This window comes from Mirounga leonina, unplaced genomic scaffold (assembly GCF_011800145.1).
Source record: "Mirounga leonina isolate KUSES-001 unplaced genomic scaffold, KU_Mleo_1.0 Mir_126, whole genome shotgun sequence".
NCBI classification, from domain to species: domain Eukaryota; kingdom Metazoa; phylum Chordata; class Mammalia; order Carnivora; family Phocidae; genus Mirounga; species Mirounga leonina.
The window spans coordinates 25,088,893-25,158,403 of NW_023270314.1; the positions used below are offsets into that span (position 1 = coordinate 25,088,893).

Sequence of the window (69,511 nt, forward strand, 5' to 3'; positions counted from 1 at the left end):
TCAAATGTTGCAGTCACTGCATTTCTCCGAGGTTCCACTCCCAGCTAAACTGAACCGGCAGAACTGACCTGGACGGGAAGGGATCTCCCAGAGGCCCTGAAACACCCCCACTGGGGGAGAGGGAGGGAGGGGGGGAGTCGACCTCAGTCCACCCAGCTGCGGCCCCTCCCTGGTGACTTCATCCCCCGTGGGCTGAGACCTCTGCCGGAGAGACCTTGGCGGGTCTGCCTTTCCTGCAAGCTGTGTGAGGTTCTCCCCACTTCTTCACAAGTCTCTATGTTCCCTAAATTCTTCCTACAGTAAAACCACGATCCCTTTCGTGGCCAGGCTGCGGGATGGGGGTGTGGTGCCGAGTTGGGCACCCGTGCAAATCCAGTTGTATCTGGAGGGGACGGGTGTTGCCGACAGCGGCAGAACTCCCAGATCCTTCTGCCTTGGTGCTTGCTACAACCCCCGTGGAGCCCTTGGTCTTGGCTAGTTGGGGCTGGATGTGAGTTTCCAGATTCTACGAGGGTCGGGTAGGGGGACGACCCTCAGACTCCACGGGGCCGCGGAGCAGTAGGGCGCGGGGGAGGCGGAGAGGCTGGGCGGCTGCGCCCGGCGTGGAGCCGGGAGGGGAGGAGCGGACACTCGCTGTCCTCCTCCCCCTCTATTCTGGGAACGCCCTGCAGGGGGCGCCCTAAGCCAGGCTTCCTGTCGGAGGACAGCGAACGGGTCCTCTGGAGAAGCAGGGTCCTATCTCAGCCCCCTGCCACCGACAGGGCTCTCTTCTCCCTCTAGGGTCCTCCAGGCCTCAGGAGTCTAGAAGGGGCCAGAGGAAGGACCAGAGCAATATGGGGCCCAGAGGCTCTGAAGCTACTGGAGTGACAAGTGTCGATGGCTAGACAAAATACATGCAAATGAAATGCAGATGAGCCTGGCTAGCACGGCCTGGCCTGAACCAGAGGGTGTTTGGGCCCAGGCCCCTCTTTTGTATCTCAGGGGTGTGGAGAGAAGTTGCTGGCCTGCTTTCGACCCATCTGTGGGTGTTAGGATCCCATCTTTGCTGTTTGCACCTCCAAGAACTCCCTGTGCCAGGCACGCACGTGCTAAGTGCTTCAGATACTGCACTTAATTGTCACATTACCCACTGGCAGGGACCATCATCCTCATTTACACATGGTCCCTGTGGGGTTGGAATATTGTTTCCTAGTCTCTCCCTTTTTCCTCACAAATCACCAGCTACCAAACCGGCTTGAAAAGAATGTGACGGGACCCCACCCCCACCCTCCGGAGAGCTGGGTCCTCCTGGGAGGTCCCTGAGAAGGGGGGCTCTGGCCTGCAGTTTGCTGCGCAAAGACTCCTGGGAGTCAAGCCTGGGAGAGGACTCTGAAGAAGTCATCTGAGCATTCCCCTGCCTCTGTGGGGCGGCCCCTCCCTGCCCGATCCAGGTAGCCCAGACCCTGTCCCTCTGTTCCTTGACCCTGACCTTTCCCCATCGTCGGTGGTCTGACTTCAGGCACCTTGCGGCAGCGCTAGCCCCTTACCCTGGTGGGGCCAGGCTTTCTAAGGAACTGTCAAAGGGGATTTTGATACAGTTTCTCTACTTCCCTCTTGCAAAAGGGCTTCACGAGGCCTGGGGAGCTTGAGGTGGAACAGGTCGCTTTCCTGGAGTAGAGTCCCAGAGAGAGGGCCGAGGGGACCTGATGCTCTGCCTCCCTGGGTTTCCCACACGCTTTCTCCCTGGGGAAGCTGGGAGGCGGCTGGGGTGAGGCCAGGTGAGGTGTGCCTGACCTCCGTCCCCGCACACCAAGCACTCTGCCTCACCCCGCCTCAGCAAGGAACCTGGCTCCTTTGGCACCCCTAATCCCCGTTCCTCCCCCCACGCTCTCCCCTATTCACCCTGCCTTGCTGTCCCTCCTCCTCCCACTTCCTCTTTGGCCCTGTGGATCTCCTCTCTCCCGAATCTTTGCCAGGCAACCCCTCCACCGGGCCTGCCCCTCAGGGCACTTTGGCTGGTTACTCTGGAGCCCCACTGAGTTTCTCTTCCCCACAAGTCCAGGGGTTCAGGGGCTCCTCCCTGTTGCTGGGAATGAGGCAGCTAGAGGAATGAAGCCCTGGCACATTCCAGAGTTTGAAGGTGCTCAGTGGCTCAGCGCCCGGGCTCCTTGGGGTCTGAGACCCCTGGCCCAGCAGAGGTCAAGAAGCAGATGGCCCAGGCCTCCTTGGGGGTAGTGACGATGGTGCAGGGAGACAGGTACTTTGGGGGCTCGGCACCAGGCCCCAATTTTTACCATCTCTGTTCCCACTCTGTGCCACCCTGCATGCAGCCATGCACCCGCCCTCCCCAGCTAGGTGTCACAGAGGCCAGAGTCCCCCTTTCCATCCCTTCTTTCCTCCACTCGACAATCTCTCCCCCTGGCTTCTTGAGTTCCCTCCACGCTCCCATCCTCTGGAAGTCTTTGCCAACAGCCCAGCCCACCATTCCCCTTAGTTGTTCCTTCCAGTCTGAGCGTGTTTCTGTCTTTCTTTGGAAGAGGAAGAACAGAGGTGCCCATTCTGGCTGAGAACAGACAGGAAGATGCAGGCATAGACCTAAGAAAGGGTCCAGACTTTACAGACAGACCTGGGTTCAAATCCTGACTCTGGCACCACTGGTTGTGTGATCTAGGACAAGTTAATCTGACCGAACCTCAGTTTTCCAATCTATAAAATGGGGTTAATTAAACGTGCCATATGTAAAGCACCTGGCATGTAGTGCTTGTGCATTGAGTGATGATTATTGTTAGTACATATAATGCTATTAACAACTGAGACAACTTCCTGGAAGAGTGGTCTTCTCTGGAACCCCTAAATGAAAGGAAGGACCCCTCTTGACATCCAGCCTCTGCATCCAAGTGGACCTTCTTTCTGAGATATCCTCCCCACCCAGTCCTTTATCGTGGTTTTGCCTTCTTAGGAGACACAGGGTGGGGTGCGGTGCCTGCCTCCTGGGAGGGGGTTGGTCCCCCCACTCCAGCCCCCAGTTCCCTTCTGGCAGGGAGTCGCTGGCTGCCCCTGGGTAAGGCCTGCCGGGGCAGGGAAGCAAAGTGCTCTCACAGCACGGAGAGGGGCTTAAGCTTTCTGTTACTGGCTGGCAGCTGCCCCAGGCACCCTCAGAGGGGCCAGGGAGAGCAGGGAGAGCAGGGAGAGGGTACGGGTGGAGCAGAGGGAGGTGGGGGCAAGGTGTGGGTCCTGCACCACCAAGAGCATCCCCCCTGCCAGGAGCATTCCCAGGCAGGGGTGGGGGTGCCGGGTGGGGATAGCTGACGCTGGTTTCCTTCCAGAGTTTCGATCAGTGGGGCGGGTTTAAGGCTGGGCTCTGCTGAGCCAGCAGCTTTTCTCTAGGAAACTCAAAAGCTTTGAAGAGAGAAAAACATCCGGACTGTTCTCCCATCAGGTCAGGGGCACTGTCCCCTCAGCCTGGGGAATTTTTGTCTCTGGTAGCCCCCTCCCAGAGAGATGTGTGCCGGGGTCGGGCTGGGGAGCATGGACATCCACACACAACCTTCTTGCACACACGTATCCTTACACATTCACAACATACAACCCGGTACACACTCACACCTTGTCCCCCCCCCCCCCCCCCCCCCTACACACTGATGTGCACGAGTGTCTTCTACGATCCACGGTCACAGAGCTCCGCATCGGCACGCCCACCCTTATATGTGCGTAACTAGCTTACACATGCATGTATGAACTGCGCTTCCACGGCGCCTACAATTGACTTTGCACACACATCTACACTCTTACGTGGTCATCTGACCTCTGCACATTCCCCCTCATGCCCCTACATTCAGTTAGAAGCTCCCCACAATACACTCCCCACATGTACCCACACACATGGTCCTACTCTCTCTGTCTCTTGCCCCACTCACTCAGATGACAGTGAGGGCAGGAGTAGTCCCAGGAACGTCAACCTTTAGTAGGCCAGGCCTGGCCGGCAAGTGGGGACCGAGAAGATAGGAATAATAAGAGCTAATAGTAGGTACACACTCCCCTGTGCTAAGTGCTGTTCTGGGCTCTACGTGTATATCTTGTTGGACATACACAACAACCCTATGGAATAGGAATTATTATTCCCTTATTATAGTCATGACCGTGGAGGCACAGAGAGGTTAGGTCCCTTCCCTGAGGCCACAGAGCTAGTCAGTAGTGGAGACACAATCTGAACCCAGGCAGTCTGACTCACGCTCTTAACCACCACCTGTAGGTCCTCTCTCCCAGATCCTCAGCCTCTCTCTGCTCTGCTCATCTACCCAGGGCACCCCTAGGACCCCAGGAGCTAGCTTCCAGAGAGTCCATGTACATGGATTTTCCCAGCTTGGCCCAGGGCCAACGGGGACTTCACAACATCCAGAAAAAATGCCCAGGAATCACTGGTGGCTTATGTTCCCATTTGGGGGCCTGTTTGGGGGTTCTCACCTTATAACCCCATCAGGCAGCAGGGAAGTGGTGCTAGGGGAGGTACTTCGGGGAGGTCCTGATCACCCCCCACTCCTGTTTTAGGAATTCCCGTGGGGCTGGCTCCCGCCTGGCTCCCATGCCCTGTTCCGGTCGCAAGAACCCTGGCTGCCTGTAGGGGGGGTCAAGAGCACGAGAAGCCAGACTCGTGCTCCTGCTTGGAAGGGACTGCCAGGAATGGGTCTGTGCCCTGGAAAATCCTGGAAAGATGTCTGGGACCAGGACTGGATTAGACTGCCCTGTCCACAGTGTGTGCATGCATGTTTGTGTACGTGTGTGTGTGTGTTCAGACGTGTCCTCTGGGAGAGAAATCAGACAGTGGGCTTGGTGAAAAGCCCTGAGAAGCCATGCAAGGGAATACGCTGAACCGTTTACAATAATCCGATCTACACTTATGGATACGGACAGGGTGAAACTGGTTATAAATCCATATGTATAATCTGATCCCACTTCTGGGAAATACAGATTTATACACATAAGTGGTGCTCACGCTAGAATAGTATATAGTACTATACTAGAAACATGAATATACACGTATGCATATATATATAATTATAAAATGCAAACTCCATAAGGGCATGGATTTTTATCTATTTCACGGCTACTTTATACCTAGTGCTAGAACAACACCTGATCAAAAGAAAAAAAAAAAAAGAACAATACCAGGTCCAATAAATACGGGTTGAATGGATAATGAAAGATATTTACATGTGGAAAAGTCTGGAAAGTTTTGCACCAACCTGTTGATAGTGACTGCTTCTAGGTTGTAGTTTTTAGAAGAGTTTTATTGTTCCTAATTTTATTTTATTATTGTTTTAAAATTTTCAGCAATGAATTTGTATTATTTGTATAAAGAAAAGGAAGTGCCACAAGCCTTAGAATCTTCTTCCTCTGCATCTTTAAATCATCAGCCTAGACTTTAAGAAGCCAGGCAGTGGGATCTGCATTTTCTTGCCCCTCTACTTCCCCACCCAACATCTTCCTGCTGGTCTTCTGCTCTCCCTGCCCCCTCCCTGCCCACAAGCTTCTGCTGACACAGCTCCTGGGGGCTTTTATGCCACTTTTGAAATAATGGGAGGGCTACCTCGGGAGCCAGGAGAGGCCCGGGGTAACACAGGCACCCTCCCCACCTGCCAGGCCAGGTGAGCAAGCAGGTGCCTTGGAGGCCAAGAGACACTGGACTGATGTTGCAGCAGGAAGGAGTGAGGTGAGACCCAAGAACTTCGGAGAGTAGTAAGTGTTTGGGCAGGTCAGGGAGGTCACAGAGCCTGTCTCTTTTCCTGGAGGGCAGCAGGTACTCTCCATTCTTAGCTGGAGGGGATTGTTCGTTGGATCTGAAGCACCTAGCACAGTGCTTGGTGCTGAGAAGTGCCCAGTACATGTTATGGACGCATGATAGCCTTCAGGAGCTTGCTGGGATGGTGGGAGCAGGCGGGTGGGTGGGGTTTTGGGGTCCTCTTCCATGGGTCTCTATCCAAGTCTCACGGCTCTCTATAATGCAGGATGAAATGAGTCCTGGCTTAGTGGGTTCTAGTCCTATCCTTGCTATGTTGCCCTGGATAGGTTGCTTTCCTTCCCTGGGCCTGTCTCTTGTGCTGTTAAACAAGGGTGTTGAACAAGATGACCTCTTAGGTCTCTCTGCTCTGACATTCTGCACCAACTGGCAGGTGTCGTGTAGGGTCTTTTTGCTGTTGGGTCGCTCTCCAGTTGTGCATTATTGTGGTCTTGATAGAGTCTACAGCCCCAAGGGCAGGCACACAGTCTGAGCTGCTCTGTGTAGCTCACAGCAGGCCGGCCATCAGGCCCTCGGGCCCTGTCTGTACTCAGCACGCTGCTGTCTGCTCTCCCCAGCTCCGCCAAGCTTATCCCTCCTGGATCCAACCAGGGGTTCCTGTCCTCGTCACTGTCATGACTCAGTGGTTCCATGGAGGAGGGGGCCATGGTTCTTTCCTTTCGGGAGCTACAGGGCAGAGCATGCATCTGTGCGTTTAGGGATTAGATTAGGTATTAGGAGAATTTCCTAACCCTTAGGATAGATTGGGAGAGCTCCCTACCCTCTGCTTTCCCCCTTCTCAAACCTGCTTTCCTTCTCTCTCTCTTCTGGAAGAGCTTCCCAGAGGAAAGCTCTATTTTCCCATCCCCCAGTCCTGACAGCTAACGCTGCTCCTGGTTCTGGTCTTATTTCTTGGGTTTGTGTGTGTTTGGGGGTGGGACCACTTCTTCTATCAGAGGGTTTCTTAAACTTTTTTGGACAATGATCCCTAGGAAGAAATTCATTTTTTTTTTTTTAAAGATTTGATTTTTAAGTAATCTCTGCACCCAATGTGGGGCTTGAACTTACAACCCCAAGATCAAGAATCGCATGTTCCATCAACCGAGCCATCTGGGTGCCCCAGAAATTCATTTTCTATCACAGTTCTGTATGCACTTACACAAGCACACACATATGGAACAGAATTTCGTGGTGCAGTGGTAGGTAGCCTTTCTCCCTGTGAGGAGCTGATAACGCTAGTTGAAACCCATTCAGCCAGGGCGCCTGGGTGGCTCAGTTGGGTAAACGGCTGCCTTCGGCTCAGGTTATGATCCCGGAGTCTGGGGTTCGAGCCCCACATGGGGCACCCTGCTCAGGGGGGAGTCTGCTTCTCCCTCTCCCTCTGCCCCTTCTCCAGCTTGTGCTCCTTCTCTCTCGCTCACTCACTCACTCACTCTGTCTCTCAAATAAATAAATAAATAAATAAAATATTAAAAAAAAAAAAAAAGAAACCCATTCAGTTGATTTCACAACTTGCTGCTGGTTATAACAGAACAGACTGAAATTCCTTGGGGATGGGGGCAGAAGAGTCAACCCCCACTCCCAGAGCCCAGGCCCCTGGCACAGCTTTTCAGGTGGCCCGAGGAGGGATGCTGGTGAGGGGGGATGAGGGTCAGGGAGCTCATCCAGGTGACCCCCCTACCCCACCTCCCAGTCCAGGAGCTCCTATGGGGCCTTACTTACTTTCTTAGCATTGTAGGAATCCTGGGAACTTTCCCCTAGAAATTGCCCCATGGGCCTTTCGCCCTCTGGGGTGTTGGGAGGCTGTCCTTAGCAACTCATCTCACAAATATTTGCCACGTCAGGAGCAGTTGCTATAACAACAGGGCACCCAACTGGCTGAACCTGATTGGGTCAGAGTGGCAAGTCTGGACTCTCAGCTCGGGGTTTCTGGTCTGAACACTTCCCTCTTCCCTCAGCCCAGCCCCACTTCCCTCTCCCAGGCACCATTGGTTTGCTCCCAGATATGTGTTCTTGGCTGCAAATGGCTGGGAGAGTCTCCTTCCACGGAAAGGCCTCCACCTGCTCCCCCCCCCGCCCAGCTGGTGCTGGCATCAGCCTGTGCAGACTCTGGGAGGCGCGCGGGGTCTGCCTCCCCAGCTCCACAGTCCCTGGCAGCGCCCTGGCAGCTCGAGATCAGCTGGGGTGGGGGTATTTACACCCCAGAAAATGGCCAACGCTACGAAGCGGAGCTGTGTTCTCGCAACCCGCAGCGAGCCCGTTGTTCCGTGGCAGGGCACGGCTGCCCGGCCCGAGCCCAGTGAGTCCCCTCCAGGCTTCTGGTTCTCTGCTGAGTGAGGAAACATGCACCATTCCTACTGCACCGAGGAGTCGCAGGGGATCCCGCCGCGCTCCCGGGCACACCCCGGTTCTCAGCCTCACTCGGCCTCATCTCTCGGGCACTTGCTCCTGTTTCTGTGCCTGTAGCATGAGCGACAATGATACCCACTTCTCAGATTGCGACGAGAGGATGAAGGATCCGCAAAGGCCGGGCACGGGCCCAGTGATGGCACCCAGGGGGTCCTCAGTAGATGTTTTAAAAGTGCTTCGTAAAACACGATCACTGTTTTTCACGTAAAAGGGTTATTATCCCGAAGTTGGAGTTTGGCATTGTCCTATATAGCCTCTCTCAACCCGGACCTTGGAGACACACATTTAAATTCGGAACTCCCGGGCAAAGCTTTGCAAATCCCTGCTCTCCAAGGTCTCTGTGTTGGGATTGTGCTCCCTGTGGGTTTTGGGGGCTCATTACCTGGACTTGGAGGCGTTGTGGAGGCAGCAGCTCGGCCCACCCCTTTCTTGAGGCAGTAAGCCCGTTCTCCCCATTCTCTGGCTGGGTGCCACCTTCCTCCGTTGCTGGTGCAGGAGGAGGACAGGGGCTACCTGTCGCAGCCCAGCGGGCAGGAGGGTGCCCGGGCAGAGAACACTGGAGTGCGCTCTGCTTGGCCTGGGGCAGCATGGGGGGCTGCCTCTTTCATCTCCTCCCTCTTCTTTTTTTTAAAGATTTTTATTTATTTATTTGACAGAGAGAGAGACAGCGAGAGAGGGAACACAAGCAGGGGGACTGGGAGAGGGAGAAGCAAGCTTCCCACGGAGCAGGGAGCCCGATGTGGGGCTCGATCCCAGGACCCCGGGATCATGACCTGAGCTGAAGGCAGACGCTTAACGACTGAGCCACCCAGGCGCCCCTCCTCCCTCTTCTTTCCTGCCCCACAGGCCAAGAGAGATGTAGTTACAGAAATTGGCCACATTGGAAGGGTGCTGCTCCCTCCTTGTCCTCACTGGCTTTGGGCAGGAAGCAGCATCAGGTTGACCCGTGTTTCTGAGAGGGTGCTGTGTAAGCCAGGGACGAACGTTTGACATTTTAACAGCCATGTTTTATTTGAATATGAATTAGAAAAATTAGAATTAGCACACCAAAGCCATGACTTCAAGGACATTACTGCTTAGGGGCAGGATAAAAAAAAAGTAAATTGATTTATAGAAAACTATTAATGGGACCCCTGGGTAGCTCAGTTGGTTAAGCGTCTGACTCTTGATTTCAGCTGGGTCATGACCTCAGGATCATGAGATCCAGCCCCATGTTGGGCTCTGTGCTCAACGCCATCCCCTCCCTTGCTCTCTCTCAAGTAAATAAACAAATCTTTAAAAAAATAAAGAAAACTATTAAGCACGTAATGACATCCGTGGGACAACGATATGCCACACAATGGTGAGGGTTGAATGGGCGAATGACTGATGTTCGGGATGCTCTGGGTTAGAATTTGGCATGTATTTCTCAGCTGTGAAGGCCTAACTGAGGGAACGTTCTATGACTCGAGCAGGGAAAGTCATGGGCTGTCTGTGGTGGGGGTGGGGAGGCTAGTTGAAGACAGGTGAGGGACACTTTTGTGTCTGGTTCCCCTCAAACAAGAGGACAGTAACTAAGCCCTTCAATGCCCCGTGAAAACTAGGAAAACAGAACAAGTGTGGGCAGCATAGCCTCACCCTGACCCCATGAGATGATTTTCCTTCTTCCTGAGAGTGCCAAGAATAAGAACACCTGCTGCTGTTCTAGAAGATCCCCAGGCCCCCACGGTACCATGTACATGGCACCTTCAACACTTTTATTACACTTACTGGTTTTTACATAGGTTTCCCGCTAGATTGCAAGTTCCACTAGGGCAGGGACTTCTTCTTCTTTTTTTAAAGATTTTATTTATTTATTTGACAGAGAGAGACAGCAGGAGAGGGAACACAAGCAGGGGGAGAGGGAGAGGGAGAAGCAGGCTTCCCGCCGAGCAGGGAGCCCGATGCGGGGCTCGATCCCAGGACCCCGGGATCATGACCTGAGCCGAAGGCAGACGCTTAACGACTGAGCCACCCAGGTGCCCCAGGGACTTCTATTATCTTTTGTTTAATCTGGGCTGGCATGGTGTCTAGCACCTGGTAGTGCTTCATTAATATTGATGATGGATGCAGTTTGAGGAATGAATTTCACTTTTGGATCTGCTATGTGACCTTGGGCAAGTTGTTCTACCTCTCTGGGCTGTAGGTGGTTAAGGTGTCCTTCAATACTGATATTCCCAGGTCTCTGAGAGGAGCACAATGTGGTGACGGAAGGGCAGGGACTCCAGTGCTCAATGACCTGTGTTCGAGTTCTGGCTCTGCGGCATACCAGCCGCGTGGCCTGGAGCAAATTCTTTGTTCTCTCGGCACCTCGGTTCCCCTTTCTGTAAATGGTGATATTAATAGTACCCATTTCACAGAGTTGTTAGGATTAAATGCTTAATATATGTAAAATTCTTAGAATGGGGCTTGGCATGCAGGCCCCATTGATTGCTTTATTGTTGGGTAAAATAATTCACTGACAATATTATCTTGGTAGTTTTGTAGGTCGGACAGAGTCTATCTGGGATTCAATGAGACATTTGATACATTTTCTGATGTTCTTGCAGAACGATGGGAACATGGGGTCAGGGTACAATGGATGCAGGAGACGGGAGATAGAGGCTTCCGGTTACGGAATGAATGAGTCCCAGGAATGAAAGGCACAGCATAGGGAATACGGTCAATGGTATGGTCATAGTGTTGCATGGGGACAGATGGCAGCTACACTTGTGGGGAGCACACACAACGTAAAGACTTGTCCAATCACTATGCGTACACCTGAAACTAATGTAACATTGGGTGTCAGTTCTATTTCAATGAAAAGAGTTGGATGCTGAATTAAAAAAAAATGGGGTCTGGATAAAAGTACAATTGGGTAGATATCCAAAGAGCTGAGCATAGGCCCCATAGGACCTAGGCTGGGAAGATGTAAATCCGCAGAGGGAGGGTTTCCAGGGACGGGCCACAGGAGTCTGTCCTGGCTTTCCTCCAAGACCACGGCACTGGGTCAAGTTTCCTCCAAAAGAGGAATCCCCCGCTATTACACCAACACGCAAACTTGCGACCCGGGCAGTCCCTCTCAGGCCACACCCCATTCTGTATTCATATGTGTATCCTCCCTGGGACTCTATATTCCTTCAGAGTGGGGATGGGGCCTTATCCATCTTGTATGTCCTGTATCATTTAGCTCAGCCCACAGTAGGAGTTCAGTACATACACACACACACACACACACACACATGTCCATGTTTCTCAAATGTATGCATGCTCCCCACCTCGAGTGGGTGGATGGCGATTTACTAATGCTTCAGAGAATAGAATTTGGAGTCACAGGGACCTCCAGACGTGGAAAGATGGAAGGAAACCAATGAGATGAAACTGGATGGGGATTCATTCATTCAAAAGATACTTCTTTTTTTTTTATTCTTATGTTAATCCCCATACATTACATCATTAGTTTTAGATGAAGTGTTCCATGATTCATTGTTTGTGCATAACACCCAGTGCTCCATGCAGGATGTGCCCTCCTCAATACCCACCACCAGGCTAACCCATCCTCCCACCCCCCTCCCCTCTAGAACCCTCAGTTTGTTTTTCAGAGTCCATCGTCTCTCATGGTTCGTCTACCCCTCCGATTTCCCCCCCTTCATTCTTCCCCTCCTGCTACCTTCTTCTTCTTTTTTTTTTCTTAACATATATTGCATTATTTGTCTCAGAGGTACAGATCTGAGATTCAACAGACTTGCACAATTCACAGCGCTTACCAGAGCACATACCCTCCCCAGTGTCTATCACCCAGTCACCCCATCCCTCACACCCCACCCCCCACTCCAGCAACCCTCAGTTTGTTTCCTGCAATTAAGAATTCCTCATATCAGTGAGATCATATGATACATGTCTTTCTCTGTTTGACTTATTTCACTCAACATAATACCCTTCAGTTCTATCCACGTCGTTGCAAATGGCAAGATCTCATTCCTTTTGATGGCTGCATAATATTCCATTGTGTATATATACCACATCTTCTTTATCCATTCATCTGTCGATGGACATCTTGGCCCTTTCCACAGTTTGGCTATTGTGGACATTGCTGCTATAAACATCGGGGTGCACGTACCCTTTCGGATCCCCACTTTTGTATCTTTGGGGTAAATACCCAGTAGTGCAATTGCTGGATCATATGGTAGCTCTATTTTCAACTTCAAAAGATACTTCTTGCCAACCTCCTGTCTGCCAGGCACTGACCTAAGTGCAGAGGATATACAAGAGAGCAAAGGGACCAAATGTCTGCCCTCATGGGGCTCACATTCTCCTGCACGGAGACTGACGAGCAAAATGAGTAGGTGAAGGACGTGCTGTGTTAGGCAGTGGCTGGTGAAAGAAGGAAAGCAGAGAAAGAGACAAAAAGTGTCAGAGGAGGGATGGCCCCAGGGTTGCAATTTTGGGTTAAGGCGACTTTTAGCCCTGTGGGTAGCTGGGGAGGAGCATTCCTGGAAGAGGGAAGAGCAAGTGCAAAGGCTCTGAGGTGGGAGTGTTCCTGGCACTTTCGAGAATAAATTAGGGGATAAGCTAGGTTAGGCCTCTCTCATGCCCTATACTTTTCTCTCCTTGTTGTAATAGCAATGAAATATTGTCCAATGACCTGTTCCGTGTCTCTTTCTCCATAAGACTCTGAGCGCTCTTGGTGCAAGGGCTGGGCTTTGCCCTTTGCGAAATTCTTAATTCTCAGTGCAGGCCCCGGCACACAGGGGGTGCTCGATCACATTTTGTTGAAAAAATAATGAATAAATATGAGTAAATGGCATTTGGGTCAAAAAATAGGCTGTGCAGACAGGATAGGCTTGAGCGAAAGAGGCTGGGGAATGATAGCTGTGACTTAGGGTGAGGCAGGGAGGGAAGGAGCCGCAGGGGAGCTATGAGAAGCTGTGCCAGCCTGGCGCTTTCCCGAAGGGGGGCCCAGGTGGCCAGGGGCTGCCGAGCACGACATATGGCTGAGGATGGTTAACCTGGAGCAGGGGAGACTGAGGACAGCCGTAACCCATCAGAGCCTTCACCCTGCTGGGCTTAATGTGAAGTCGTGATTTGAGCCACCGGGGCCCTTCGGCCCCTGCACGAATTGAGATCCCTTTGTGCACCTCTGTGCACAGGGACAAGTCAGTCCACCAGTGGGGGCCTAGCATTCAAATCCCCAAACTGTTTTAGCATTCTCTTGGTCACCACGATTATTTATTTATTTATGATTTATTTATTTATTTATTTAAAAGGCCACCGAATCATCACATTTATTTATAATGTCACAGAATCGTTTTATGTATGTATGTATGTATGTATGTATGTATGTATATAAGTAAGCTCTCCACCCAGCATGGGACTCAAACTCACGACCCCGAGATCAAGAGTCGCCCGCTCTACTGACCGAGGCAGCCAGGTGCCCCTGACTTATTTTTTTTTAAATAGAAAGAAACATGTTACAGCAGCATTTGAGAACCTGGTGGTTTAAGAAGTTCCCTGGGTGTGACTGTCGTGGATAAGAATTCATTTCTGAAAACAAATACCTGTTGATGCCTGGGGTACGTCAGACCCTGAGCCGGATAGAGTGGTGGACGAGTTACAACCAAAGTTTTAGTGGGTGGCTCCGTGGGGCCGTGGTCTGAGCTGGGTGGTGGTCCTGGCTGCAGCCTAATCAGCTGTGTGGGTGGCCTTGAGCAAGTCACTCGGATCACAGTCTTAGAGGTCATCTGGTGCAATCTCTTAGGTTACCCAAGGGTGCACAGTCTCTGCACCCCGCCCTACCCCCATGGGGCCTCAGAGTCCTTAAGTGTAAAACGGGGGCATTGGGCAGATGACCTTGTAGCAACACTACAAATATGAGGAAGTTGCAGGGAGGTGGATTTGGTGCCATCCCACTTGTGATTTCTGTCCTCCACCCTTAATACTGGGTGGTGGGGGAGGAGTAGTAGAGTCTAGTCCACAGAGATGTTTCTCAAACACATGCATGGGGCCTTGGAAGGAAGGTACCTGGCCTTCCTTGCTGCTGCAAAGTGGTCCCCAGGGGTAGGGTTTGGAGGTGGGTCCTCAGTGGGATCCAACCCATTTCCCAGATTTTCTTTCTAGACACTGGGGCTGCTCCACGATGCTTCTCCCTCCTCGGTGCACTCGGATTTCCTGTTTGGATCTTTTGTCTTTTCTTCCTCCCCTGGCCCCTCAGTCCCTTGATCTATTTTGTTCTCCCCACGGAAGGCCCAGCCTCTTCTTCCCCGTGAGTCCATCTGTCATTCAGCTTCATTCAGGGTTGTGCCAGCTGGGGCTAGAAGAAGGAGGAAAGGGCTTCAGTCCTCCGCAGGAAAGGGAGACTTGCTTGCTGTTGTCTGGCCTGGGGGTGCATTGCTAGGACCAGCTTCCTCATAGCATGTCTCTGGAGTGTTCATTACGCTGAGTCCCTGTTTGTTCTTGCTTTGAGTTGCATTATCAAAGGCCCAGTCTTCTAGTTTTAGGGGCTACCAGGTTCTAAGAACAGGCTGGGAGGCAGGGAGAAATAACCCTCCCACCATGTAAGAAGGAATTTTAGAAATTTCTAAAAATCAGAGCCGCCCCACCCTGCTTACCAGCAGTGGAGGGGTTTCAGTGGTGCTGGCTGAATGCCTCCTCTGAAGGGGCCTGTACTGGGTGGGGGGCTCACGGAATACCAGAGGGAGAGGCAGAGTCTATCCTGGGGGGGAACCCCGAAGTTCCTGTGTCTGTTCCCAGCACCCCAAGGGAGTATTTTTCTAACTACATATTTTACTTCAGAGCCTAGGTGCCTCTGATCTGTAACCTGACACAGACCATGCATGACCTGAGTGGATGCGCCTGGCACTGCGAGTCCGGGGCAGGAGCAGGGGCATAGGCTGGGCTCGGAAATGCGCCACTTGCCCAGATCCGGGTTGGAGATGGCTGGTTTGAGTGGGGTGGTGCCTTGTGGATGATTGCTGGGTTGAGCAAAAGAAGGGACTCGGACACCCTGTTTTTCTGTTTCATTTCCAAATCCCGGAGTGTCTTTTAGCCTGCGATGGCAATAACACCTTTATTAACCTCGTAGCTTCTCCTAGTGCTGCCAAGTGCCTTCCTTCTCCAATTACTGTAGATAGATTCTCCCTTGAGAAGCTTCACACTCCTCTGTCCAGCATGGCCAGGGCACTCAGATGCTCCACGGAACCCCCTCTCTTCTTCCCCATCCCCCCATCTCCTTCTCTGGGAAGCCCTCCTTGAATGACTCTCAGTGATGGCTCAGGGCCATCGCTCCCCACCTCCAGCACTGGAGTCCAGGTCTCTGGCTGCTTCCTTGTCTTCGGGACGTGCCCAGCTCTCCTGCTGGCCTGGGAGCTCCGAGGGCAGGGTCTGGGCCTCCTCTCCCTTGGGCTCTGCACGTGTTGGGCCCCTATCCTCCAGGCGTGTCAGAATAGGTCAGCTAGAGCCAGTGACAGACACAGTCAGGCCCAGAGCATCTTGCTCCCCGAGGCCCAGCCCAGGCATGGGAGGGGATAAAAGTCTTGTGCTGGGGCCTCAGGGCAGGAACTCACATACCTCGATTATCCTCTGTCTGCAGCCGTGTGACCTTCCGTCTCTACCATGTCTCCCTCGTCATGCCAGGCCTGGAGGGGCTTCAGTGCTCACTCAGCCTGTTCTGCTCACCTGGGGGGCCGTGGAGGTGGCAGCAGGGGCAGCTTCAGCAGCAGGAGCTTTAGTTCCTTTGGGGGCTGCAGAGGACCCTCTCGTGGGAGGGCTTGGGGATCAGGGGGAAGACCATGGGTGCAGTGTGGGGAGGGCCGTGGTGGGCCCGGGCTTTCCCTGTGCCCTCTGGGGGGCATCCGGGAAGTGACCATCAACAATAGTCTGCTGACCCCATTGAAGATTGAGATCGACCCCCAGTTCCAGGCGGTGAGGACTCAGGAGACCCAAGAGATCAGAACCCTCAACAACCAGTTTGCTTCCTTCATTGACAAGGTGAGGGTCCACTCGGCTAAGCCCCTCTCTCGGCCTCCCTCGGAGGAACTGTTCTCCATGGATTTGGGAATGGGGAAGTCTGCTCTGCTACCACTTTTCTCATCACTTCTGCAGCAAAGAAGTCCTTCCTGTGGTCTAACTGCAGGCTCTCTGATTATGCTGAGGCCCCGCTGTTCTATGGTTGGGGCTCAGGAACGGAGAACAGCTGATCAGCAGTAGACCCTCCCCTGTTAGCCATCCCCATCATTTTGACGTGCTCAGAGTCTCCTGGGAGGGCCCGAGGCTGCCCCTGCCCAGGCTGGATTGGGAGGTAGGGGAACGGTGGGCTGACTGGAGGGCCCCTGAGGCTTTCCTCGCCAGAGCCTGTGGCCAGGGAGCCCCACGGGAGCCTCAGGGAGCCTCTGCTTGGGCGGCAGGTTCGCTTCCTGGAACAGCAGAACAAGGTCCTGGAGACCAAGTGGGAGCTGCTGCAGCAGGAGGGGGTGAGTGACAGCCCCCCGGACCTGGAGTCTTTCTTTGAGGGCTACCTGGCCCAGCTCAGGTGGCAACTGGAGCAGCTCCAGAGCGAGCGAAGGGCTGTGGATGCCGAGCTGAAGTTCTGCCAGGACCAGGAGGAGGAGTATAAGGCCAAGTAGGCAAACCCTAGTGCCCCATGGGCCCCGGGTGGGGTCTGGGAGGGTTTGGGTCGGGGCTGGCAGTTGGAGGGCCTCCCACGTGCTGAGCTCCCAGAGACATAGGACTGGCCTCCCCTCTTCATCCCATTCCCTCTGATTCTCAGAGTGCCCCACCTGTGGCAGGTAAGGAGGCCCCACAGTCCCTGATGCCCAGGTCTGGAGAGCCTCGGTTCCAACAGACCCAGCTCCGAGGGCCATGTTTTGGGTCAGGGCTGGGAGGGGCTTCTTTAAACAATGGCTCAGCAGGTTTTTCCTCGATAAATTCCTGTTGAGCAGGCTGTGGGCTGAAGTGACTCAGATGTTCTCTGGTCCCTGTGGTGGAAGGGAATCCATTTAGTGGGACCATCCCCAGGCGTGTGGCATGATTCACAGCTGGGCTGTGTTTCTGGGTTCCCCACCTAGGTCACCTGGTGGCGTGAAGAGAGCCGTGGACTAACAGGAGGCTTGGGTTTGGTGACTGCGAGCAGGGGAAGCAGTGTGGCCTTTTACCTTTGCCAGCCTCAGCGGCATGGGAGGTGGAGTGGGTCCTGGAAAGAGCCCAGGAGACCTGGTTTTAGATCTGCTTGGGCCACCTAATTATCGATGACTTGGGCAAGCCATGTACTCTCTCTGACAAAAGCCAAAACGCCTGCTTCACATGACGATCGTGAGCAGCGAGTGAGAAAAGGTGTTGGAATGTGCCTTATAGACGTGAAGGAAAGTGGCCTTGGCAACCTCATGTGGTTAAGTGGACGTGAGCTGAAGGAGTGGAGATGGACGTAGCCAGGATGTGACAATGACTTCCTGATGGGAAAGGCCGAGGAGGGGGCTGGTTATGTGTCCTGCTTGGGAGCGTCTAATGGCGGCAAGGGGGGCCTTTTCAGGGAGGTCATGCTCGGAGGAGGGGCATGGGCTCTGATCTCACCACCTCAGGCAGCGTCCTTCTGTACTTATTTTGACAGGTATGAGGAGGAGGCCCACAAGCATGCCACGGCTGAGAATGACTTTGTGGTCCTAAAAAAGGTGAGGGTGGGGGGTCAGCTGCTTCACTGGGATCCTGAGCACCCACCATGCACAAAGCCCAGTTCTGGGCTGGGACGGTGGGAGGTGGGAGACCCTAATGCAGCACATGATACCACACTGCCTGCAGGGGGCCCCCAGAGAAATGGGACTCCTATGTAGACACAGTGACCCCAGAGCAAGATCTGACGGAAGGACCCCATGATGAGCTCCGGGTGTCACTGTGGGAGAGGGTGGGGAGGGAGTGGAAGATGCAGAACTGGTTGAGAGTAATCAGGGAAGGCTTCCTGAAGGTGGTGTGTGCCAGTGTCAGGCAAAAGGGAGAGCAGAGCAAGGGGGGCTGGAGGAGGAATGGGTCTCTGGGGATAGCCATGGGTGAGTATTGAATAGTGTGTGAGCAGAACTCCTGAGCCAGAGTGGGACCCACAAACAGAAGTGGGAGTACATGGTTTCTGTCTTCCTGACCCCAGGATGTGGATGGGGTTTTCCTGAGCAAGATGGAGCTGGAAGGCAAGCTGGAGTCTCTGCAAGAGTACATCTGCTTCTTGAGGCAACTCTATGAAGAAGTGAGGATCTGCAGGGCGGTCTGCTGAGGGCCGGCGGGAGTGAGGGGAGGGGACAGGGCAAGCAGGCTCCCTGGCTACAGTGGGAGTGGCCAGGAGGTGACGCCTGGTTAGGGTGACTTAGATCCAGTCATTCAGTCATTTGACAAGCAAACATCGAGAATGTACCATGTGGATTGGTGGGTACTGGAGATACACTAGGGAATAACCAGACAAAAATCATGACGCTTGCTTTCTGTTGGGAAACAGACAGTAAACAATAGATCTAGTAAAGAAGTAAATTGTATAATATGTTAGAAGGTGACCAATGCTATGGCAAACAGGAAAAATGCTATGGCAAACAGGGAGAGGGGGCTTAGGAATGTGGGTGGGAGGTAGGGCAGGTGGTAATTTCAAATAGGGTGGTCAGAGTGCCTTATTTAGAAGATAAAGTTTGAGCAAAAATTGGAAGGAGGTGAGGAAGTTACCCAAGCAGATGGGACCAGAGCTTCCAGGCAGAGGGAAGGGCCCCCAGTGCTGGTATCTTTATGGAAGTAAGGAGGCCATGGGGGTCGGAGCAGGAGAAGGAGAGCAAAGGGGTGTGATAAGCAGTCAGAGGAGTGATGGGAACCAGGTGATTTCGAGCTTGCAGGACATTTACCTTTCATGTCCATGCTGCAAGGGGCATTAGACACCACCTCCTACAACCCTCATTTTCAGATGAGGAGACAGCGGGGAGCAGGGCATGCCCAACCACCCAGCGGAATGAGGGCTGCCCCCTGATGGAGTTCACGGGCAGGAAGTCAGGCATCCTGCCCCCCTGCCTGGGGCTCCAGGGGGAAAGGGAGAGGGGGCAGGTAGACACTGAGTCAGTCTTCCCAGCAGGAGCTGGGCCAACTCCAGACCCAGGCCAGTGACACATCCGTGGTGCTGTCCATGAACAACAACCGAGGCTTGGACTTCAGCGACATCATCGCGGAGGTCCGTGCCCGGTACGAGGAGATCTCCCAGAGCAGCAAAGCAGAGGCGGAGATGCTGTACCAGACCAAGGTGCCGGAGCTGGGGGGCAGCACTGGGCGGGAAAAGGCTGGGTCTCCCTGCCCACACCCCACAGGGGTCGTCCAACTCGGTCCCCTTGAGGCAGTTCTGATAACCTCCCCGGAGCTCCAGGGCTGGGTGGCATGGCCACTTCCCCTCTCCAGGAAGGGGGCAGTGCAGGGAAACCGTGGGAGACCAGTCTGGACTGTTGCAAGCTCATCCTGCCGTGTCCTGGCTTCAGCGTTTAACTCGCATTCCAAGTGAGGACGTGAGGAGGCACAGAACTGGGGACATGGTGTTTCTCATGGTCTTGAGGTCGGAGGTGAGGGTCCTCTTAACCAATGGTGTCACCTCTGTCCCCTTCAGTACCAGGAGCTTCAGGCGTCTGCCCGGCTTCATGGAGACAGCATGAAGGAAACCAAAGTCCAGATCTCTCAGCTGCAGCAGGCGAGTCAGAGGCTGCAGAGTCAGATCGAGAACCTCAAGAAGCAGGTAAGGCTCCCAGAGCTCCCCAGCTCTTCCTTTGTACTACCTTTGTGCCAGGGTCATTGCTGGCTTTGTGTGCAGGTTTGATAACTAGCTGGAGCTTTGGATACTTTGTGTGGAGAGAACCTCAAGCCCCATTTTGGAGGAATTTGGCCTCCCTCCTATGACTTCAAGCCTGTGTGTGTTCTGTGCTGAACAACTCCAGGGGGCGCTGCTCACCTGCCTTCCATGGCCAAGCGTACATCTTGCTTTTGGCTCCTTGGGGAGAGGGTCGATCCATCTTTCTTGTCTTATATTCTTGTCTTTCCTTACTCTTATTCCTCAAGCCCAGCGGAGACCCTAGGGCCAGGTGCTGACTTTTCTGAGTCCCGTGTTAGGGAGGGTGAGAGCCAGGTGAGATGGGGGGGGGAGTGAACCTTCCTTAGGCAGGTCTTTGTGCAGGTTGGAGGTGATGCTGTTGGGGCCTGGCATGGGATGGAGTGGGGAGAGGAGGAGGGAGAGGATGGTAAGGGCAGGGGGGTGGTTCCTTGCTGGTCCTGGAGCCCTCACTTCTAGATGTGAAGGACTGCAGACTCTTCAGCTTTCAAGTCTCTTTGCACTCACTTTCCCCAAACCCAAAGAATCGGTCTTGGGATCGGCAGGCGGTTGAGAGCTGAGACTAGAGTCTCAGGCGGTTTCCTCAGGCATTTCAGCTTGACCCCCAGGGCGCTCCCATGGCCCGTCCTCTCCCAAGCCGGGGCCCTCCTGGGAAAGCCCTTGGAGCCCCATTCCGAAGCTGGGACTCAGTCTCCACCCATCCCTGCCTGCTGTCCTTTGGAATGTGATGTGGGACCGAGATGAAGGTGACCAGGTCTTATTATCCAACGTGCTGCCACAGTGTTTTTGCCCATAAATTTGAATTCCTTGCTTTGGAATTCCCTGGGGTGGCGGTTAAAATGCAGATTCCTGGGCCTCTGTCAGACTCAGGCAATCAGCCTCTCAGGGTGGAGCCCAGAAGCCTACTTTCTGAGCTCCGTTCAGCCAGGCGATTGTGAGCGTGCAGTCTCAGCCCAGCGGCCAGCACTTACGAGGGCTACCACGTCCCCAGAGCTGGGAGCCACAGCTCTGGCATACATGCTTTTCCTGCAAGAATCCCTCTTGGGAACACAGCCTCCCGCTTACTCCTCCTTTTCCTGCACAAACATGATGGACCGGACTCCCCTGTGCCAGGTCCCGGCAGAGCCCCGTGGGCTGGAAGCAGGGGACCAGCTAGCAGCTAGCTGTCCTGGGTTAGGGACCCAGCTCTCCCTTCACTGCCTTTCTGAACCTCATTTTCTTCATCTGTAGACTGGAGATGATGTTGTCCATCCACAGGGTGCTTGTGTATAGAACAGAATAGAATAATGAGGCTAGAATGGGGGTAGAATAATGAGAGCCCTTAGGGAATGCCTTTCCTGATCCTGCGGGTCAGTCAGCTGGATGGCCAATTAGATGGGGATGTTGCCCTCCTGGGAGTTTTCTGTCTGATCAGAGAGGTAAGTACAGAGAGTGTATTTCTCAAACCAAAAATTGGGGCCTGTGGTTTGATATACTTTTTTTTTTTTTAAAGATTTTATTTATTTATTTGACAGAGAGAGACACAGTGAGAGAGGGAACACAAGCAGGGGGAGTGGGAGAGGGAGAAGCAGGCTTCCCGCAGAGCCAGGAGCCGACATGGGGCTCGATCCCAGGACCCCGGGATCACGACCTGAGCTGAAGGCAGACGCTTAACTACTGAGCCACCCAGGCGCCCCTGATATACTTTAATAAGAGGACAAAGTATTGGAAGAGGTGCTAAGGGATGAGGTTCCTGTGGCTGCTGTAACAAAGTACCACAAACTTGGAACTTGAAACACCAGCCCATGTGTTCTCTCAGTTCTGGAGGCTGGAAGTATGGAATAGGGGGTTGGCAGGTGCGCTCCCTCAGAATCCTTCCTTGCCTTTCCCTAGCTTCTGGTGGCCCTGAGAATCCTTGGCATTCCTTGTCTTATGGCTGTATCACTCCATCCGTGCTTCCATTGTCACGTGGCATCATCCTTGTGTATCTATTGCTGTGTTCTGTCATCTTTTTCTAGGGACACCACTCATGGGATTTAAGGCTCATTCTATATACAGTATGATATCATCTTGAGATCCTTAACGAATGACATCTGCAAAGACCCTATTTCCAAATAAGATCACAGTCTGAAGTTCTAGGTGGACATGATGTTTTTGGGGACACTAGTCAACCCACTCCGGGAGTTAAGGAAGCAGAAGAGGAGATGCTTTCCCTTAGAATGAGAGGAACGGGGTGGGAGGGGGATGGACATGGATAATTTTGAGCTCCTAAGATTGTGGTCTACCCTGGGCTTTAAGCTCTAGCCATCGTAGGTTTCTTGGGAGGCTGTGCTGGACTTGCAGTCACTTTCTCCCTCATTTCTATACCCTTTCCAGAATGCCAGCCTGCAGACCACCATCACTGATGCCGAGCAGCGTGGGGAGCTGGCCCTCAAGGATGCTCGGGCCAAACTGGATGAGCTGGAGGCCGCCCTGAGAGCGGCCAAGCAGGACCTGGCCCGGATGCTGCGCAAGTACCAGGAGCTGATGAGCACGAAGCTGGCTCTGGACGTGGAGATCGCCACCTACCGCAGGCTGCTGGAGGTTGAGGAGAGCAGGTGGGGACCTGGGAACATGGGAGAGGTGGGAGAGGAGGATGGACCGCCACCAAGGTGTTCTCCTTGCTGAGGGGGATTCTGAGACTTCCTAGCACTCTGAGCCACGGAGGGCAACCCATCCTGCTGGGAGGGATTTAAAATCGGGACTGTGGATTTGATCTGCTGAGAGGCTAAAATACCCGGGGATGCATTCCTTGCAGCCTTTCTGAGCATTTCCTCTTTTCCTTTCTCTGCCAGGATGTCTGGGGGGTGCACCAGCCAGGTCGCTATCTGTAAGTATCAGGGGGCTGGGGGAGAGCGGTCCCTGTGGGGAGCCGAGGACTCTGCAGGGACCCTGCTACATTTCTTGGCAGCCGTGGGTGGAGGCAGCACCGTTGTGTCTGGAGGAGTTAGCGGTGGCCTGGGGAGCACTTGTGGACTCGGAGGCGGGAAAGGCAGCTTTGGGTCCAGCTGCTCCAGCGTCGTGACCGGAGGCTCCAACGTCATCCTGGGCTCTGGGCAGGGCACTGTTTTGGGCTCCTGCTCTGTGTCCGGCTCCGGCTCTGGCTGCCACACCATCCTGAAAAAGACGGTGGAGTCAAGTCTGAAGACGTCCGTCACATACTGAGTGACCTGGCAGCCACTTGCTCCCCGTGCCTTCCTGAGCCCTCTCAGCCCTGCTCCCACCTCCACCACCCACCTCCCTGCACGGCCAGCTCCGTGTCCATTGCCCACAGCCTGAGCCAGCCCACAGGCGACTCAGCAAAAGTCAATAAAAATCATGCCTGCCGCTGTTCTGAGTGTGTGCCCAGACTGGCCTTGCTCCGCAGACGGGTTTGTGTCTCATTTGCCTGCTGTCCGCCCCAGGCCCACCGTGCCCTGTCCTCCGGCCAACCAGCCTCATCCTCTCCTCTCTGCAGCCCTCAGGCGGAGCTGGGTAACCCCTGGTGGGCTTGGCCAGCCAAGTACTGTCCTTTGTGGGGAGAGGAGAGGCCTGAGGCCCACTCACCAGAGCCTGGGGGCTGGAACGAAGGGCCACCACCCTAGTCCTCCTCACCTGCCTCTGGACCTCCATCTCTCTAGCTCTCCTATGAAATGAAGCAGCACCCATTTCTCCCTGAGGGGGTCTCCCTTTCTCTCTCCTCTCTCCCACTCTTTCCCTCCCACAAATTTTATTGAGGCACCGTGGCAGGACTGGGCTACACTTGCAAGCAAGATCAACCCCATCCTGCCCTCCTAATGGACTCAGTGTCTCTCTTTTTAAAAAAGTAAGCTCTATGCCCAGTGTGGGGCTCAAACTCATGACCCCGAGATCAAGAGTTGCATGCTCTATAGGCCGAGCCAGCCAGGTGCCCCTGGGTTCAGTGTCTCTCCGACCCCTTCAGTTTCTGGGTTCTCCAGCATAACCCCTCCCACCCATGAGAGCCAGATCTTCCTTCTGGAGCCTGTGGTTACCAGGCTCAGAGGCCAGTCTCCTGTGGCTAATTCAGACAGCCTGTGTTGGGATATGGGGGTTTGTGGGGGGGGGGCTTGTTTGTGTCCTATTCCTTCTTCTAGTGCTCTCCCACTGATGCCCTGGCTCCAGCTCCATCCAGGGTAGCAAGCTGGGTCTTGTCATGTCAGCCCCACCACCTCTCTGAGCTTTAACCTGGCCCCTCTCCAGGGGTGCTCCCAGCAGGTTAATAATTCAGCACTGATGCCAAGCAATAGCTTTAAATGCAGGTTCCAAGGGTATTTAGAGGGGAGGCTGAAGGGCAGAGATGAAGGTTCCCTGTGGCACTGTGCAGCTTCTCGGCCACTCTTTCCAGCAATTCAGCTCTGCCCCAGTCTTGCATCTCACCCAGCAAAACAGAAGTGGTGCTACTGCTCAGCCCACTCTTCCCAGAAGGCAAATTCATGGAATATCTATTACTGTTTGGGAATATCCAATGGACATCTCACCCCTCATCCCAATCAGCTCATCAGGGGGCTCCTTCCAGCCCTCTGCTCTGCTCCCTGGGATGTCCTCCCCCACCTCCATTTCCACCAATGTTTCAGTATCTCTTCTAGCTTGTTCCCTGGTAAAATAACTGTACTCCAGACCGAAGACAGCCCCTCATTCCTGCTCCTTGTTCTTCTCACGTGTGCACCAGATTTTTCTCCTCCTGGAAACCTTCCCTAATTCTCCAAGTCTGAATGTGCTGGACCCTTTCTGTCCCTGGCACAGCCTGGCTACACCTGTTGCTGTCCTTGGCTCTGTCCCTCTCTGGTTCTGGTCTGGGATCCAGCTTTCCTATTAGCCTGGGACCAATGGGCACTTTCTTCTCCTGCACCCAGGATGGGGATCAGCTGCTCAGCTTGTGCAGGGGGGCTCTGAAGAGCACTTGGGACTGGAACTCTGCCCATCCTCTTACCTCTTGACTCTCACCCCATCACTGGGCCTGTCTGACCATGAGGCTGGAAACTTCTCCTTCCCTCTTCTGCAGGAAGTTCTGCAGGAAGCCAGGAGCATGGGCATCGGGGCCAGTTGCTAGGTGGGTGAGGAGGGCCACGTTTTCCTCCCCGCCCCCCACCCCCCAGCAGCCCATCGGCTCCTGCACTGCTCCTCCTGTCTTCCCCCTCCCATGTGGCTCAACCCCAAACTCCATGGTCTAGGCCACAGGAGGTCATGCCATTCACCCCCAGCTTTAAGGGGAGGTCAGCCTTTTTCTCAGACCCAAGGATCTCTCCATCAAAAGTATCCGAGAAGGAGGCTTTTCGGCCTTCTGTAAGGATTCCCAGGATTCCTGGGCTTGCATCCCAGCTCTGCCACTTACTAACAGTGTGACTTTGACCAAGCTATGTAACCTCCCCAGTTTCCTCATCTGTGAGGACAGATTAATAATAATGCTGACCTCACAGGGCTGTGTGGAGGTGGTGCCATTCAGGGTCCCAGCAGGAGACAAAATTTACCTGAGAAAGTTCAGTTAAATGGACTTCAATGCCAGAAGCACCTAAGGGAAGTCAGAAAGGATGGAGGGGCCAGAGGCCAGCGGAGCTGGAGGGGCCAACCTCTGGTTTGTCCAGGGCTAAGCGGTTTTCCAGGACGTGGGCCTCTCAGTGGAAACAGGGAGAACCAGGACGAGGAGGTCGCCTGTGCAGAGCTGAAAGACAAGAGGAAAAAGTGAGTGACAGATGGAAGAATCTGTAACCATGGAGGACAGCAGGGAGGAAGCCGGGCAGAAATACCTGCCCTCCATTCCACCCTCTCACATCTCCTGCCTGTGCCCCCCAGCCTTGGCTGACCCGTGAAGCCAGAGAGCAAGGGAGCAGCCTACAGGGGTCTAGGAGGAGGGTGACTGATCTGGGGTGGGAAGGAGGCGGTGGAGTCCACCCAGCGTGGACATGAGATGCACTATTGCACTGAAAGTGTCTGCCCCATAGTAAGTGCTGAGTAAATGGTGACTGTAATAATCATCACGATTAGGTGAGGAAGTCCTACCCCTGTGGGAGGGCTCGCAAGGGCAGTGACTGTCGTCTTCACCCCGTATCTTTGCTATGGCTCCGTACCCAGCCTGGCCTGGGTTGGGTGCTGTTGGGTGCTCTGCAGACACCATCTGTCCGCCCCCACCCAAGCCATCTTGCCTTGTCCCTCCTGCAGCAGACTGCCATCCCCTCGGCTCTTGTGTCCTGATGCAGAGGGGGATGCCAGGCAGGTGAAAGTCTCCAGACACAGAAGCCCTTGGTTGGAGACGCAGCGGAGGGGAGGAAACTGTTCATCCAAAACCACAGAAAGAAAGTCTGACCTTGGGTGTTCTGCCTGAAAGCAGAGAGTCAGGGCCTAAGGAGGCAGGGTGGCTCCCCCACTCTGTCTGGGCTGAGACCCCGGAGCCCCTGCCTGGCTGGGAGGGAGCCTGTCTCCAAGCAGTAACTTGGGCAGAGTGAACCTGGCAACCTGTGTGGCTGTCTGTCACCAACCCACAAAGCCCGGGAGAGAGAGCCCGGTCAACACGTGTGGCTGTCATTCCTGGGGAAGGCTGGAGTGTGTGTAGTCGACTCTCCTCCCACTTGCCCGGCTGCCCTGACTCAGAGGGCTGACATCACTCCCTTCCCCAGAAGTCCCACTCACGACGGTCTCCCCTTTCCACACACCTGCGGGAAGCGATAAAGGGAGGCTGAGAAAGTGAGCACAGCCTCAGGGACAGGAGACAAGGGTCAGTGGGAAGTGACGGCTCAGTCCTGGCTCAGTCCTAGAATCACAGGCCAGTGCTTTTGGATAGGGCTCCCCTTTCAAAAAGGCAGAGGCAAAGGAGGTCCAGGGGGGTTGAGAGCAGCCCAAGGACACACAGCTCAGTGGGGGTTCACCTCCTGGCCTGGCTTGCCCAAATGCCTTGTATCCTAGCTCCCAGCAGAAAGGAAGATCCCCTTCTGGGTGTTAAGGGACTAGTTCTGCGAGTGCCCCTCACCCGATCCCTCGTGGGCGTTAGGTTCAACATCTGTAGCAACGGGGAGCCCCTTACAGCCTTTCGTAGTGGCCCCGGGAAAGAGTCCCACAGCCTCCTCTGGGTCTGGAGTGGGTTTGCTCTCTGCCTGCCTTCCTCCGGCTGTGGGAATGGGCCGCTGTCCTCTCCTTTGGGATCCTGGGGCGACAAGTGGCCAGAGTCCCCAGAGTCCCAACTCCGCTGTGGAAGGAGTGTGGCAAGGGGCTGTTGTGGCTCCTTCCCTCGGGCAAGTCTCTCTTGCCTCTCTGGGCCCATTTTCCAGTTTTCCAGCTGAAAGCTCAAGTGGGCGAGGAGGGCCAATCTCCAAAGTCACCTCGGCAACACTCCCTCAGTCCTAACATTTCACTAACATCTCACATCTCCAAGTCTTCCTTTGGGGCTGTGCTTGGTCCCAGGAGCCTGAGGTGGGTGGGGGGGCACGGAGGGGGCTGTGTGAAGTGATCAAGGAGCCCCTGGCCTTTCTAAATCAAGCATCAGGCTCCTTGGGGGCTGGGAAGACGGGAATGTTGGGGTGCTCCCTGGGGTTCTTGGGGCCTTTGCTGAACACAGTCTTAGACGTGTACTTGTGTCTAATCAGAATGGGATGTGTCCTCCACCCACCTGCAGCCCCCTCTAAAGTGGCTGGGCCCTTCTGGGGATGCTCTGCTGCGGGACAGAGGGCTGGGGGGGAGGGCTCTCAGGTGATAGTCAAAGCGCCCTGTTTCTCTTCAGTCCCCAGCCAAGTGTGCTTTGCGCCATGCATCTCCGTGACCTCGGCGCAATGCCTGAGGAGCCCAGGCCTTTCCACCTTCTCCCCAAGTGCCCCGGCCCCACGGTTGGGCCGAGACCCTCTTTCTGTCCTTGTACCCACTTTGCTTGGCACGGGGTCTCCGCCCAGCAGACAATCTGCCAGCGGATGACAGAACAGACAGCCCCCGCCCCCACCCTGTCACCTGTGGCCCCCACCCTGGACCTGCCAGGGGGCGATGAGGCTGTGGGCTGGGAGGGTGGGACTGGAGCAGGCCTGGGCACCCTCTCCACAGCCCATTGCCCAACCCTCCCTTTCCTTGCCACCTGTACAGCCCTGGGCCCTGGGGCCTTGGCTTGCGACAGGGGCCTGGGCCAGATCCCACAGAACAGAGCCCCATTGACGGTGGCCATCAGGGCTGGGTGGGAGAGCAAGCCAGCCCCTGGGTGGTGGGGGCGGCCGTGGGAGCCTGTATCATCCCGTTCCAAGTCAGAAGAGCCCCAGGGGGGAGAAGGTGGCATCCTGCCCCACACAGTCTCGGCTCAGCCCCAGCTCGGGAGCACAGGTGATAACTGGGAGCAGCCCCTCCCTCCCGCTGGGGGAGAGGGGACTCCCCTGGCCCACGGGGCCCCTCCCTCTCTTCCTGGGGCAATGGGGCAGGAGTGTCTGTGAAGCCCAGGAGCCAGCCCAACTGGGAAAAGATAAAAAGCCCAGCGGTGGCACAGCAGCTTACCGCGTTTGCTCTCTGCTCTCCCAGCCTGCACTCCGGCCCCTCTGATGGCCATGAGGTCCTCTGTGGCTCGGCAGACATACTCCACCAAAGGGGGCTTTAGCTCCAACTCCGCAAGCGGAGGAGGTGGCTCCCGGGCCCGCACCAGCTTCAGCTCAGTGACGGTGTCCCGAAGCGGTAGCAGTGGTGGGGGGCCGCGCTGTGGCCCCAGCAAGGGTGGCTTTGGCAGCCGAAGCCTCTATAACTTGGGGGGCAGCAAGAGCATCTCGGTCAGTGTGGCTGGAGGGTCGTCCTCAGGGCGGGCCCTGGGAGGCTTCGGCTTCGGCAGTGGGCCCTATGTGGGGTTGGGGGCCGGCCGGCAGGCAATGGGGCCGGCCTGCCCCCCGGGAGGCATCCAGGAGGTCACTGTCAACCAGAGCCTGCTGACCCCTCTCAACGTGGAGATTGACCCCGAGATCCAGAGGGTGCGCACCCAGGAGCGCGAGCAGATCAAGACCCTCAACAACAAGTTCGCCTCCTTCATCGACAAGGTGACCTGGGGTGGAAGGAGGCAGGGAGGGGCCCTTGGAGTAGAAGCAGGGCCGCTAAGAGAGGGGGTGCTGGGCAGAGGCTGCACACTGTTGTGGGGGGGGTTGATGGGATGACTTTGGAGCTCTCTGGCCTGGCGACAGTCTTCTGGGTCTTACTGTCCTTGCTCAGGTGAACTTGATTCTACTCACGAGGACTGTTGCCGAGCCCGGCTTGACTGTGTTGTGTCTTTCCTACGGTCGTCACTAACACGATCACGCAGTGGCCTGTCGCACGATTAGGGAGTAGACTGTCCTCACGGCTCCTCTTAACAGGGTGGTCCTTAGTGCCTCTGGTCATTTCACAGCTGGGGAAACCGGCTCAAATGTCCAACAAGTTACCCAAGGAGCCCGATCTCTTCCCTGTTCTCTCAGTGTTGGAGAAGGCCTAAGGACAAAGATGTGATCAGGACACGATTGAGGGGGTTGTCCTAGGAGAAGTTACCATTTTGCTTCTCCTATTCCTCCTTGCTGTTCTGGTCAAGAGGCTCAGTTTGGGGTGGACAGTGAAGAGGGTGGTCGCCAGGGCACCATGACCTGGGGGTATAGTTTGATCTGTCCCAGATCGGGAGCATCCTGACTCCTTCCCTGGCCTCCAGACTCACTGGGTGGCTCTTGTACCTGCTCTCTGGCATTTCCAGGTCTGCTTTGCTGCATTGTCTACCTCTACCCCAAGTCCCCAGGCAAGGGGACCATGATGGGGAAAATCCTGGTGGATAACTGTTATCTTAGTTCAGTGACCTAGGGGTTCCCAAACAACATTCGTGTCCTCTTTCTCATGTGAAGCCCACAGTGTCCCATTGTGGGACACCCATAGTGATATTGTGTCCATTTTGAAGAAGAGAAAACAGGACTAGAGAGGGCAAGGGATTTGCCCAGATCATACAGGCACTTGGAGGCAGAGGCAGGCCTGGAACTCAGGTTCATGGGCCCTATGGTCCTTGGCATTGAGAGGTCTTGTCTATGTTTGTGGCAGATGCACCTGCTTCATGGTTCCCAGGCCATGTGACCTTGGGCCTGGGGTGCTGTGGAGGTGGGACCTGGAGAAACCAGATGGCAGGTGAAGCAAGCTGTTCCGCCCACCTCCTCACCTTACCCCCTAGTGACTTTTGGTCCTCCTGTGGGACTGTCCCAGAGGTTAAACAAGCAAAAACCTCTCTCAGGCTCTCAGCATCATGTTCTAGGAGCTGGGGGTCTGTGAGGTTGATCCTGTCCGGTGTCTCTGGCTGGGCAGAGAACCCCCCAGGGGGCCTGTGAAGCCCATGCCATGAGCCCTCTTTTAAGTCTTTAGAGATAGGGCTGGGCATCTATATTTAAAATTAAAAAAAGGTCAAATTTATAGAAAAGTTGCCAGAACAGTACAATATATTCCTATATATTTTTTCACCCAGATTCTCCAAATTTTAAAATTTAATTTAATTTAGTTTAATTTAATCTTAATTCCAGTGTAGTTAACATATAGTGTTATATTAGTTTCACGTGTATATCATAGTGATTCAACACTTCCATACATCACCTGGTGCTCATCACAAGTGCCCTCCTTCATCCCCATCGCCTATTTCCCCCATCCCCCCACCCACTCCTTCCGGTAACCAGCAGTGTGTTCTCTAGAGTTCAGAGTCTGTTTCTTGGTTTGTCTCTTTCTCTCTCTCTTTTTCTTTGCATGTTGTTTTGTTTCTTAAATTCCATATATGAGTGAAATCTTATGGTATTTGTCTTTCTCTGACTGACTTAATTCGCTTTAGATCCACCAATTTTTACGTTTTGTCACATTTGCTTTCTCTTTCCCCACGTGTGTGCGTACACATGTATGTATGTACATATTTGTGTATATACATACATACACATACACCTATATATGCATCTGCATTTTTAACAGTTGATTTTGGTGCAGAATTAGGGTTCAGGAACACTGATCTAGTCTGGTTTACCCAGGACAAGTGGGAAAGGGAGACCCAGAGGTAAGTGACTTGACTGTCATCAACTAGTAAATGACTGAGTTGGGGCATTTGCAGTTTATTAACTCTTTAGAGTCTTTGTCATTGGATTGGACAGTCTTTTCCAGCAAAGACTATTCCCTTAGGAACTCCTCCCCTCAGCAATGCATGGTCCGTGCACTGGCCCTGTGAGGTCCTGGTTAGGGACAGGTGGTGACGATGGGCCCAGTCCTGGGTCCCTCCTGGAGCCAGGGGATGGCACCAGCCCACCACCCTTCTTGCTCTGGCTCAGGTCCGTTTCCTGGAGCAGCAGAATAAGGTGCTGGAGACCAAGTGGGCCCTGCTGCAGGAGCAGGGCCAGAACTTGGGTGTCACCAGGAACAACCTGGAGCCCCTCTTTGAGAACTACTTGGGCAACCTGCGGAGGCAGCTGGACAACCTCCAGAGCGATCGGGGGAGGCTGGACTCAGAGCTGAGGAATGTGCAGGATGTCCTTGAGGACTTCAAGAGCAAGTGAGGAGGACTGGACGGCTGGGCCCATGTGGGGGTGGGGAGGGGATCGCGTGGGCAATCTCCCCAGAGAGGGTCACCCCATTCCCAGGCTCCTGGGTCCAACCTGGGGGAGTGCACAGACAAAGCAGCTTCCCTTGGGTGTCCAGGCCCTGGGCCCATTGTGTACTGGAGAATTGTCCCACTTATTTGTGTATTATTCATAATTTAAAAAATTCTAAGGTAGGGAGAATATGTAAGGAACCTCTATGTTCTTATTACTCAGGTTTAATAATTATTAACTCATAGGCAGTCTTGTTTCATCTATACACCCACTTGATTTTTCTCCTCCTTTATCATCTTGAAACAAATCCCAGCCATCGTGTGATTTCATTCACAGATATTTACTGGCTATATTCATATGGCTCATCAGTATAGCTTGACTTAATCAAACATAAACATAATGCCATAACCACATCTCAGGTTTTTAAAATAGTAATTCCTCAATATCATCGACTATCCATTCTTTTTGAATTTTTGACTGTCCCAAAAATGTCATAAGTTTTAAAAATAGTTTGTTTGAATCAAGATCCAGATAAAGGGCAGATATTATGATGAGTTGATATGTGTATCTATAATTTTAGGGTATAATCTTTCATAACTTTCCCAATAACTTGATACTGGTGATTTCTAACCCTTAAAATCTCAGCAAAAGCAGTTGGAGAGAAGTGAGCTGTTTTAAATGACCTCCTGCCTGTCAAAAGTGAACGCAAAAATAAACCGCAGTTGACACATCGCTGCCTGTTCCTATAAAGCCTCCTATGGGCTCTGATCCAAAGAGATGGCTTGATTGCCATATTATTGCACAAAATCTGGGCCTGTTCCCTCAAAGCGGGTGGGCAGGAATATTTAACGACTGTACCCCAAATTTCTTCACTGGTGGGCTGCATTACAGAACTGCTTCTCAGAGGTGTTCTTAGATAATGTGGGACCCAAGGGGGCTTAAAGCCAAGTGGGTTAAATGTCTTAAAAGGCAGAAGTAGGCTGAGCCTGGCCTGAGTCTTCCTATGTAACAGGTATGAGGATGAAATCAACAAGCGCACTGCAGCGGAGAACGAGTTTGTGCTGCTCAAGAAGGTGAACAGGTGGCAGGGAGTGGGGGAGGTGGTTCTTGGGCTTGCCAAGGTGCTGGGCTGACTCAGAGGGAGGTGAGAGCCCTGGGGGCTGAGGCATCTGCCCTGCTGTCTCTCTTGCCCCCAGGATGTGGATGCTGCGTACATGAGCCGAATGGATCTGCATGGCAAGGTCGGCACCTTGACTGAGGAGCTCGACTTCCTGAATCATCTCTATGAAATGGTGAGATGACCAATAGACAGGGACAATTACGTTTATGTATAGCACTGGGGATTCCCCCTGGAGGTCTGATCTGAATTCACCAGTGCAACTTAACTAGAAGAAGATAGAACTTGGACCTTTCATTTAACACGAACTTCCATGTATTCAGTGCTAAGGATGAGCCCAGACACCGGGCCAAGTTTTACATAATCCTCTCAACAAAGCCACAGTAGAGGTACAGCTATTGTTTCCATTGTATAGTAGGGGACACGGAGGCTCAGGGTAGCTTGCCCATGGTCACTTAGCTAGTTAGAGGCAGTGCCGGAATTAAAACCTGGTTCTTGGACTTCAGAGTCTGACTCGCGCTCCTCTGTTAGACTGTTTCCCTTCTAGACCAGTTTGTAACGGATCAAGGGCTGGAGGAGCAGAGAGGGGCAGAGAAGGGCCTGAGATTCCAGGTTGGTGCAGGAGTTGAGGTGTGGGTAGTGGGTAGATTGCAGGATCCAGGAGGGGTCCCAGGAAACCAGGAGGTTTTGAAGACCAGGGCGAGAGGGCTGAAGTTAACCTGAGTTGATCCTAGCATCCAGGACCTAGACCCAGATTTGGTAGGGGCTTCGTGGCCCACCGTCCCTCCGTGCTGGAGCCCTTTCTCTAACATCGCTGATAGGAGTCATGTAGCCTCGACTTGAATCCTCCTGGTGGTAGGGAGCTCACTATTTTTTAGGGCAGGCATTTTCATTGTTGACCAAATTAGAAAGCTGATTTTAATCTTCTTCCCATGACTTCTGCTCTTGATTGGCCCTGATTCTGCCCTCCAGGCAACAAACCCAGTTGTCTTCTGTGTGGCATATTGTCTTTCACAGGCAACACTTTAGAGGTCAGGATGCTTCAGGGACTGACATCTGTGGCATATGAGGAAGCTGAGGAAACAGCGTTCTTAGTCCAGACTTTGGAAAAGAGTGGGATAGGGAGGGAGCTTACAGACTTGCATTCGTGCACTTAATGTTGCGCTAGTTTATGTGTCATCTTTAGAAGCCATTTCACAATATTTGCTCCTTAAAAAACCCGGGGACTTTTCCACGTGAATGCTTTCAAGTGAGGCATGTATCCATTTGCTTCCAACTTCCTAGATTTGGGCAGTTGAAGTTTTGAAACCAAATGCAAGAGTTAATGAGTCCCATTTTCCCTGTGACATGTGATTATGGTTTCATCTCATCGTCTAGGTAACTGTAGGCACTTTGAAACTCGATTTCCCCTATCCATATGTTGGAGATACCCAACTGGGTAATTGGATGTATTCATGATACCCCAGCTTGGGGTTCTCTGCAGACCTGGTAAACTTTCAGTTCAATGTGAATGTTCATTTCAGTGTATGTGACCAGTGAGCACATTAAAGCCAACAGGGCCAAGAACCGAGTCCTAGTGCAAGAACTAGGTCTTCAGTGGTGCCTTTCTCCCAGGCTGACCTCACTCCACTAATCACTAATTTGTGGTTCAAGTGCCTCAGCTACTTTAAAATCTAGTTGACCATATCATCATCTGGCCCACATCTTTCTGTCTTGTGTTCAAGAATGCTGTGGAAGTCTTGGTCAAGCAATGTCTGTGATGGTCCTTTAGCATTTTAGTAATACAACCACAGGAGAAAATGAAATCTATTTGGCTTGGCCTTTCCTTAGGGAAGTCTTGCTCGTTCTATGCCTCTTACATTTTGTGATTCTAGAAGTTCATAGGAGGTTGACGTCAGGTTTAAGCTGAAGAAGTCTAAATATCATCCCCTTGAAAATGAGGACATTTGCTGTGTCGGGGGTTCTGGAATCTTTCCTGATCTCCATATTTCTTACGGATCTCTGGGAGTATTCATCCCCTTGGCAATCCCATGGCCTCCTAGGATATGCTCCTTTGGCCTGGACCCTTGAGAGTCCCCAACAAGGCCAAGGCCTGTCATACTTTCTGTGGCTGTCTTGGCTTTCTAATTCTTCTCCAGCATCCTGCCCGTTCTAGTTTGATGATTGTTCTCTTTGATGGGAAACAGGTAAATGACATAGCTATTAAATTGTTGGGTTTTGGGGGGGATTTTTCGGGTTAGCCCAATGCTGCCTCTGTTCTTCTCACCTAGAGCTTCCCTACAGCCCTTGTCAGCTGCCTCAGCATTTCCCTGGCTCATCCTTGGCTGTGTTTTTCTCCTTCTAACATCTCTACCTGCCCTGTCAGAATGGAGCTTGTTGGGGAATGTTCTGTGCCATCACGCTGATTTCTTAGGTGCCTCCCAACTTTCTTCTTTATTGGGACCACTGATGGTGGTTTGCTGCTTGGGGATTCCTCCTTCTCTTCTCTTAGGTTCTTTTCTCTTTGGGGCCAGGTCAACAGTGCCTGCCCCCTTTTCTCTAAATGGGTAGGAATTGGCTTTCCTACTGTCTAAAGCACATGCCTGGCATGCCCAGTGTTCTTTCCTTTGCTGTTCCTTATCATTTAATACCACATATTAGTGAGTAGTTTCCACATGGCTCTGGCTTTGGGGGCCCTACAGTCTCAGCACATGGTGTTGAGGCTGTGTTGGGACAGGGACAAGGTGCCTGGTGCAGGCTGTGCCTGACCCTTCCTTATAGGGCTGGGGTAGCTTCAGAGGAGATGGGATTTGAATTTTTGAAGGAAGGGCAGGAATTCTAAAGGAGGAGAAAGAAGGGCCTGCCAGCCAGGGCCCAGCCTGCAGAGTGACATGGACGCAGCATAGAGCACATGTGTCTGGGGAACAGTGGGTGGGCAGGGTAGGGCAGAGAGGGTCTGGGAGAATCAGGTGAGGATTGGGTGGACAGGGAAGGTGGGCTAGGGGCCAAGCCAGGGTTCCTCCCTGTCAGAGTTCCTCATTGCCTACCTGTGCCTCTTTGGGGCTGAGAATGAAGGCCAGAGCAGCTGTTCCTTGCTGCCTCCTGCACGAATCAGCACTCACTAGTTGATTTCAGGCTCTGGTTTTGGTCAAGCTAGATCTCAGGGAAATCCGGAGGGCCACCCACCAAGCCCTGGCATGTCTTACACGGCAGAAAAGCAGCCTCGTGCCCTCCCTCTGGCCCGGATGATCCCTGTGGGACTCAGCCCCTGCGCCGGTGTCAACACTTTGGCTTCTCTGGCTCATTTCCTCCTTGCCCAGAGGCCCTCCACCTGCTCTTCCTCTCACAGTCCCTGGTGTCTGAGGAGACACATACCTTTAATCTACAGAACTCTTCCTTCTCCACTTGTATCAGCTCTGTTTCTTTGGAAAGCCTAACCCTTTTATCCTCTTATTCTATCACTCTAGGTGGTATCTGGTAGATCTTCTTGTCTTAAAAATTCCAATTTGATTTTCCTCGGGACCAAGCTCTGGCATGGGACTGCCGAGGGACCCTGAGCTGGGGAGGGTGAGGGGGTGATGCTGCAAGATGACACTGGCAGAGTGGTCACTGCTGTGGCAAAATGACGTGATCTGTAGCAAATAAGCCTCATGGACGTCTTGACCAACCTTCAGAGAGGTGTGGGCACATAATGCATTTTATTGAGCACCCACCATGGGCCACAAATGGATCTGAATCCTTACATCCACCGCATGAGGAAGGTATTATCACGGGCAGTTTATAAAAGAGGGGGCGGAGGCATCATGAGGCTTCATGACCACCCCGGTCACACAGCTAATGAATGGCAGGCTGGGGACATGAACTTTGCTTTGCCTGTCTCCAGAGCTCATGTCTTTTCACTAAACCACAAACATTTCAGTGATTGGTGTTCGCCCCTTCCTCTTCATCCATCCCACCTTTCAAAAGACAGCGTAACTTAGTAATCTAAATCTATGTCGGTATGGACGGCAGTTCTGGCTTTGGCAGATTTCTTTCTCGATTTCTGCCTATCTCTCTTTTAGTCTGTGTCACCTCAGGTTCTGGTGTCAGACGACCTAGGATTGAGACTGGGCTCCCTGCTTATCAGTTTGTGATTTGGGGCAGGTTACTCTTTGTGCTATTGGAAAAGGGCCTGTAATGAGTTGGTGCCTGTCAAGTGCTTAACACAGCACCTGCCCACAGGAAATTCTCAGTCAGTGAGAGCAGCTGTTATATTCCAGCTCTATCTGTTATAATCCCACTGGCTGCAGGAAAGCTGGAGACAAGACCAGAGCACACAAGGTGTTGACTTTGAGGGGGAAGATTCTCTCCCCTTTGGGAGCCACTGAGGAGCACTGAGGGGATGAGGGATTTGATTGGAGCTGGAGTCTGGGCAGTTTGTCGGCAGCCCAGGGCGGGAAGGACCATGGGTGCGACGAAGACAGAGCTCAGCTAGGAGACCATGCAGATGACCTAGTGATAGAGCTGAACTCAAAGACAGAACACAAAAACTGAACTTGCTGTTCATGGCATCTTTAAATGCCTGTTTATATGTCAAATTCGATGGTCCTAAAAACCCAGGGAGGGTCCAAGAACATCACCATGGTCTATAAATGTCAGTATAGTCTAGAGGAAACCACTTGGGATTTGTTGCTCAACTGATTGATTCCAGTCTGGGCCCCAGGACTGGATGGGATGACCTTGGACCTGGTGACCTTGGATGTGTCACTTCTCTTTCCCAAGCCTCTTTCCTAACCAACCTGTGTCAGGGCCACTGTGAATTGTGGTGCAGGTTGTTAGCTGGCTGAGTGGAGAGTGGGGTTTGAATCAGGCCCATGCTCAGCTCCCCGGGTCCCACTGTCTGCCCCTGCTCAGAGGGGAGACTTTTCCCAAGTTGACAAAAGTGGCCTGGCCTGACTCCCAGGGTGTTCTGAGGATGAAAGGGACTGGCACTGGGTTTGGGTGCAGTACGTACACATTCTTTCCCCTTCTTTAATCTCTGGGAAACCTGTAAATCCACAAAAGGGAAAGATATTTATAAAAATGAGAGCCCCATTTCCCAGCTGGAGGGAATGAGGCCTTTCCTTCTAGGCTGCAGCCTGGGGCAGAGCACAGGCCTCCTGATGCCACCTGGGGACCCCGTCCTTCATCCCTCGGGTGTCTCCTGGGAGCCTGGAGCAGGGACGCTGGTGGCAGCTATCTCTTTCTGCAGGAGCTGAGCCAAGCGCAGACCCACGTGTCTGACACCAGTGTGGTCCTTTCCATGGACAACAATCGCAGACTTGACCTGGACAGCATCATTGCTGAGGTCAAGGCCCAGTATGAGCTGATTGCCCAGAGGAGCAGGGCTGAGGCTGAGGCTTGGTACCAGATCAAGGTGAGAAGAATGGCTGGTCAGGTGTGTGGGCTGGGACAGACAGAACTTCCGCCATTGTGAGAGGCCTGGGGCCAGACACACCCAGCCTACACGGGGTGGGGGTGGGGGTGAGGGTGTGGGGCTCTCGCTGTAAGGGTGGGCCTGGGGCCACTAGTTACCCAGGAGGGCTTGGAACTGACAGATCACTGAGACTTTTTTGGTCTCCAGTATGAAGAGCTGCAGGTGACAGCTGGGAAGCATGGGGACAACCTGCGGGACACTAAGAATGAGATTGCTGAGCTCACCCGCACTGTCCAGAGGCTGCAGGGTGAGGTGGATGCAGTTAAGAAGCAGGTGAGCCTTTGGTTGGGAGCCTGGGGATCAGGCCTGGGTTGGCAGAGGTGGTGACCTTTTCATTGTCACGCTGAGGGGTGAGAACTGCTCTTTTCCTGATGGATGGGACACACTCAAACGCTGGACCATTAAGAGCAACACACTCCTTTTACAGGATAAGAAACAGGCCCGGAGAATGATAAGAACTTGTCCAAGGTCACATTGCATATTAGTGGTGGAGCAGGTGGGATGATCTCCTCCAAGGAGATTGAGCCTATCTCCAGGAGGTCGGAGCAGGAGGCTGACAGTTCAAGTGTCCAGGTCATAGGTGCTGATTCCCTCTAGGATGTGGCTAAAAAGCTTGGGTTTTTCCCCAGATCAGAGTGAAGCATCTGGTTAATGGTGAGGTTATATTCTTTATTCTATCTCTTTGAAGCACTGGGCTGAGTTGCAGCAGGAGGGACTAAGATTAGACTTCAGTAAGGACTTTCCCAGTGGTGCTACATGACCCTGCTTGTGTAATAGTATCTCTTCTCTGAGATGAATATTTCTCCTTTCCTTCTTTCTCAGTTGGGGTTGAGGGGGGGACGGATGGGGAATGGTGATGTCTGGTTTGAGGGCAGAGAGATGGATGTGATGACCCTGGAGGGTGTTCCCAACACCTCTCATCCCTTGGGCAGTGCCAGCAACTGCAGATGGCCATCGCAGAAGCGGAGCAGCATGGGGATATGGCATTGAAGGATGCTCAGAAGAAGCTTGGGGACCTGGACATGGCCCTGCACCAGGCCAAGGAGGACCTGGCTCGGCTGCTGCGCGACTACCAGGCTCTTATGAACGTGAAGCTGGCCCTGGATGTGGAGATCGCCACCTACTGCAAGCTGCTGGAGGGCGAGGAGAGCAGGTGGGGGCCCCCTCCTGCCCTGATTCAGAGGCCTTTCCTGCCCTGCCTGTGGGAGAGCCCGTGTCATCGTCGGTTCTGTGCTGGGGGTAGGGCAAGAAGGGAGGAACCAGGGAGCTGGGCTCCTAACTCATCACCCACGGGAGACTCCATTTGTGTTCACGGCCTCTGCTGCGCCTCTCCTCGGTTGGCACGACAATCAGTAATCCTTACGGTGGTCGGCAGCCCTGCAGAAGTGAGGCTTCTTCCAATACCAGATTCCACCACCTTTGAAGTTTTGAAAAAAAAAAAAAATTAATCATCTCTGTCCTTGGGAAGGCATGAGATGTAAAGAAAGTCACTTGAGCCAGAAACCAGGAAGCTTTGTTTTGGCATGAGCTTTGCTGTCCATGATGTGCATGCAGAGGGAAGGCAGGACAAGGACAGGGGAGGAGGGGGCCACTTGGCCTGCTGTGGCTCTGCTTTCTCTGTCGCACCTGCAAGAAGGTCTGTGAGGCCCAGCACAGCCACGTGCACGTGTTTCTCACATCTTCTGGTCTTGTCTTGTGAGCCCTGGCTCGAGAGTTGACCCACTGAGTTGATCCACCGTGAAGGCAGAGAGTGGGAGGCAGGAAGGAGGGGGAGCGTTTTCACTTGGGCTCCAGGGACCACTGACCCTTCTCCTGATCTTTCTGTTTCTTCAGGATGTCTGGAGAATGTCCCAGTGCAGTCAGCATTTGTGAGTATTTTGCTGCCATGCCCTACCCCACGCCCAGCCCCGGTCCTCTGCTCCATCCACTCAATCTGTCCTTGGCCAGAAGGACATTGCCCTCCACCTGAGCCCCTGGAGACAAGTTCAGGGGTTCCCAAAGAATGAGCTTCCTGCCCCACCTTCCCCATCAGTTTCCTACGGCTCCACTGCCTGCTTGTGTTCCCGTCCCTCACTGGCTTCTGCAAGTCCCCCTCCCTCTTCCAGCGTGGCTGCCCTGCCTCACCCAGACCCTTTGCCTTGCAGCGGTGACTGGCAACTCCACCACGGTGTGCGGAGGCGGTGCGGCTGGCTTCGGGGGTGGCATGTCCCTGGGCGGGGGAGGGGGTGCTGGCAAGGGTGGATTCGGCACCAATGTGGGCTACGGCACTGTCAAGGGAGGGCCCGTCTCTGGGGGCACCTCCATCCTGAGGAAGACCACCACGGTCAAGACGTCGAGCCGGAGGTATTAGCTGCCCAGCAGTGCAAGCTGGGGCCCCTGCAGTTTCCTTTTTGCTCTACTCACCCCACCTCTGCTGCCCTCCCCACCCGCCTCCATAGGAGCGGGAACAGCCCCAGGACCACAGGTCCGGTGTATTTGCATGCCAGACTCTTTGCCTGTGACCTGCATTTTGGGAAGGTTCAAATCTACCCACATTTTCTCCTTGCTTTTGCAATGTGATGGGAGGGGAAGTTAAGGCCACCACCTTGAGTGATGTATTTGAGTGATTTGGGGGTGACCTTTTGACCACTGAGAGAGGTTGGATTTCTCTCAATTCCTCTATTCTTCTGCCTGCATTCAGGGAAGGCTGGGGGAGGAAGGAGGAAAGTTGGGAGTGGTCCCCGAAGGCCTTTCAACCTCCCCAGTCTCCACCAGACTCAACCCCTCTCTGAATCTATCCATGCCTGGCTCTCCTGTCTGTGCCTGTGATGTATCTCAATAAATGGCAACTGCTGCTAGCTGTCTGTGGCTCCAGTCTGTCCTGCCTGGGGGACTGAAATTGCCAACCACACGCTCACCATGCCCCATGCTACTCACCATGCTAGAAGCACACCAGCTGATACCATTACCACTGTAGGCCTTGGCTCTTACTCTCTCCTTTGTGGAGCTCACAGGAGAAGGCTTGAAGAAATATATAAGTTGTTCAAGGCAGGACCCGGCCACTGAGCAGATGCCTATTACCAGCCCATCCCCTGATGCCACTGAGTCCTCTGCTAACTCTGTGGGGCAGGCAGCATGATTGTTCAGTGGAGAGATCCTGGGCTTCAGAACTGGGCAGACTTGGGTTTAAATCCCAGTTCTGCCAGTTACTGTGTGACCCTGGGCAAGTCACTTAAATTCTCTGAGCCCCACTTTCCTCCTTTGTAAAAGCAAGGTGTGATGAGAATATGTGTAAAGCCCCTGGCTAATGAGGGTCTTAATAGGACCAGTTCCTTTGCTTCCCCTCCCTCTGGCTCCTGGTTTCCCACCTAACTTATCACTGAGCAGTCCGATGGCTTCTCTCTCAGCCTTCATACCTGGTCATCAATAAGAATCTACATTTTCCTAACAATAGCAGGATACATATTTTTCTCAAGCACACATGGAACGTTTTCTAGGATAGATCATATGTCAGGCCACAAAACCAGTCTTAGCAAATCCAGGAAGACTGAAATCATACCAAGTATCTTCTCTGGCCTTGATGGTATGAACCTAGAAGTCAATAACAGGAGGAAAGTGAGAAATTCGTGAACATGTGGAAATTAAACAGCATTTTCCTCAACAACCAATGGATTAAAAAAGAAATTAAAGGAGAAATAAGAAAGTATCTTGAGACAAACAGAAATGGAAAAATAACAAACTAAACCTTATGGGATGCCATACAAGCAGTTCTCAGAGGGAATTTTATAGCCATAAACACATACAGCAAGAAACCAGAAAGACCTCAAATAAACCACCTAACTTGACACTTCAAGGAACTAGAAGATGAACAACAAACTAAGCTCAAATTTAGCAGAAGGAAAGAAATGATAGATTACAGCAGAAATAAATGAAATAAGGAATAGGAAAGATTAACCAAACTAAGAGTTGCTTTTTTGAAGAGATAAAATAGACAAACCCTTAGCTAGACTCACCAAGGAAAAGAGAGAGAAGATCCAAATTAACAAAATTATAAATGAAAAAGGAGGTGCAATCACTGATAACATAGAAATGCAAAGGATCATAAAAGGCTCCTCTGAACATCTACATGACAACAATCTGGGCATCCTACAAGAAATGGCTACACTCCTAGAAACATACAACCTACTAAGACTGAATCAGAAAGATATAGAAAATCTGAGTAGACCAGTTACTTGTCGGGAGATTGAATCAGTCATCAAAAATTTCCTAACAAAGAGAAGTCCAGGACCAGATGGCTTCACTGGTGGATTTCACTGAACATTTAAAGAAGGATGAATCCAATCCTTTTCAAACTCTTCTAAAAAATAGAAGAGAAGGGGTCACTCCCAAACTCATTTTACCAGGCCATCAATGAATATAGATGCAAAAATTCTCAAGAAAATACTAGCAACAACTTCTTGCTAGACACATCTCCAAAGAAAAGAGAAACAAAAGCAAAATGAACTATTGGGACTTCATCAAGATAAAAAGCTTTTGCACAGCCAAGGAAACAGTCGACAAAACCAAAAGGCCAGCTACGGAATGGGATAAGAGATTTGCAAATGTCTTATCAGATAAAAGGCTAGTGTCCAAAATCTATAAAGAACTTATCAAACTCAACACCCAGAAAACAAAGAATCCAGTCAAGAAATGGGCAGTAGACATGAATAGACATTTCTCCAAACAAGACATACAAATGGCCAACGGACACATGAAAAAATGCTCAACATCACTTGGCATCAGGGAAATACAAATAAAAACCACAATGAGATACCACTTCACACCAGTCGGAATGGCTAAAATTAACAAGTCTGGAAACGACAGATGTTGGTGAGGATGTGGAGAAAGGGGAACCCTCTTACACTGTTGGTGGGAATGCAAGCTGGTGCAGCTACTCTGGAAAACAGTATGGAGGTTCCTCAGAAAGTTAAAAGTAGAGACCCAGCAACTGTACTACTAGGTATTTATCCAAAGGACACAAACATAGTGATTTGAAGGGACACATGTACCCCAATGTTTATAGCAACAATGTCCACAATAGCCAAATATGGACAGAACCCAAATGTCCATTGACAGATGAAGGGATAAAGAAAATGTGGTGTGTATATATGCAATGGAATATTGCTCAGCCATCAAAAAGAATGAAATCTTGCCATTTGCAATGACATGGACAGAACTAGAGCGAAATAAGTCAGTCAGAGAAAAACAAATACCATATGATTTCATTCATATGTGGAATTTAAAGATGAACATAGGGGAAGGGAAGGAAAAATAAAATAAGATGAAAATTGAGAGGGAAGCAAACCGTAAGAGACCATGAACTCTAGGAAACAAACTGAAGGTTGCTAGAGGGGAGGTGGGTGGGAGGGAAGAATAATTGGGTGATGGGCATTAAGGAGGGCACTTGATGTAATGACCACTGGGTGTAATATGCCATTGATGAATGATTAAATTCTACCTCTGAAACTACTAAAAAAATAAAAAACAAAAATAAAAGGAAAATACTAGCAAGCTGAATTCAGCAGCACATTAAAAGGACCATACACCATGATCAAGTGGGACTCATCCCTGGCATACAAAGTTGGTTCAACATACGCAAATCAATAAATGTTACATATCACATTAATATAATGAAAGATAAAAATCATCTGATCATCTCAATAAATGCAGAAAAAGCTTTTAAAAAAACTCAACACCCATTCATGATAAAAACTATCAACAAGCAAGGCCATGTATAATAAGCCCACAGCTAACATCATACCCAGTGGTGAAAGGTTAAAAACTTTTCCTCTAAGACCAGGATCAAGACAAGGGTGCCCACTCTTATGGCTCCTATTTAACAAAGGACTGGCAATCCTTACCTGAGAAATCAGGCAAGAAAAAAAAAATGAAGCCATCAGAATTGGAAAAGGAAGAAGTAAGATTGTCTCTCTTTGTAGATGATATGACTTTATATATAGAAAATCTTAAAGACTCTACCAAATAACCTTAGATCTAATCAATGAATTTAGTAAAATTGAAGGATACAAAATCAATATACAAAAATCAGTAGTGTTCCTATACACTAACAATGAATTATCTGAAAGAGAAATTATGAAAATGATCCCATTTACAATAGCATCAAAACCAACAAAATATTTAGGAATAAATTTAACCAAGGAAGAGAAAGATCTGTACACTGGAAACTGTAAGACATTGATGAAAGAAATTGGAGAAGATATAAACACATGGAAAGATATCTGTGTGTATGGATTGGAAGAATTAATATTGTTAAACCTGCCATACTACCCAAAGCCATCTGTAGATTCAATGCAATCCCTATCAAGATTCCAATAGCTTTTTTTTTTTTACAGAAATAGAAAAAACAATAGTAAATTTTCTGTGGAACTATAAAAGAATAGTCAAAGCAATCCTGAGAAAGAAGAACAAAGCTGGAGGCATCACACTTCCTGATTTCAAACTATATTATAAAGCTATACTAATCAAAACAGTATGGTACCAACATAAAAACAGACACAGAGACCAATAGAACAGAATCAAGAGTCCAAAAATAATCCATTCATGCATATATAGTCAACTAAAATTTGACCAAGGAGCCAAGAATACTCAGTGGAGAAAAGACAGTCTATTCAAACAAATGATGCTGGGAAAATTGGATATTCACATGTAAAAGAATAAAACTATTTTATGCTACTCACAAAAATTAACTCTTTAGTGGATTAAAGACTTAAATGTAAGACTTAAAACCATAAAGCTCCTAGAAGAAAACATAGGGAAAAAGTTTCTTGACAGGGGTCTTGGCAATGATCTTTTTTAGGATATGACACCTAAAGTGTAAACAACAAAATAAAAAATAAGTGGGACTATATCAAAGTAAAAAGCTTCCACACAGCAAAAGAAATAATCAACAAAATGAAAAGGCCTCCCATGGATTGGGAAAAAAATATTTGCAAATCATATATCTGATAAGGGGTTCATATCCAAAATATATAAATAACTTATACAACTCAAAAGCAGAAAATCCAAATAATCCCATGAAAAAATGGGCAGAGGACCTGAACAGACATTTTCCCAAAGAAGATATTCAAATAGCCAACAGGTACATGAAAAGGTGTTCAATGTCACTCATCATCAGGGAAATGCAAATCAAAACCACAATGAGATAGCACCCCATGCTTGTTCGGATGGCTCTCATCAGAAAGACAAGAGGGACCAAATGCTAGTGTCGATGTGGAGATGAAGGGAACCCTGTGCACTGCTGGTGGGAATGTGAACTGGTGGAGCCACTATGAAAAACAGTGTGCAGGGGCCTCAAAAAGTTAAAAATATTGCTATAAACATCTGGGTGCACGTACCCCTTCGTATCCCTACATTTGTATCTTTGGGATAAAAACACAATAGCCAAACTCTGGACAGAGCCAAGATGTCCATCGACAGATGAATGGATAAAGAAGATTTGGTGTATATATATACAATGGAATATTATGCAGCCATCAAAAGAAATGAAATCTTGCCATTTGCAACAACGTGGATGGAACTGGAGGGTAATATGCTGAGCGAAATAAGTCAATCAGAGAAAGACAAGTATCATATGACCTCACTGATATGAGGAATTCTTAATCTCAGGAAACAAACTGAGGGTTGCTGGAGTGGAGAGGGGTGGGAGGGATGGGGTGGCTGGGTGATAGACATGGGGGAGGGTATGTGCTATGGTGAGCGCTGTGAATTGTGTGAGACTGATGAATCACAGACCTGTACCTCTGAAACAAATGATACATTTTATGTTAAAAAAAAGAAGATAGTAGGAAGGGAAAAATGAAGGGGAGGATTGAAGGGGGATATAAACCATGAGAGACTATGGACTCTGAGAAACAAACTGAGGGTTCTAGAGGGGAGGGGGGTGGGGGGATGGGTTAGCCTGGTGGTGGGTATTGAGGAGGGCACGTTCTGCATGGAGCACTGGGTGTTACACGCAAACAATGAATCATGGAACACGACATAAAAAACTAATAATGTAATGTATGGTGATTAACATAATAAAATTTTTAAAAAAGTTAAAAATAGAACTACCATATGATCTAGAATTCCACTTCTGGGAATATATCTGAAGGAAACAAAATCACGATGCTGGAGATCTCTGTACCCCCATGTTCATGGCAGCATCATTTACAATGGCCAACACATGCAACAACCTAAGTGTTCATCAGTGGATGAGTGGCTAAAGAACATGTGGTATATAATACAACAGAATACTATTCAGCCATAAAAAAGAAGGCAATCCTGACATTTGAGACAAAATGGATGGACCTTGGGGACATTATGCTAAGCGAAATAAGTCAGACAGAGAAAGACAAATACTGTATGCTCTTGTTTATTTGTGGAATCTAAAAAAAAATGTCTGATAAAGAGATCAGATGTGTGATTACCAGAAGTGAGGGCTGGGGGAAGGGGGAATTGAATGAAAGTGGTCAGAGGGTGCAAACTTCCAGTTATAAGAGAAATATATTCTGGGTATGTAATGTACAAAATAATAACTATAGTTAACAATGCTGTATGGAAATTTGCTATGAGGGTAAGTCCTGAAAGTTCTCATCAGAAGGAAAAAGTTTTTTTGTAACTATGTAGGTGATAGATGTTAATTAATCTTATTTTGATAATCACTTTGCAATAGACACATATGCCAAGTCATTCTGCTCTACACCTTAAACAGTTGTGTGTCAATTATATCTTAATAAAAACTGGAAAAAATCCACATTTTAATTGGACTTTGTGGTTCAGAAATATATTACTTTGCCCGTGACTTTCAAGCAGTCGCAGAAGTCAGTAGGGGGAGCACGTGATAGCCCATTTTACAGGTGAGGCAATTAAGGCACACAGAAGTTAACTCTTGCACCAGCAGCCATATAGCTGGTTAGTGGTGTCAAGGGCTGCTGATTTCAAGCCCTGTGCCCTTTCTCCATGAGGCTACCTCTGTCCCACCCCTGCGTCCCTTTCTCTCCAAATCTTTTTTTTTTTTAAAGATTTTATGTATTTATTTCAGAGAGAGAGAATGAGAGAGAGCACATGAGAGGGGGGAGGGGCAGAGGGAGAAGCAGACTCCCTGCCGAGCAGGGAGCCCGATGCGGGACTCGATCCTGGGACTCCAGGATCGTGACCTGAGCCGAAGGCAGTCGCTTAACCAACTGAGCCACCCAGGCGCCCACCTTTCTCTCCAAATCTTATTGGTCCTTTCCCTATCATGTCTCTCTGAGTCACCCCTTTTCCTCTCCATCTTCACAGCTCCCTACTCTAAGCCTGGACCCCACTCCTCATTCCACACCCAACTGGTCTATGCCCTCCACAACCCCAAAACCCTGCCGCCAAATCAGTGTGCCTGAGTCGAGGCTATCGTTGTACCCACCTCTTCCTGGGCAACCTTAGAACTCCTGTTGGAATGAATCCTTCTTGATATTGCCAGCATTCTGAGCCTGGCCACCCCGTCCTCCTTGGAAGAGCCCAGACATGCCCTGTGAAAACTTCCTCCAGGGTTACGGGAAGGCCAGCAGAGGGATTTTGAGCCAAACCCTAAACCACAGCTTAGGAATATAAAGTCTTAGCACTTAGCAAAACCAGCTCACCTGGTTACCAACCTGAGTGGTCTCTAGCTTGGGAAACAGTCACACTTACAGAGCGATGCTTCTCTTCTAGGGGTTGGAGTGTAGAACACCCCCCATGTCCGACACCTTCTAGGAATGATAGCTAATGTTCACGGAGTGCTTGCTGTGGGCTGGAACTGCTGTTAACCCTCTAACTAATCACTCTTCACAACAGCCTCTGATAGAAGTACATCTTGCAGAAGAGGACATTGAGGTACAGAATGGCTAAGTAACTCGTCTAAGGTCACACAGCCAGTAAGTAGCAGAGCTGGGTATGGAACCTAAGCAATCCGATTCCAGAGCCCAAGTTCTTAACAACTGGGTTATGCCACTTTTATAGAAAAAGAAACAGAGAAGCAGGGGGTACTGGAGCTGGAAGGGATTTTGGATGGGATCTAGTCCAAACTTTTCATTTTATAGGTGAGAAAACAGGTAGAGAGCCCTGGGGAGCTTGCGCATGGTAGAGTAAAACAAGCAGATGGTTTCATTGAAATTATATTTTAGAGCTTAAAACCTAAATGGAGACATTTGGATTATCATGCAATAACACTCCAAGATTATATCACTTGTCAGGAAGCTCCACTGACAACAACATATTACTTAGAAATACTCGTTGAAGACTGGGAATGGCCTGGACACAGGGGTTCCCACACCAAGTTCCTGGAGCCTGAGGACCCCAGGGGCTGCTCAGGGGTGCAGGCAGTGGGTGAGAACCTCACAGCCCTCCGCTCTGCACCGATCGGAGCATATCTCCTTTTGTCTGTTTTACAAATGGGGCCAGGCATGGTTTTGATGACAAGAATGGCTTTGCTGTCAAAATGTGTCAGGTAACCCCTGCTTGCTCATGCCCAGGGTGGGAAAGGGGAGACCCCGTGCACAGAACCCTTCCCCCCACCCCGGGATGTAGGAGTCCCACCTCTCACTGATCTCCCTGGCCCCTTCCCGAAATGCTGACTGGTCCTTTTCTTTAGAGTCTCTAATCCCCAATTGGCTCTGGCTCCCCAAAGAGTGACTCAGACCCCATGTGGCGGCCGAGGCCCGGTGACAGGGCACAGACCGGCCAGGGAGGGTGGGGGCGCTTCTCACAGCACACAGCAGCTTCGGGGCTGAGTGAAAGACCTCGGGATCCCCATAATCCCAAGCTGAAAGCCCAGAGCAAACCCTCCCTCCCGCCTCTGCTTCACACCCCTGTCAGCTGCTCATCCTCTTTGATAAAGTCAGGAACAGCGCCAGGTGAGGGAGGGTCATGGAGGACAGCAGTGGAAGCTGTGGGGGTGGGCTGGGGACCAGCTTCTAGCCACTGCGGTCTGCTAGAGTCGCCTCGTCCAGTCTCCTGACTCCAGCCCAGGATGGGCAGCAGGTTTCTCCTTTTTCCAGGGAAAGACCCCCATCGCTGCCTCTCTCATTGGAGGGTGAAATCCCTCTTGCAGACCGACCATATGTCTACCCTCAATTTTGCAGGCTACAGTTTGAGGTTTTGTGAACTTCTGACAATTCTGACTTAATAAAGCCACAGAATATGGCTCTTGTCTGGAATTTTCTTCCTGTTTGGTTTGGGTTTATTGTAGGATTCGTAATTAAGTTAATTTGGATTTGGTTAATTGAAGGACACAGAATTGGCCCCTCGGGACGACGTCCTACCTTATTGGATACTTGCAAGGGCAGGGTCACCTACACCGAGCAACCTATCATATGACAAAAGCAAGGACAGAAGGAGCAGAGACAGCTCTGCAGAATATGCAGCGTGCTGGTCAAGACCTGTTGCCGTTCTGGTGGATCATAAGCTACGGTCTGTAGAAGATGCTGGTTTTTTTTTTCTGCAGGTATCATGTGGGGCAGAGTCACTGATGTAAAGCACTGTGGTGTAGAGGTTAAGGTCACAAGCTTTGCAGTTAGACCCAGAGGTCTGGCTTCCCACTGCTATCACGTCCTAGCTGTGTGAGCCCAGGCAAGTTACGTAACCTCTCTGAGCCTCAAAGTCTGCAGCTCTAAACTGAGCATAGCACCACCTCTTTCCAGGGTTGTTGTGAGGAGTGGAATTGTTCTAAGAAAGGCACCTGGTGTCCAGCACATAATGGCAGCTCTAAACGAGAGTCCCTTCTATCTGTAAAGCACTACGGCCTTCCCCTTGTCTTATTTTTCTTTAAATCTCAGGATGGTATGTGCCTTGATTTAGCGTTAGCTTCATGAGAAGTACCTCAATTGAGAAGTACCCACAGGCACAAAATTAGATTGATTATATATTATATATTATCCCTGCCCCCCAATCCCTTCTACCCCTACTTTCTTTCTTTCTTTCTTTTTTAATATTTTATTTATTTATTTGACAGAGAGAGAGCATAAGCAGGGGGAGCGGGAGAGCCACCAGGAGCCATCAGGAGCCACCTTGGGGCTTCACCTTTGCAGATGCAAACCCTCCTCCTAGCCCATGAAAGTTCTCATCAACCCTCCAGGGGCAAGAGAACGGAGCGGTGAGTGGGAGGTGCAGAGGGTCTGAGCTCCGGGCCCTCACTCAGGCTGTGATCCTGGTGGCCTTCTCATCTCCTCTCGGGGCAGGACAGCTGAGAATCAGACTTCAGCTTTCCAAGGCGGGGGTTGCTGCCAGATCTCCTCTGTTCCCATAGCGGCAGCCCCAGATACCTAGAGTAGCTCCATCTTCCTTCCCAGCCCTGCCCACGCCTGGGGTCAGGGTGGAAGTCAGTAGACCCTGGGATATCAGTGCCCTCAGAGCCCCCTTGACCTGAATGGTCAGTTCGGTTAGGTTTGTTCAGGTGCCTGATTCTGGATTGGCTGCTGTAGAAATTAGACAACTGACTTCATACTAGGCAGGATGATACAGTGAGAGGCTGGGGGTGCAGAGCCTTTGGGACCAGATTGGTGTGAGTTCAAGTCCTGGCTCCACCACGTGTGACTGTGTGACCCCTCGGAGACCTTTTAGGAAGGTAGAATGGTGCCATGGGTATAAAGCACTTGGCACAGGGCTGGCACAAAGCTGGCACTCAATAAATACTCACTGAAAGAAGGAGTGAAGGTTCCGCTGCATCCCTTATAGGAGGTGGTCCTGACTCTAGGATGCTCACTTACTGCAGGTGGATGGACTACCCATTGGGCTTTCTTCCGTGGACCTTTGATGGAGCCTAGGGGCCTCCTGGCCTCGCTGCCACGGCTTCTCCACCCACCCTCCATCTATTTAGAGGTCTCCTGGGCTGGGGCGGGTGGAGCTGAGCAAAGGCTGAGGTGGGGGGTGCCAAGGGAGGGGTGCAGACCAGAGGTAGAGGTAAGAGGGGGGCAGGGAGAGGGGGTGGGGGTGGGGGTGGGGAGAGGAGGGAGCTCCCAGGCGGTCCAGTCTTCCCTGCAGCCCCATCCCCGAGAACTGGATCCACTGACCTCCCTCTTTGCACCTCATGGGCCCTGCCCTTTCTCTTTGCAGGGAGGGAGCTAGTCCTTTCTGCCAGCTTTCAGTCGGTCAGGGTCAGCTCGGGCCTGTGGGAATTACCCAGGCCCTGATCACTGCTGTTCCCCAGATTTAGAATGGCAGTCTTATCAGGGCTTTAGAAGAGGGGGAGGGCCGCAGATCTGTCTAATTTCTTATCCTAAGTGGCAATGGCAAAGTTTGGGCAGGGTAAGAATGAATGTCCACTGACCTACTATGTGCTAGGTGCTGCGGGGTCCCTTTAGAAATGAGAGGATGGGCTGAATGAGTTTGGCTTGTTAGTGGCAAAAGGTGGGATTTGAACACAGGTCCATGTCACTCAGTGGGGAAGAATTTAAGTTAGGGCTTAACACCTAGGATTTTGCATTTAAAAACATTGCCCTGAAAAGGGGCTCATGGGTGTCGCTATTCTGCCAAAGGGGTCCTCAGCACCAAAAGGATTACAAACTCCTGCCCCGAACGCTGGGATCATTATGGGAAAACAGAACATGCTCTGTCCTGGTGGGGCCAAGCAAACATGTGGGCAGCAAACGGAGCAGTGGGGCTCACCCAATAGGGACCCAGACTGGAGAACGCTGATCTAGACTCCTACATAGACCCAAACAGAGGCTGGAGAAAGAATGGGATTCTTGAGGGCCCAAGGCAGTTAGCTCTCTTCAGTCCCCAGCTCTGCAATGGGCACATAGTAGGTCCTCAACAACTGTGTCAGGTTGAGGTGAATCTTGATCTAGGTTTGGAAGGTTCTAAGGCTGGACTATGGATTTCTTCTTTTGTAGGTGCATGTGGGGCTGAGTGCAGATGGAGGAATAATAATGATGGTAATAAATATAGGTGCAGCTTCTGACAGTTTACAATGATGATCATCCCCCTGCATCTTGAGAAGAGGTGAAGGTAAATGTTTGTATTATTTCCAGTTTCTGGGTGAAGCAACTGAGCCCCAGCCGGTGACCTGCTCCAGGTTTGCAGAGCAGGTAAGCGTGGGCTGTGTTCTTGAATCCAGGCCCTCAGTTTCCAAACTCTGTGGAGTGAGAGAATGGGCAATGGGCCATGTTGTGGGGAGCCAGGGTCCCCAGGGAGGCTGTCGAGATGGAAGTGCAGTGAGTGGCGGGCCCGAAGGGCTGGGCCTGGGCAGGGACCTGTGATTCAGGAGGACCTGGAGCACTGGTTCAAGTTCTCCCGGAGGGGAGTGTATTGGGATTCTGTAAACTGTGCCCTCCGAATGACATCTGTAGGTGTATTTAGTGACATACTCAGCAGGTACGAGAAGGATGGGCCTGTGCCAAAGGCCAAGCCCAGAGATGTTTCAGATTTTTCCCTTTATGCCCCTGCAACCAAGCCCTGCTGCTCCAGCACATATAAGAGACCCAGGCTAGGGCTGCAACATTCACAGGCCTGGCCCCTTGTATTTCTCTGACAACTCCAAGCTCGCTCTCCTCCCTCCAGCCATGATCACCAGACAGCAGTGTGTCCGAGGCGGGTCCCGGGGCTTTAGCTGTGGCTCAGCTGTCGTCGGTGGGGGCAAGAGGGCTGCATTCAGCTCAGTGTCCATGTTTGGGGGCACGGGCCGCTGCTCCTCTGGAGGCTTCGGCAGCAGGAGCCTCTACAACCTTGGGGGGAGGAAGAGCATCGCCATCAGCATGGCTGGGTCCCGACAAGGCGCTGGCTTTGGGGCTGCTGGAGGTTTTGGTGCCGGCAGCTTTGGTAGTGGATTTGGGGGTTCCTTCAGTGGATGGGGTGGTCCTGCCTTCCCCGCCTGTCCTGCTGGTGGGATTCAGGAGGTCACCATCAACCAGAGCCTGCTGACCCCACTCCACGTGGAGATCGACCCTGAGATCCAGAAGGTCCGGACTGAGGAGCGGGAGCAGATCAAGACCCTCAACAACAAGTTTGCCTCCTTCATCGACAAGGTGAGCTGTCCCCTTGGCCAGATAAGGTGGTAGAAACCAGGGTTCCAGAGTCCTGGGATCTCAGACCTGAGCCTGCAGCAGCATTGCAAACCACTGAAATTCTCTGGGCCTCCATGTTCCAGCTGTTTAAGGGGAATCCCTGTCCTTTTGTGTCTTCCTCTTTTGTGCATGGCTGGTGGGAGCAATGCACAGGCTGCTCAGACCAAAGCAATGTTTGGAGTCTTCCTAGATGTGCTGTGTATACTGGGCAAATCGCTCAACTTTTCTGAATCCAGGCATCCCAGCTTTTCCTCAGATTTTAGTTTCAGAAATAACATGGTTAATAATTTAAAAATTAACTATAATTATAGTTAACGTAATAATTTAACTATTGACACTTCTGTTGTAGGAGCGGAAGAAAACCAGGCTGGTTTCCCAAATGAAAAAGGGACTGATGCCAATGACAGACTGGGTCCCAATAGGACCTTGGGGGGTCATCTCCTTCATCCTCCCGACCCTGAACAAAATTGCTCATTTCTGGATCTGTTTGAAGAGAGAAGGGATCTCTCCTTTTCTTTTTGTAATCCAACTTCCTTTTCTATGCAAAGTCTAGAGAATCAAGTCTTTTAAGCTCAACTGCAGCCAAGTATGATGGATGACAGCAAGCAGATTAGCCCAGATTGCTGAGTCACCCGGAGATTAATGATTGAGTGGATGAGTATAGCCACTCAGTCAAGGATGCCCTGGCTCTCTGTGCATCGGTCTTAGTCCTCTTAGATGAATGGGGCAAGATTGAACCATCTTGAAGTAGACTGAGTGGAAGTGCTTGCTCTTCTTGCTAGTTGAATAAACCATCACTAGCTTAAAGGGGCTTTATGGTGACTCCAGGACATACAGATATAAAACCAAGACCCAGGGTCTGGTGATTCCTTGTCTCATCTCCCCTCATCTCACCTTTTGGGTTCAGACTGTGATCAGTCGCCCTCACCTGCTTTTCTTTCAGCTCTGAAGAACATAGTGGGAATATCATGCTCAGCTGCTATCCTGGTTTATCTGGTTAGATGTCTTTACAGAGAGAGGGAGAGTTCTGGGACGTCCCCTTGCAGGGTGAGCCTGGCTGAGACTCAGAATGTGTCTAGGGCCTTGATCTTTAACTATTCAGACTCAATTGTACACAGGTTTAAAGAGACACACCAGGTCCATTTATTTTATTTTACTTTATTTTTATTTATTTTTAAAGATTTTATTTATTTATTTGAGACAGAGAGAATGAGAGAGAACACATGAGAGGGGATAGGGTCGGAGGGCAAAGCAGACTTCCTGCCGAGCAGGGAGCCCGATGCGGGACTCGATGCAGGGACTCCAGGATCATGACCTGAGCCGAAGGCAGTCGCTTAACCAACTGAGCCACCCAGGCGCCCCAGGTCCATTTATTTTAAAAATTGTCAGTGAATTTATCATTCCTTTGCCTTGGGTCAGGATCACTTTGATGCAGGAGTCCCCAGACTGTGGTTGTATCTCCTAGTTTTGTTTATTTTATTATTTCCTAGAAGTTCAGTGTTCTTCTCGGCACCTCCCCCCAGGGCCTCTGGATCCCTGGGGTCAAGAGGTTGTACTTGTGGCGTAGTCAGGCCCTGTGGCTCTCTGGCTGTCCTCTGTTCTCCACAACACATGTGGCTCATTTGCTGCCATGGAGCAGGGCCACCATGTTGACCCCAGTGGATGGTGCCTGGAGTTGCAACATGGTGGCCCTACTTGCATGGCTCTTGGGTCACCTGGGTGGCCTTGGCCAGTCCTCCTGCCAAAGCTTCAGGTCCTCATTGGTTGGTTGGTGCCTTTTAAAAACACAGGTGCGGTTCTTGGAGCAACAGAATAAGGTCTTGGAGACCAAGTGGAACCTCCTCCAGCAGCAGACGACCACCACATCCAGCAAAAACCTTGAGCCTCTCTTTGAGGCCTACATCAGTGCCCTGAGAAAGCAGTTGGATACCTTGGTCAGTGACAAAGGACGCCTGCAGTCTGAGCTGAAGACCACACAGGACAGTGTGGAGGACTTCAAGACCAAGTATGTATGGAGGATAGAGGGATGCCACCTGAGAAAGTCTGCCCAGCCATGCCCCAGGCTCCTGGGCTCCTGTCCAGTCATTTAGAATTCAAGCTCTCAAGAGATCCCAAAAGGGTCAAGAAGGTTCCCTAGTTTGTGCCCCTGCATCTACATGGGCCCTTTCTAATGGGGTGTGGCCTAGTAACCCTGAGTTGCCCCAAACTGAAAATGAGTGATACATTCAGGGAGTTGGGCTTGCCATATACAAGCAAGATCAGAAACCATACAGATGAGAAGGGGTGTAGTATGGTCAGAAGAATACAGGTTGTAGAGGCAGATAGTCCTTGTTTGAATACTGAGTCCTCCACTTACAAGTTACGTGCTCTTGGGTAACTTGCTTAACCTCTCTGAGCCTTGTTTTTCTTCATCTTTAAAATGGGGATAATAACCCTAACTTTTTAGAATTAAATGGAATTAAATGAGATTGAGAAAGCAGGTAGCATAGCACTGGACATATAATGAGCATTTATTACATAGTAGGTCTTATTAGATTCACTATGGGATGGAGCTGAGAAAATCCCAACCCCCTTTCTCTATTCACTCTCACACCAAAGAAAGAGAACTAGTGTTGGCAGCATTCCTGATAATTTAATCCACCAAATGAACAGCCCTTCTACAGAAATAAAACCAACCAGATTGTGGTTGGTTGTCCTCCTCACACCTTATCTCTTAAAAACAGTCTTTATTAAGTTTGATTTTCACTTCTCTGAATAAACCAAGGTCTAGACTGGTATCTCACACATGGAATTAATAAATGTAGGTTGAATGAATGTTTGTATGAAAATGGGAAAATGTAGACAATTACCTGGATATTTCCAAATAGTTAAGTGTTTGAAACCCAGCAGCAGAGATCTGGGAAACACAAGCTCATTGTGGGACTTCTGTCTTCTCCTTCTCATCCTTACCCCCAGGTATGAAGATGAGATCAACAAGCGCACAGCTGCAGAGAATGACTTTGTGGTCCTCAAGAAGGTAAAACATGAAGGAGGGGCTGGAGAGGCTGTGAGGTACCCATTCCCTTGGGAGTGGTCTTTGGCTTGAATCATGGGTTTGGTCCATCTTGGCCTCACCTTTACCCCACTTGGTACTATCCAGATCTGTGTGGTCAAAGGAGTGGGTAACTGAACCAGACCCTAAGGAATTGAAGTTGGGGAAAAAGCCCATTTGGATCATTAACTTCCATTTCTGCAGTTGTCATGAGGGCAGAGGATGTCAAATGATTTGTCCCTTGCCACTTTGCCTGGTGCTGAGATGCCTTTCCTAAAGGCTGCTGAGAACACCTTTGTGTGTCACTTAACACCCCCTTGTCCCTATTGGAATTTCTGTATCTTGTCTCTTTCCCCCTGCCTCCTCTGCAGGATGTGGACGCCGCCTACATGAACAAGGTGGATTTGGAGGCCAAGGTGGATGCTCTGAACGATGAGATCAACTTCTTGAGGGTCCTCTTTGCTGCGGTGAGGACTTCATCCCCTGCATTTGAAAAGGGAATCCAGAATCTGTGAGGCTGCTGGGGAATTTATAGTAGGACTCCAACTCCCTTACTTGCTGAGGGTGCTCTCAGCTAGCTCATAGGTAGAGAGAGTTGAAGTGAGAGACTCAACCGGGAGGTTTTTGAAACCAGATGTTGTCTTAGAAAGGAGGATTAGATCTCAAGATTGCATGGGATAGAATTTCTTGCTGTCTAGCATTTCCCTGGTGAAATGAATCCATTCCCTTCCCTTCTATTCAACGTACTGAACACCTACTGACATGGGATGGCTTATGGATCCCAGAGAGCAGTGAAGACTAGAAGCATTACTTTTCTGTCTTGAATTGTCACCAATCACTTGATTTCTACATAGAAATTTACCATTCTTCTCCTTCCCTACACACTGGGATGCCAGCCAGCTCTGCTTCCATCTAAGTCTGTGGCATGGCCATCTGCATGACCACAGTGGATTTCTGGTGTCAGAGATTAGGGAAGACTCTCTGGGGGGCCTGACATGAGATATTTTCCCTGCAGGAGCTGTCCCAGATGCAGAGGCATGTCTCAGACACATCCGTGGTCCTGTCCATGGACAACAACCGGGACCTGGACCTGGATAGCATCATTGCTGAGGTCCGTGCCCAGTATGAGGAGATTGCCCAGAAGAGCAAGGCTGAGGCTGAGGCCCTGTACCAGACCAAGGTGGGTGTCAGGGATCTCTCAGAAGATGGGAGTGGTTTCTGGGGCTCTGCTTTTGATTTCTGTGAGCAGGTGACCATCAGCTCAAGCCCAAGAGAAGTCAGAGATGAACTGATCATCCAGGAATCTCTGATTCTGGTCTGATTTGAGATTACATGACATTTTGTATTATCCCTGCCACCTGTGCCTATTCTTGCTGAGTTAACTTGAAAGCAGACCCTACCCAAACACGCCTGACCCCTCGTTCCCTGTGTTTTCCTGGATATTAGGTCCAACAACTCCAGATCTCCGTTGACCAACATGGTGACAACCTGAAGAATACCAAAAGTGAGATCTCAGAGCTCAACAGGTTGATCCAGAGGCTGCGGGCTGAGATTGAGAATGTCAAGAAGCAGGTAAGTGTCACCATTTTCTGACCATGGTACAAGGCCAGGAGCCTAAGACAGGTGTCTCCATAGTAGACAAGAAGTTCAGGCATCAGGCCAGAAGATCCTGAGCTTGCATGCAGGGGATTTGTGACTCCTTATATAAGCCATACCCAGGTCCTTTCAGCAGTACCCTACTTAACCTGACATGACACCCTGGTAAATAAGGTTTCTCTGCTCTTCTTCATTGTTTTTTGCTCATCTTCAGCTAATCAGTCTGGTGGGGACATTGGTGGGCCCTGGTTGGAGTAAATGAAATGCATAAGAGTAGAGTAGGTGGGGAAAAGGACAGACAGAATCCTGACATCTTAACCCATAAAAGCCGGCACAAGACAGGGGACAGGTGGCGAGGCCTTGACAGCAGGACACAGATGATTTCCTGTTCAATGCTATTGTCTACAGTGCCAGACTCTGCAAGCATCTGTGGCTGATGCAGAGCAGCGTGGGGAGCTGGCCCTCAAAGATGCCTACAGCAAGTACAAAGAGCTGGAGGCTGCCCTGCAGAAGGCCAAGGAGGACCTGGCCCGGATGCTGCGCGAGTACCAGGAGCTCCTGAGTGTGAAGCTGGCCCTGGATGTGGAGATCGCCACCTACCGCAAGCTGCTGGAGGGCGAGGAGTGCAGGTGGGATAGGGAAGGCAGGACAGGAATGTGAGGGAGGGAGAGATCCCAGCACCAGGAGTTTGCACCTCTGCTGGGCCACCTGCTTCAGTACGGCATGGGTGCATTATGATCCAGGGCAGTGTAGACAACAGGCTCACATCCAGTCCTTTAATTTGGATGCATAAGGATTGATAGGTGCTTGAGACCTGCTTATTGAACCAAGCATGGCTCAGGGTTCTACTGTGACTCACTGTTCTTTGTTTCCCCCATAGAATGTCTGGAGAATGCCAGAGTGCCATGAGCATCTGTAAGTACCTTCTGCCCCTGCTATGGCTGTTTGTCCACCCTGGTTTGGGCGGAGACCCCCCGATTGCCAGTATTGTTGGAATAACCATATCCTTTCCCTTTCTCCTGCAGCCGTGTTTGGTGGAGGCACTGGTGCTGGGGGTATCAGCGGAGGATTAGGAAGCTGCTCTGGGTTTGGCCTGGGCAGTGGCTTTGGCTCTGGCTCCGGAAGTGGCTTTGGGTTTGGTGGCGGTGTTTGTGGCAGTTCTGGCAGCAAGATCATCTCCACCACCATGACCAAGAGATCCCACCGATAGAGGAGACAAGGTCCCTGCCGCCCCCGAGCCCAGCTGGGCCCAGCCCTGGTGTCTTCTGTGCTTCCTTCACCTCTGCCTCTACCCTCCCTCTCTGGGATTCATCTTACCAGTGTCACCCCAGTGTGGACTCTGCCCTCTTGGAGTTTGGTAGCTTCTTCTCGATTTGGGCCTGGTGGCCCCCCTGGAATGGGAGGGGTGTCAACTGACTCTTTGCCTCCCATGGGCAGAGGAGACCACAAACAGGAGCTTCATCTACAGAATCATCAGGGTCATGTATGTCCCCTCCCAGCCCAGGATCCCCATATCCCTCTACATCAGGACCAAACTCCTCTGTCACTTGGCAGCAACTGGCCCTGCAAGGTCAGGACAAGAATCACTCAGTGTCTCATCCACCCCTTCCTCTTCCCTCTAACCATCTTTGGGTGAATCCTTAATAAAACGCTTTTATCATTCACTCTGAGCCATTGTCCTTGTTCCCTGGGGGAGAAGTCTCTAGAATTCAGGTGGGAGTAGAGGAGGCTGGGGCCTGAAGGATCTGTCTGCACAGATCAAGGTCATCACTTAATTTGAGGGAGAAGTGCAATGTGTGGAGCCTGAAGGCTGCCTACAGAACAGGGGCACAGACTCCAAACAACCAACAATTACATAAAGGTGATAGGCAATCAGAGCAGGACCATCTCCGTGTTGAGCCTTCAGTGAACCTGGAGGGAAGGGTTGGAGGAGAGGCAGTCAGGGGGTCTCCACTGAATATGGAATGAGGGGTTAGGGAGCTTATGGAGAGTTCATACTCAGTGTCTAGCAAGGCCTCCCTATTTTCATGAGACTCTATGCAGAGGACTCAATCCCACTGGACCAGCAAGACTTTCAGGAACTTGTTCCAAGAATCAACAAGGTCCCAGTTGCTGGGTGGAGGAGTGGAAGCATGTCATTCTCACAGAGCTTTTGAGCTGTGCTCACTTTCCCATCTCAGGTGGTTATGTCTGGGGTTATGTCTATACTGCTGTCCCTGAGTGGTGGGGGTGTGGGGGAGGGGAGGCAGGTCTGCTAGAGTGGTAGAAGATGAAGCTGCATGATTGGGGTCAGCCCTGGAGATTATGATTGATGAAATGGAGAATGGGGTGAGGACAGTCAGAAGTGGGGATCTGGTTATAGCCTTTGTGGACACCGTGTTTCCATACTGGACCAATTCCAAGATACCTAGAGGAGCATCATTTTCCTGCACAGCTCCCCTTGTGGTCTGACCTAAATCCCTCCTACTGCAGTTGGAGAATACACTCATTCCCTTGGCCACCCAGTTGGTGTTTCCCACCCTGGACTGCCAGGCAATTCATTCAGACTCCAATCCCTCCAGCACAGTGCCCATGGGGCCCTTACTGTGTGCAGACAGAAGGGCGCACAGTTTGCCCAAGGCCAGTCCCTGCCCATGTGGCCTTCATACAGACCTGGAGGCAAGCTCAGGGCAGCAGAGACAGAAGAACAAAGGGTTAATCTCAGGGGCTTGTGCTCCCTGGGCTGGAAGGCTGGCCCTTCATAAGCCCCGCCCTAATCTCCCCATTGTCTTGGGACTCACCCCCTGGTGTCAGAGCAGGAAGTCTTTGACTTTTTCCCACTACTGCCCCCCTCCCCTGGGAAAATGCTGAATTGGCTTTTTTCTAAGTCTCTGGAGGGGGAGGAGGAGTCAAAGGTTGGTAGGTAGTAGGGGAAAGACTTCTCAAGTTCACCTACCAGGAAGGTGCATGTTGTGATGGGCCACATTGAGAAGCTGGGGGCAGGTTAACGAATTTCTCATGCCTTCTGAGCAAGCAAAGTGTGGAAGTAGCCAGCCCCAGTGGGGATGAATATAATGCTTTACATAGGAAACTCAGATCAAGTGGGTGTGTATCTTAGAATAAATGTGTTTTTGTAGGCAAGCGGCTATGTGGGTATGTTTGTGTTTTATTTCTATAAAGAAGACTCCTGGTTTACATAAAAGAGGAAAAACATTCTTGTTGGTCTCTATTACCAAAACAGTTCAGAGGAGTGGATCCTGGCCATGATCCATAGGTTTGGAGCTGGTTGGCTACACAAAGGGGATTACTGGAAGGGGAAAATCCACTTCTGAGATAATAGGCACCACTATTCTCTTAGATCCTTTGAATTGGATCTGGCCAGCTCTTTGTGTTCAAGGGAACTATGGAGACACAGGTTGCATTACCAGTCCCTTGGAAGGCCCTGCACTCTCCACCCCCTCTGAAATGCTTTACCTTGAGCCCTACTAAAATCACTTCTCACATTGTAATGGCCCAAATGTGGGTTGGCAGATCTTAAACTCAGTTTATTTGATTCATCTGCTCTGACCCCCACTCTCCAAGCTCTTGACTTCTAGCCTTGGCTATAACCTCACAGGTGGTTTGGCTCAGGCTCTTGGCTCCCAAGCAATAACCTCATTTGCAAAAGTCCCTCTCCTTTTACCAAGACCTTCTGCTCTGGGACCAGCCTTCCCTGTTTCAGAAAATTCTTGCCAACACTTCTGAAGTCTCTTTCCTTTGTCACTAGTGAAACTGAAGGATACAGCAAAGAGGGATTTATTTAGTGTTGCCCCATTGTGGGATTTTGATTTGGTTTACTGTTGGGACCCAGGTTTTGGATTTTAACACCAGAGGACCCCAAAATAAGGCAGGTCCACTACTATGTTTTGGGTGATGGTCAAGGTTTAGTGAGACAGCTATCCAGGGAAATAATTAAGGGAGTTGTGTCCCCCTTTATTATCCCCCTAGGGCAAGGGAATAGTGGGCATCCCAGGACAAAGGGAAGGAGCAGGCTGAGGGAAGAAGCCATTTTAGCATCTGCTCCATCTTTTTGCTATGTTGAAGGTAGAGACTGAATAGTTATCTTTGCATCCCATGAGGAGAAGCCTGGGAGTGTAGGGCTGTGTTCATGCAGGGTCTCGGTGGGAGCCCCAAGACTCAGGCTCATTGTTGCCCATGGTTTCCTGGATGACTTGGGGTCAATGTAAAATTGTTCTGCATCTGTAGGTTTTTTACTTGAAGTGTTGTGGATTTGGTCCTCAAAAATTTAAAGGAGAAGCTAGATGAGCTAGGAAGAGGTTTTTGGCAGAAATGGTTTGGATTGCCATTTGCCATTCACCTATCTGTCATCCACTGTCCATCAATCTACCATCCACCCATCCATCCATCCAACCATCTATCTGTCCGTCCATCCACCCATTCATTAGCCTTTGAATTCTGTAAGGCAGGGACCATGATTTATCCATTTTGATATTTCAAGGCCAGTGTGCTTGTCATGTAGTAGATGTTTAACAAATGTTGGTTTAATGAACGAACAAATGTCCTAGGCAATGTTTTAATAAAAATTAGACTATTCTTTCCCAAGGAGTTTTCAATTGGGATAATAATGACTAGATAATTGGGATAATAATGACTAGATAAAAACATGAACGTATATAACTTGGTAACCAGATAGACATGTACTTGGGAATTGCAAACAAGGGCTATGGGGGTCCAGAAAAGGGTGAAATTACTTTTAGTCTTGGGAGAGGGGGTTGGCAATCACAGGAGGCTTCATGGAGGAGGTGGCATTTAAACTGGGTCTGGAAGGACAGGTAGGCCTGGGTGTTAGAGATGGGGGTGGGGAGAATGGATCTGATAGAGGGCAGGATTCTAATCTCCTCTAAGAGGAAATCCTTTTTTCCAGGAAGTCTCCCAAGCGGCTCCATCCTATTGGCTCACCCTGTTCCTCTGGCTGCCTTAGGCTTCCTCAGGCCTCATTCTGATCACACTCCCTTCCCTGTGTGGTGTCCCAAGGGTCTGCAGCATTGCCGTCATCAGACTGGGCACTTGTCTGCCTGCAAATCCACTGTCTAAGATCTTCGGCTTGACAAGCATTACAGGGGGGCCATCACTCTTATGGAGGACATAGTTTATTATGAGCGTGTGCATGTGTGTGCATGTGTGTGTGTATGTGTGTGTGCGTGCATGTGCGCGCGTATGGGGACTGTCGGGGAGGCAGACATATTAGATACAGATTTTCCATACTTTCAGGAGACTGTTAAGAGCAACAGGAGGAGTCAGCCGGGTGAAAGGGGTATGGTCCTGGAGCTGGGGCGAGGGGCACAGGGGAGAATGGTGCTCTAGGCAGTTAGAATATCAGAGCAAAAGAAGGGAAGTGTGGCACAGCTAAGTAGGGGTATGAGCCCCAAACAGCTTAGCATCCTTCAACAGCTTAGCATCCTTAGCATTCCACTCTTAAGGGCAAGAGTGGTGGGAGTGGAAGCTGTGGAGGTAGGCCGAGGCCAGGCTGTGGAGGACCATGGCTTGACCCACTGTCCAATTTGTTTGGGGCTTGGGCTTTGTTCTATAAGACTAGACAAGCTCAGACCGAGGCATGTCTGAGAGAACAAGCTCTGGATGAGATGAAGAGGGAACTCTGGGCCACCTGCTTTCAGGGTGTGGCCTTTTAGGCCCAGGATGTGCTTTGGAGTCATGTCGGGAACTTCACGCAACTGTAATGCTAAGCCTTGCCCCTACTCTGCCTCCTTCCCCGCTTTTGTTTACTATGAGGAAGCATTCCAGGGCCCAAGAGGTTTGTCATCACTCCGTTGTCTCCCAACAAAAGCGTCTTCCCCCTAATGCTGTCCATTCCTTCAATATATGCTGTGTACCATCCATATGCTGGGGGCTGTCAATCGCTGCATCTAAACTTACATAGTATCCCATGGTCACCTTATTTCCCACCGTGATCACACCCTCTGCTTTATGTCCACCTGATTCCCTCGAAGTCTGCAGTGGAGACAGCGAGAGCCCTGCTTTTCAAAGAGTTGCGTGGAAAAAGAAATCTAAGTTTCCTGTTAACTTTCTCTTCCCCAGGTTAAATGATCACTTGACATTTCTTCCCTCCTCCCCTTTTAGCTTTTGTTCCAAGCAATTTATTTCATAACCTCCTAAGTGGTTTTTGGAATCTCCTGGTGAGGACAAGATGGGGTTTCTGCTATTGACAGCCTGCAGTTCGAGGAGCACACCAGACAACCACGACTCAGCACCCACACGATGGAGAGCTCCTTTTGCCCAGAGGAAGATTATAGATAAAGGTTATTGAGGGCGAGCCTCCCTCTCAGTTTTCTTGTCCTAGTTCTCTTCTCTGTAAGTGCACTGTTCCTTCAGTTCATTCTCACAGCAGGATGTGCAAGTGAGTTGTTTAAAATTGGGAGGCAAGTTTCTGTCCTGGAAGGTAAGGAAGGGGAAGGGGGTTTCAACATCTCCTCCCTTGATCCCATAATCGACTCTACACAGCAGCCAGACTCATCCTTCTAAAAGTCAGCTCATGTCTTGCCTTTGCTGAAACGCTTCAGTGACTTCTCCTCTCAAAGTAAAAGCTGGCCTTCGGTGTCTTAAAGCCTCGTTGATCTGTCTTCCAGCTGCCTCAGACCTCAGCTCTGAGGCTGCTCTTCTTCCCTCACTCTGCTTCAGCTGTGCTGGCCCCATGCCGTCCTCACACTCCTGCCTCAGGGCCTTTGCACTTGTGGTCCCCTCTGCCCAGGATGCCCTTAATCACATATTTGTATGCTTTGTTCCTTCACCGTGTTCAGATTCTCAGCTCAGGTCCCCTTAGACCACCCTCTGAGACAGCACCCCTGGTCATGTCTACTCTCCTCTCCTGCTGCATTTATTTGGTAGTGCCTTTCACAGCCTGACAAACACGTATTTATTTCTTTATTGTCTGTCTCCTACTGGCATGTGGACTCTAGAAGAGTAGGGATGTCATCTGTTTTGTCCACTATTGCCTTCCTGGTGCCTAGAACGATACTTGGTAAATAATAAGTGCTCAATAAATCTTCATTTCATGAATACAGAGAGCCCGGGAAGGCTGAGCAGGGCTGATATTTTGCCTCTGTGGAAGAAAAAGGACATTAAGTCAAGAATATGATGAAGAGCGGGGCCTGGGTGGCTCAGTCCAGGATCTCAGGGTCCTGGGATCAAGTCCTGAGTGGGGCTCTGTGCTCAGTAGGGAGTCTTCGTGAGGATTCTTTCTCTCCCTCTGCCCCTCCCCCCACTCATGCTCTTTCCCTCGCTCAAATAAATAAATAAATAAATAAATAAAATCTTTAAAAAAAAGGATTGATGAAGAAAACGGGTGTTTGGGTCATCACTGGAGCAATTAATTCACTGAATTAATCTGAGATTGTTCTAGAGGAACAGAAGTGCTCATGTTAGTGCTCATTCTCATATGAGGACAGGAGCACATCCCAGAGTGACACAAAATGACAAATACAAAGTAATAGTGAATGTTTTCTGAGTACTCAGGATGTCTAGGTACCATCCTTAGTGTTTGCCATGCATTATTTAATTCAATTCTCACAGCAGCTATGGAAGATTAATCTGCTATTACTTTATCTTCCAGATGAGGAAGCTAAGGCTTGGAGAGGTTTGATAACTTGCCCAGGAACACAAGTAAGTGAGAGACAGAGCCAGGATTCAAGCCCAGGACTGCCTGGCTTACCTAGGGAAAGCCTGTATCTTTCCCCCAGGCAGGACCCATGCGAGCCAATAGATAAAGGAGACAGAACCTTAACTTGCTTCGAAAGAAGCACAGCGTCCACATCACAGACAGTAAGGATCCTCCTAGGAGTTTTGTCACACATTACATCACCTCTGAATATTATACCATAATTAGGCACTGAGATTTTAAGAGTTTCATTCACAAAATGGAGTGAAGAGTCCTAGAAACTGGGAGAAGCGGCTGGGTATATTGAACCTGGAGAACAGCTTCTGGAAATTCAACAGTATTTTCTAATATCAGAATAGGTGTCCTACAAAAGCCAGGGAGGTTGGAATGTATTACTCTGGAAGGCCAGATGAGAGCAAAGTCATGTCAGTTCAGGTCACATCCATTAAAAGCCTGCCAGGACCCGACGCTGATGGACACAAAGGCAGGGAAGATGGCAGTGCCAGCACTGAGGGGGCACAGCCCTGTGGGGAACTTCACCTGGGGACAGTGAGACCTATCTAAGGGACAGAGCTGTTCAACTGTGGCTGGTTGGCAGGAGTTTGAGACCTGAGGCTTAAAGGGAGCTGTTGTGTTATTGCAGGGATCTAAGCATCCAAATGTGTACACATGTCTGTAGACTGAATAAATCATATGTCTTTCATGCATCTGTATTACCATTTTGAAATGTATGCGATTATAAAATGCAATTTTATTTAAAAGCATTGTTGAGTTCACAGTAAAAGTGTATGTTCTCAAATGATACTGAAAGGATAAATTCTAATCTATGTGAATGTCAATATAATTTTTTGTTGTGAAAAGGGGCCTTCAGATCTGGAGAGGGGTGGGCGCCAAAGTGGTATGATGGTCAGGTGGGTGAGACCCCTGCAGACCCCAACTTCACTGATCCTACGAAGAAGAGGTGGGCTCCTGCTAGTTCCAAGAAGAACTTCCTCAGCTTAGAATGGTGTCATGCTGGCCTGGGCAAGCCAGAAGATTGGATAAATAGCCTTCCATGGGGATCCTGAAGAGCAGGAGAGGCTGTGGAGAAAGGAGAGGCCAGCCTTCTGGCTGTAGCAGCCTATGAGGCTCTGATTTTATACACTGTAACAGAGTGACTCACTCATTTATCCAGGGAGAAAGAGCTTAGGATACTTAGTTAAGCTTCTAATAATCCAGATGTTCAGGGTGAGTGTAAGCCACCTATGTTTTCTCCAGATATTTATTGGGTCTCCCCAGTCCAGAGGGCTGAGCGGGACCGTCATGAATTTCAACCCAGGATTGCTTCCTCCCCATTCCATCACCTGTATCACTCATGACTCTCCAATCAGAATCGACGTTCTAGTCCTGCTAATACACTCCCAATTCCTGGTTTGCTTCCTGTTCCCTCATGGGCAATGTCTGCTCTGAAATCCCGGCTGCAGAACAAGAGTAGATTAAGCCCTTCCTCCTACTCCTTCTGCCACTGGCTGGGGAGGCCCCAGCTCTAGAACCAGGTGATGACAATGGTGGGTTCTGACTTTGCTTCTCAAAGATTCTTCTCCAAGTTAATTCCCTCTAGAGGAATGGCAAGTATGGCTTAGAATCAGTGGGCTCTGGCCATGGCTGGACTCTGCCCTGGTTGGGGGGCAGTTGGGTGCCTTGATTCTCTGTGGGTTTAAGAATCCTAGGGATCCATTCCCTGGACTTCAGGGCCCACACCCGGCCACACAGCAACCTCATTCTGTCAGGCAGGCCCTCCATCCCGTTCCACCCTCCAATCACTTTCTGCTCTAGCCAGGCCTCGCTCATCACTGTATTGATGAGGACTCACACCTGCAAATAGAACATCCATTCTGTCAAATGTAAATAGAAAATAGTGTATTAAAGGACATTGTTACTCATGGCCTCTCTGAGAGCTGGGTGGCCTGGAGCCATGCTCAATCACACCTGGGGACCGCTCTGGTGACAACCACGTGGCCCATTGCTGCCGTGCCCGTGATGCTTGGGGCAAAATGACAGCCTCCCGCCTCTGCCCATGGAGGCCCAGATGTGTCCGCCATTGCTCTGTCCGTCCACGACTATCTCCTTACATTACCTACATCAGAATCCGAGTCTCACGAGGGTCTACCTCACTGGAATACTCTAGGCCACAGGCCTGGCCTCCAGCTGCAAAGGAGTCTGGGACTGTGTTTTCTGGATTTTGCCCTAGGAAGGTGGGGATCACAATGTGGGAAATGGCCAAAATGTAGGAATGGTGTTCACAGATGTTGTGTAGCCACAAATGACAAAAATCCGCCATGGCCACCACTTTCTGAATCCAACCATGCTTGTTTTCAACACTGAGACTTGGCTCATGACTACCTGGACTGAAATGCCTTTCCTTCTGTCTAATCCTGCCTTCCTTGAAAGTTCTGGCCCATGTCTGTTCATGAAGCCTTGCTGTGTGACTCCCTGTTTTCCAACTCTCCACGGCCTCACAGCACCCAGTATAGAGCACTCAGTTTTAGTCTTGCTTGGTTTGGCTTGTCTAGACTGTGAGCTCTTGAAAACTATTCTATCACATGGCGACTGAGAGAATCAAGGCTCAGTAAACACTCCTCATATTTGTTCACTGGTGTTAGGCTGGCACCTGAGGCCCCGCTTCCCCTCATCCCAAGTCATGGAGTTGGATATGATTTCTATCTATCCAGCCCCCTCCCCTGCCCCCGCCAGCTGTGCTCCCATTCCCTGTGGGGCTTCTGTGGATAAGTGCAAATGGAATCATCATTTTATGGGATTGATTCTTTTGATAGGCATGAAAGCTGAAATTCTCTGTGTGGGGCGCAGACAAAAATAGTTCACAATGATGGTGAACATGGCCCGAACTCAGGTGGTGTGCTAGGTACTTTCTAGGCATGACAATGACCTTATGAGAGAGGTATCATTAATAACTGAATCTTTTTTTTTTAATTTATTTTATTTTTAAAGATTTTATTTATTTATTTGACAGAGAGAGACACAGCGAGAGAGGGAATACAAGCAGGGGGAGTGGGAGAGGGAGAAGCAGGCTTCCCGTGGAGCAGGGAGCCCAATGTGGGGCTCGATCCCAGGACCCTGGGATCATGACCTGAGCCGAAGGCAGACGCTTAACGACTGAGCCACCCAGGTGCCCCAATAACTGAATCTTATAGACAAGGAAACTGAGGCCCGGAGAGGATGCTCAGGGACATGCAGTGACAATGCAGAGATTTAAAAACTGGGTCTGTGTACACCTGAACTAACACTACGTTGTATGTCAGTTAGACCTCCATCAAAAAAAATTTAAAAACTGGGTCTGTTTGGCTTCAAAGTGCATACTTTTTAATATTAAAAAAAATAATGTATTGCCTAATTTTTGCAATACATTTTTTAAAGATTTATTTATTTATTTATTTTAGAGAAAGAGAGAGAGAGCGTGTGTGACTGGGGGGAGGGCCAAAGGGAGAGGGAGACAGAGAATCTCAGGCAGACTCCACGCTGTGCCGACCCCAACATGGGGCTCCATCTCACAACCCTGAGGTCATGACCTGAGATCATGACCTGAGCTGAAATCAAGAGTCGGACGCTTAACCGACTGAACCACCTACGTGCCTCAGCAATACATTTTTTGGAACACTTGACCGATCCCATTCATCCAGCTCCTGTGAGATCCAGAAAGGCACAGGTGATTGGCCATCTTCAATGGTTAATGTTGCTGAAACCCAGAGGATCTAAACAGCTTTGGTCATGTTTAGTCATGGGGTGGGGCTGGCCCAGCTCTGGGTTTGGTTCATTCTTTAAAGTCTGGTTCTTCTGAGGGAGCAAAGTGAGGAGGGTGTCTATGTGTGGCCACTCTCTGGGCCTTGGGCTAATTTCACAAGCCGTTAAGCCTGGGCCAGTGGCTGGGGAAGGTCAGGGATCTAGTTTAGACCTGCTAGGGAGGAAATCCCAGTACTGGGCAAGGGGCAGATTTTAGGACCTCAAATGCTCAGTCAACTTCAAGCTGATTCTGGGATTGATTGATTCTTTTTATTTATTTATTTTTAAAGATTTTATTTATTTATTTGAGAGAGAATGAGCAAGTAAGCTAGAGAGAGAGAGAGCACGAGTGGGGGCAGGCAG

General features: G+C 50.7%; 3 protein-coding genes across 3 annotated transcripts; all 3 read left to right on the forward strand.

Annotated features, from left to right (window-relative positions):
• Window positions 1-15,772: 15,772 nt before the first annotated feature.
• On the forward strand, window positions 15,773-23,177 carry KRT78 (keratin 78). Its single transcript, XM_035002013.1, has 9 exons — window positions 15,773-16,147; window positions 16,564-16,778; window positions 17,763-17,823; window positions 18,291-18,386; window positions 19,248-19,412; window positions 19,767-19,892; window positions 22,338-22,558; window positions 22,796-22,830; window positions 22,912-23,177. The coding sequence occupies exons 1-9, from the start codon at window positions 15,773-15,775 to the stop codon at window positions 23,163-23,165; spliced, it is 1,548 nt and encodes a 515-aa protein (XP_034857904.1). The 3' UTR covers window positions 23,166-23,177.
• Window positions 23,178-28,501: 5,324 nt separating this feature from the next.
• Window positions 28,502-40,898, forward strand: KRT79 (keratin 79). The gene is made up of 9 exons (XM_035002014.1): window positions 28,502-28,984; window positions 31,250-31,470; window positions 32,523-32,583; window positions 32,707-32,802; window positions 37,837-38,001; window positions 38,209-38,334; window positions 38,994-39,214; window positions 39,895-39,929; window positions 40,206-40,898. Exons 1-9 carry the CDS (start codon window positions 28,502-28,504, stop codon window positions 40,409-40,411), a joined length of 1,614 nt encoding a protein of 537 aa, XP_034857905.1. The 3' UTR covers window positions 40,412-40,898.
• An 11,694-nt stretch (window positions 40,899-52,592) lies between these two features.
• Window positions 52,593-58,930, forward strand: KRT4 (keratin 4). The gene is made up of 9 exons (XM_035002591.1): window positions 52,593-53,054; window positions 54,884-55,098; window positions 56,049-56,109; window positions 56,496-56,591; window positions 57,140-57,304; window positions 57,571-57,696; window positions 58,129-58,349; window positions 58,601-58,635; window positions 58,746-58,930. Exons 1-9 carry the CDS (start codon window positions 52,593-52,595, stop codon window positions 58,928-58,930), a joined length of 1,566 nt encoding a protein of 521 aa, XP_034858482.1.
• Window positions 58,931-69,511: the final 10,581 nt, after the last annotated feature.

Excerpts from the sequence above, each read along its gene's own strand:
- KRT79 (XM_035002014.1), top strand. The coding sequence starts at position 28,502 with ATGGCCATGAGGTCCTCTGTGGCTCGGCAGACATACTCCACCAAAGGG. Across the intron at positions 28,985-31,249 it reads TCGCCTCCTTCATCGACAAG|GTCCGTTTCCTGGAGCAGCA; the intron begins GTGACCTGGGGT and ends GCTCTGGCTCAG. Across the intron at positions 31,471-32,522 it reads CTTGAGGACTTCAAGAGCAA|GTATGAGGATGAAATCAACA; the intron begins GTGAGGAGGACT and ends CCTATGTAACAG.
- KRT4 (XM_035002591.1), top strand. The coding sequence starts at position 52,593 with ATGATCACCAGACAGCAGTGTGTCCGAGGCGGGTCCCGGGGCTTTAGC. Across the intron at positions 56,592-57,139 it reads TGAGGGTCCTCTTTGCTGCG|GAGCTGTCCCAGATGCAGAG; the intron begins GTGAGGACTTCA and ends TTTTCCCTGCAG. Across the intron at positions 58,636-58,745 it reads CCAGAGTGCCATGAGCATCT|CCGTGTTTGGTGGAGGCACT; the intron begins GTAAGTACCTTC and ends TTTCTCCTGCAG.
- KRT78 (XM_035002013.1), top strand. The coding sequence starts at position 15,773 with ATGTCTCCCTCGTCATGCCAGGCCTGGAGGGGCTTCAGTGCTCACTCA. Across the intron at positions 19,413-19,766 it reads AGATGCTGTACCAGACCAAG|TACCAGGAGCTTCAGGCGTC; the intron begins GTGCCGGAGCTG and ends TGTCCCCTTCAG. Across the intron at positions 22,559-22,795 it reads CTGGAGGTTGAGGAGAGCAG|GATGTCTGGGGGGTGCACCA; the intron begins GTGGGGACCTGG and ends TTTCTCTGCCAG.